Source organism: Gastrolobium bilobum, unplaced genomic scaffold (genome assembly GCF_033153095.1).
Source record: "Gastrolobium bilobum isolate Gb01-03AN ecotype WA unplaced genomic scaffold, APGP_CSIRO_Gbil_v1 utg3796, whole genome shotgun sequence".
Taxonomy (NCBI): Eukaryota; Viridiplantae; Streptophyta; class Magnoliopsida; order Fabales; family Fabaceae; genus Gastrolobium; species Gastrolobium bilobum.
The window spans coordinates 75,433-138,972 of NW_026896017.1; the positions used below are offsets into that span (position 1 = coordinate 75,433).

General features: G+C 33.3%; 6 protein-coding genes across 6 annotated transcripts; 3 read left to right on the plus strand and 3 right to left on the minus strand.

Annotated features, from left to right (window-relative positions):
- Positions 1 to 4,069: 4,069 nt before the first annotated feature.
- Positions 4,070 to 8,193, plus strand: LOC133297312 (polyadenylate-binding protein 7). The gene is made up of 10 exons (XM_061496423.1): positions 4,070 to 4,265; positions 4,586 to 4,704; positions 4,807 to 5,000; positions 5,127 to 5,386; positions 5,474 to 5,580; positions 5,661 to 5,850; positions 6,641 to 6,930; positions 7,220 to 7,357; positions 7,706 to 7,906; positions 7,996 to 8,193. The coding sequence occupies exons 1-10, from the start codon at positions 4,070 to 4,072 to the stop codon at positions 8,191 to 8,193; spliced, it is 1,893 nt and encodes a 630-aa protein (XP_061352407.1).
- A 6,095-nt stretch (positions 8,194 to 14,288) lies between these two features.
- LOC133297310 (splicing factor Cactin-like) lies at positions 14,289 to 20,467 on the plus strand. Its single transcript, XM_061496422.1, has 13 exons — positions 14,289 to 14,557; positions 14,650 to 14,741; positions 14,929 to 15,028; positions 16,734 to 16,805; positions 17,382 to 17,444; positions 17,530 to 17,670; positions 17,817 to 17,912; positions 18,178 to 18,462; positions 18,555 to 18,693; positions 18,801 to 18,946; positions 19,032 to 19,208; positions 19,580 to 19,846; positions 19,926 to 20,467. The coding sequence occupies exons 1-13, from the start codon at positions 14,306 to 14,308 to the stop codon at positions 20,043 to 20,045; spliced, it is 1,950 nt and encodes a 649-aa protein (XP_061352406.1). The 5' UTR covers positions 14,289 to 14,305; the 3' UTR covers positions 20,046 to 20,467.
- A 4,806-nt stretch (positions 20,468 to 25,273) lies between these two features.
- LOC133297327 (wall-associated receptor kinase-like 20) lies at positions 25,274 to 27,172 on the minus strand. The gene has a single exon (XM_061496441.1). The coding sequence runs from the start codon at positions 27,170 to 27,172 to the stop codon at positions 25,274 to 25,276; it is 1,899 nt and encodes a 632-aa protein (XP_061352425.1).
- A 5,850-nt stretch (positions 27,173 to 33,022) lies between these two features.
- On the minus strand, positions 33,023 to 35,086 carry LOC133297324 (protein CHUP1, chloroplastic-like). Its single transcript, XM_061496438.1, has 2 exons — positions 33,942 to 35,086; positions 33,023 to 33,535 (listed from the first exon to the last, which is right to left on the minus strand). The coding sequence occupies exons 1-2, from the start codon at positions 34,779 to 34,781 to the stop codon at positions 33,080 to 33,082; spliced, it is 1,296 nt and encodes a 431-aa protein (XP_061352422.1). The 5' UTR covers positions 34,782 to 35,086; the 3' UTR covers positions 33,023 to 33,079.
- Positions 35,087 to 37,221: 2,135 nt separating this feature from the next.
- On the minus strand, positions 37,222 to 47,606 carry LOC133297316 (E3 ubiquitin-protein ligase UPL7). The gene is made up of 14 exons (XM_061496428.1): positions 47,470 to 47,606; positions 47,093 to 47,215; positions 45,936 to 46,176; positions 45,080 to 45,669; positions 43,204 to 44,184; positions 42,780 to 43,114; positions 41,739 to 42,017; positions 41,384 to 41,636; positions 40,411 to 40,581; positions 40,218 to 40,310; positions 39,788 to 39,895; positions 39,180 to 39,296; positions 37,882 to 37,971; positions 37,222 to 37,519 (listed from the first exon to the last, which is right to left on the minus strand). Exons 1-14 carry the CDS (start codon positions 47,491 to 47,493, stop codon positions 37,436 to 37,438), a joined length of 3,489 nt encoding a protein of 1,162 aa, XP_061352412.1. The 5' UTR covers positions 47,494 to 47,606; the 3' UTR covers positions 37,222 to 37,435.
- A 790-nt stretch (positions 47,607 to 48,396) lies between these two features.
- On the plus strand, positions 48,397 to 51,418 carry LOC133297321 (pentatricopeptide repeat-containing protein At5g03800). Its single transcript, XM_061496433.1, has one exon. It carries the CDS (start codon positions 48,415 to 48,417, stop codon positions 51,034 to 51,036), a length of 2,622 nt encoding a protein of 873 aa, XP_061352417.1. The 5' UTR covers positions 48,397 to 48,414; the 3' UTR covers positions 51,037 to 51,418.
- The last annotated feature ends 12,122 nt before the right edge of the window (positions 51,419 to 63,540 follow it).

A 63,540-nucleotide genomic window follows, 5' to 3' on the forward strand; every position in this document is an offset into this window, starting at 1 on the left:
AGCAAGTGGGAGTTATTGGTTTCATTGCGCTCTTGGAGTAATACGATGAAACAATAAAATAATTTTCTGAATTTCATAAATAAGGTTTTATTTATTTATTTTGCGCACTATTTACAAACATAAAGGTCCGGATCAAATTGTGGAGTATATGATCATATGGATACGTTCATGGAGGACATGATCATAGGTTCTCACAATTGATGAATGGAGTCACAGCCGTTAAATAAAGTTGGGCACTTTATTCAGGCTGCAATATTTTATGAAATGATTTTGTCCGAATCATTGTAAAATATTGATGTGAATTAACATTCGCATTGAAAGGATCAAGGAGAGATTTGATTAAGGTTGTTCTTTCTGTCATAAGGAATCAAATTTCCAGTTAACTATAGTTATGTGATTGCTCTTAATCCTGAGTTTATTATAAATAGGTAATCAAATAGTTTTCATTCTTTGATTTACCAACGGGTGAGGTCCGATATTTTGACGGCCAATAACTCGGTGTTTTGGGAGTGAGATTATTTGATTATCAGTATTTATGAGATAAACAACAAGGAATTTATAGGAAATGTCCCCTTGATATATTTCGGTACTTGGATATTAAACACACTGGCCAGTGCATGTAATCCATTAGAGAAATTATCAAAGTCAAGGGAATAAATAATTGATTGGGTTACAGAAAACTAATCAATGAATTATAGACATTCTATAAAGGGGCAATGCATATTAATGTTATAAAGGTCATTAATCTTGGAGTTCACGTTCGGGCTTTTAGTGGAGTAGCGCCGAATTAGATAATCTTGTAAAGATTATCAGGAGCCTTGATCAATGACAAATGGTAGGTCCCCAGGCTAGCTCGAGACAAGGGATGGGGTATATTATCAGATGATGATAGCTTATGGGCTACATGGTCTTGGGTTTACGAACTCAAGTTTGTATCTTAAAGAGCAAGTGGGAGATTGTTGGATATATGCTCTTTTGGTCACTAAAGTCCTATTGGGCTTCAGTGAAACTTGAGCCCATGAGGCTTAGGGTTGAGTTATGTCTAAGACCTAAGCGTATATATTCATAGTTTTCTCCTCTTGTGCCTCCAAGGTGAACAGATCATCAGAAACAAACCAAAGAGGCAGACGTTCATCATCTGAACGAGTGCCCACACACTTCCCCTTCCTCCTCGAGAGATAGTTTGGAAGATCTGCCACAGTCCAGCTTCAAGGAGGTTGTTCGTGCTGCGGCGCTGAGGTGAGCTGTTCGTGAAGAGGAATCCTACAAGGGAAGATTCTACACGAGACCTGCGCACCGAGAGGTAATTGTGAAACAAGGATGATTCGGTAAGCATACCAATGTACTAGGTCCTAAACCGCTTCCGCATAAATCTAAGATTTCCTACAAAATCATCATGTCCTTTTGCTTAATACTGCTAAATATTACTTAATTTTTCCAATTTTGCCCGGTTATCATATCTCTTAGAAGGTGTTCGGTAGAAGAGAAAAAAAAAATTTATTCGAAAAATAATTATTATCAGAATGTAGGGAAAATATATTTTTACTAAAATGTTATTAAAAGGGGTTTGGTATGACAAAATTTTCCCGGGAATCTATGGTTAAATTCACTGAGTGTGTGTTTGGTTGATTGTTAAATATTAATGAGAATGTAAGGTTATTTTACAAAAATAACCCCACATTTACCAAACGTATGAAACCATGGTAAGATCTTTTGCTTCAGCCTTCTGCAGATTACTTTGACTTCCACCAACTACAGAGGATACTGTACAGAAAAAAATTGGAAACAACTTAGAACAACTTCCATTCTCCAAATCCTCCAAACAAGCTTCATGCATGCTGCCGATATTGCAACATCAGCCTATGGTAAGCAGGGTAAAGCTCCAAGCTTGGACGCCAAGAGTAGATCTTCTTCCAAACACATGCGACCAACTAGAGGGACGAACCAAAAGCTATGGTTAGTGTCGTACAATTAACAAAGATAATTTGGTCTACATCTTCGTGCGTCTTCTTCCACTTGCTTGGGCAGCAAATTTTTTCATATAATCTATGAAATTTTTCAGATGGGGGCCGTACTGATTTTTTCGAACAAGACCAATTTCTTGGAAACTTTTTGAGTCTAGAAAGTTGATCATTTTAAGCTACCAAATGTAGCATTCGTATTAGTCCGACCATCATTTCCCGAGAACTAAAATATATTCTTGCTACCAAACACGTCGTTAAGGATTTGCCACGTCCAAGGCATAAAAGGGACATTTATCTGAACTAGCTTATTCAAATGGACATTTTTGGCTATCTATTTAATAATAATTATTGTCAATTTCGGCGGTCTACCTGAACTAACTTATTAAAATTGGACATTTTCTTCTTAGTTAACAGCTAATATTAATTCTACGCAGCACCTCAATCATTTATTTCTATACACGTTTATTGAGTTATATTCCAAAGCAAGATATAATTCACAAATGGACAAATATAACCTGCTCAATTTGTTGCAAATGGACATAAAAATAAACTTTTAATGTTCGTTTAATAGTATTAAGCAAAAGGAAACAGTATTTTTTCTTTTACAAATCATAGATATGTAATAAAAAAAATTACAAGAAGATAGGTGATTGTGAAGTAAAATCACAAGAGTATTAGTGAACTTTTTTCTAAAAAGAAACATGAATAAAATATATTAAACAGATAATGGTGCAGCTAAAGAGATTTTGTTAGTGTATAAAAAAAAAGAGATTTTGTTAATTGCGACCAAGAAAATTGTATTTGTTAATTGTTATGCAACATGCATTCTAAATTTTGTTTTTGCTGAAAATTTGTGTGGCGGGATAGTATTTTATTTGGCAAACGATGCATCCGCTGATAAAGAAAAAAGGAGTGAATGGGAATGGGGGAGGTGTCCGTGTGAGTCGCCTCAGCTTCAAAGCTGGGTGTAATGTAACTTGCGTCACTATGACTCTGTTTGAGTGTGTGAGAGAGAGAAATTAAATGCATTACTTTTGCGTTTCCACTACGAAGTGCACGTTTGAACCATTCCTCCTCCTCATTCCTCATTACTCAACGCTCGTGTGCCCGTTTCTTTCTCGCACATTAATTAATTAATGTGCTTCTTATACCCCCACGCGCTATTCTCACACCATTCTGAATCCAGGACAGACAATAATAATAATAATAAGAATTTGATATTTGTCATTTTTTAGTAGAAATTTATTTTTATTATTTTAAATAACATAAGTTATATCATTTTAAATAACATAAGATATATAATTTTAATAATAATAATAATAATAAAATACCAAATTACCAACATTGGTGCCAGCCACCTACAAAGCACGGACTCGGTAAATTTTTTGAATAATGCGTGTCGGACATGTGTCCGACACGGACACGCTTCGATACGAAAAATTATTTAAATCAATTTTTTTTGCTATGAATTTTGATATGAAAAATTAACAAGTACTAAAAATTATTTTTTTTATATTTATGTTATAAAATTTGAATATTTGATTGGTTATATGACTTATTATGAACTGTTATACGTATTAAATATAAATTATATTATATATATTAAAAATATTATTTAATATCAAAATGTGTCCTAACATATTAAAATATACCATTTTTTAAAATTAACATGTCGACGTGTTGTGTCGTATCCCGCGTGAGTGTGCATACATTGTAACCAAGCCACAGCCATTTGACAAATTGTTGATGAGGCGCGAATTTCAGTTATATCATAACAAATTACCAATATTTGCAGAACTAATGAGTGGGAGAGACGCTATCACATGGCGCGTGGGGATGATCCATGGTTTATAGTACTGAACGGCCATGCATGCCGAATACGCTCACTAATATTTCTCTCTCTCTCTCTTTCTCTGTGGTTGGCTCATTTCATATCATTTGATATCACACACTTTCTTCGTTCTCTGTCTCTTTCTCACTGACCTCACCCAAATTTTCCTTCTCTTTCATTTTTTTCTCTCAATCAAGAAACAAGAATCCCCGGCGGTCACACCTTTTCTTTCTTTCTCTACTCCAACTAGAAGCACCTGTGATCACATTGTTCAATGGCGGTTTCTACGACGGTCGCCGCCGCTTCGGCGTCTCTTTACGTCGGCGACCTCCACCCCGACGTCACCGAAGGCCAGCTGAAGGACGCGTTCTCCGATTGCATTGGCCGTGATTCCGTTCGCCTTTGCAAGGACACGGCAACCGGCAGGTCCCTCTGTTATGGCTATGTCAACTTCGTTTCTCATCAAGACGGTGAATCTTTACCTTTCTTGCTTTTCTTTTCTTATCGTTCTTTCTGTTTCTTTAGGTTTGTTCTTTCTGTTTCTTTAGGTTTTAATTGTTTCATATCTTACAATGTAAAATGATGAAGCTTAGTATGCTCGATCTTAATTGTTGTTTTGTTCGATTTCCAAGAAGATAAGTTGTAATAAATCTAATGATATGATGAAAATTGAAGAAAGAGAGAGGGAGAGAAATGTATTGATCGAGATCTGAGTATGTTTACTTTGATAATGTTGTCTGGTTCCACTTACCATAATTTTGTTTTGTTCTCTCTGGTTTTGATCGAGTAGCGATTCGTGCAATCGAGTTGAAGAATAATTCTATGCTGAATGGAAAAGCGATGAGGGTCATGTGGTCGCGTCGTGATCCTGATGCAAGGAAAAGTAACATAGGGAACGTGTTTGTCAAGGTATCTACGGCTTTGATTTGGAATAGTTAAACCATTTTTTAGTTCATTATTATTATTATTATTTCTGAAGGTTCTTATGGAGAGTTTCTGGTGTCGTGGCAGAACTTAGCTGAATCAATACACAATGCGGCACTACAAGATTTATTTAAAAAATATGGGAATATTGTGTCCAGCAAAGTTGTCATCTCTGAGGATGGGAAGAGCAAAGGATATGGCTTTGTTCAATTTGAATCAGAGGAATCTGCAAATACTGCCATCGAGAAGCTGAATGGCTCTACTATTGGTGATAAGCAGATGTATGCTGCTTCTTAGTAAATTTGCTAAAAAATTTCATCGTCCATATATGTTTATGCTGTATTCAATTTCTGTACACCTATTATTTACCGAGATTGATTTTAATCTGATTATAATTCTTGTCACAGATATGTTGGCAAGTTTGTCAAAAAGTGTGACCGCATATTGCCTGGCCCTGATGCCAGATATACAAACTTGTACGTGAAGAATTTGGACCCAGATATTACAGAAGCACTTCTGCAGGAAAAGTTTTCCCCTTTTGGCAAAATTGTTAGCTTGGCTATTGCAAAGGACAACAACGGGATGTCAAAGGGTTTTGGCTTCGTGAACTATGACAACCCAGATGATGCTAAAAGGGCGATGGAAGCAACAAGTGGATCACAATTTGGTAGTTTATCTATCCTTTTACTGTGTAGGTTTGAAATTTCTTGATGTTCATCCTGTATATTATCTGGTTTTGATTTGTCATAAACAGGTTCAAAGATTCTGTATGTAGCCAGGGCACAAAAGAAGGCTGAGCGTGAGCAGATCTTGCACCATCAATTTGAGGAGAAACGTAAGGAACAAATCTTGAAATATAAGGTAATTTCTTTACCATTCTGCTGCATTTAACTTGCCATTTTCTTTTTGTTTGTCATAGAATGTCATCATTTAACTTTCAGGGATCAAACGTTTATGTGAAGAACATTGATGACAATGTTAGTGATGAAGAAATGCGAGATCATTTTAGTGCATGTGGCACAATTACTTCTGCAAAAATTATGCGAGATGACAAAGGGATAAGCAAAGGGTTTGGTTTTGTCTGCTTCTCCACTCCTGAGGAGGCCAATAAAGCTGTGAACACTTTTCATGGTATGTGACTTAAGTTTTTGATACTTGATAGGACTTTGATGTGTTCGTACATACTTCAGTGTTTAGGTTGGCTTCCTAGCAGTAATATGAAATAGGAATACAAATGCTTGCTAGAAGTTCCAATAAAGAATGTAACATTTGCATGGTTTACTTATTGGATTACAATTTGAGAGATTAGATATATTTTACATGATATTTTCCCATTTTTCATCATGTATCTTATCCATCAAACTCTCTTTATGTGTTATGCACATGTCTTTATTTTTATATCATGGTGTTAAAAAGGTCTAAGGTCAATATTGACGAAAATAAAACTTTGGTAATTTTTTCCTCTTCTTATTCTTCATCTTATTCCATGGGGTTTGATCATCACAAACAAAAGACTAGTAGAGGGGCTGCTCTAAGTGTCCTTTATCATTGCAAGGGTTCCTTTCCATAGTTTAATGAGTTTTTATTTTATTATTCTTTCAAAGAAATTTAAGAGAATGTTACTAGTAGCCATTGGGTTTATGATAATGACACAATCGATTCTGCATGTTCATGCAAATAAAGGATATCCATACATATGAAACAATATTTTGTCATATATATAGCTTTTTGTATATTGGTTTCTGTCTAATGTTCTACTTCTAATCTTTACAATTTGCATATTGCCTCTTTAAAGCTTTTCTTAGTGAAGATTTTATAAAAATTTATGTAAATGACATTTACATTTAGCAACATTTTGTCTGCAATGCCTTCATTGTTTTTGAATTTTTGATTATGTTTAAGTTGATGTCATATGCCACAGGATTCATGTTTCATCGCAAACCACTATATGTTGCTCTTGCTCAGAGGAAAGAGGATAGGCAAGCACAGTTGCAGCTCCAGTACGCACAGCAAATAGCAGGACTATCTGGACCTTCAACTACCATTATCCCTGGTGGATATCCTCCTTACTACTATGCAGCTACTGGTGTTGTTTCACATGGGCCTCCTCGTGCTGGGCTGATGTATCAACCTCTGGCAATGAGGACGGGATGGAGGGCTAATGGCTTTGCACCTCCTGCTAGACCATTTCAACAATCACCAGCTCCTGTTGTGAGTAACAACTTTGTTTAGGAACCGAAGAAATGCCTGTGTTTCATTAACTTTTTCCATATTTTTTTATAAGGACTTTTGGGAAAATTATAAAAAGGGAACGACCTGAAAAGTTTTTACCATGAAGGAACTAAATAGCCACATTTTATTTGGGAAAACTAGTCCTGTTTTCAATTGTAATTCTAATGAACGAAAGGTTGCTGCTCTTTATAACCGAAAGGTGATGGGTTCATTTCTGGGAGCCTTGATTTTCCCTTTTTTATTTATAGATAATGTCTTTCATTCACAGGTTTCTAACAATACAAGGCAGCATAGGCAAAACCGGGGCAGGATGAATGGGCATACAATTTCTCAGGGAAATAATCATTCTGGTACCCAGCAGAATTCTCAGTCAGTGATCTCGTCAAGAGAGTCAAATACTCAGCAGGTTTGCTTTGTTTTTTTTTTTTTTAGCTTCCCTCATTTAGAGAACATGATTCCTAGTATGTCACATTTCTATTCGGAGTAATAAATGCTTATGCAGTGCACATTCGCTGCACTACTATCCGGTCTTATGGTGGTGCCAGTGCCACTTGTTTCATTGGACAACACTTTTGAAATGCTCTTAAAATATTCAGAAACAGAACTTGAAATCAGGACTAGTAAAATTTTTTTTTTGCTGTAGTCTTCAATATAAAACAATATAAGATGGTTGGATTTTATTTCGAAGTGTTTTTAATCCCTTTCTGTATATGTATTTCCTAGCTCTGATTACTTAAGTTGCTATCCTTTGCAGCGAACAGGACAGGCTAAGTACGTACCTAGTGGACGCCTACGTGAGATGGAAAAAGGATCTGGATTCTCATCTGCTGGTTCTAACTCTGGTGGTGGATCCCAGGGATTAGAAATGCTGCATAGCATGCTTGCTTCTGCTACTCCTCAGCTTCAGAAAGATATACTCGGCGAGCATATTTACTTGATTGTAGAGAAACTCAAGGTTTAACAATGCACTATTCTCTTTTGTTTTTAGTATTCAAGGTTATGTTTTTGAATTCTTAAGTATAATTACTATGTTATCTTGAGCAGCCTAGCCTATCAAGAAAGATTACAGGGATGCTTTTGGAGATGGACAATGACGAATTGCTGGTTCTCCTGGAATCACCCGAGTCTCTTTCTGCTAAGGTGGAAGAAGCTGTGCAAGTGCTCAAGAACTCAAAGACAAAAGTTTCTGGCCAGGATGTACTTCATTCAAATTACCTTTCAGCTGGTGTAGCAGTGAGCTGAAGACTTTAAACATGAAGATGGTTCTTGATTGAAGCCTCCAAGAACGCAGAAATTTGATACATGAGTTTTGATCCATGATTACCTTGCAGTATATTTCATTGTGAAAAAGAACTTTTTACTTTCCTTAGGTGATAAGATTTGGTAGCGATGGTAAGATTCGAGACAAATTAGTTCTGCATTTTGATTACGTTGATTAACTTCTGTGAATTTGGTTCAGTATTTTTCATTTCACATTCATATGATCCAGTAATATCTTTGATTAATGCCCTCTTTGTTTCTTAGTTCTTTTTTTTTTTTTAGAATTAGAGAATAAGTTTGAAGTCAGCCTCCGTGAAATTAGGAATTTAACCCAGGCTTCAATGGAATTTTAACATGCATGGGTACTTTCTGTTATATAAAACACATGTACACAATTCTGAAACGAATAATATAAAACCACATCAGATTACATTGGTACAGTTTTTATAATTTAATCACAGTGGTAGTATCATTTATTTTTTGCACTCAGCATTCTCAGCTACCAACTACCTCTAATGTGAAATGCGTGCCCTTGGCTATGTGAAGAAAACGTTATTCTTCTTAATTCGAAACTTTTATCAAAATCATAATTTAGCAAAAAAGTTTAAGCGATGTAGATTGGGTTATTAGTTTTATCATTTAATTTAGGATTTTTAATTTTGTAATTAGGGTTTTATTGATTTGGGATCCCAACCTTTGTTAGTTGCTTAGATTTCTTAGATTGGCTACCTCAAATTGAGGATTGCTTTTTTTCTTTTCCCTTCCGATCCATATATATGAGCCTGTAGATAGTCGAATTGTGATGAAACGGAAAATACAGGATAAATATTTCCCTAGCTAACATAGAAACTATTTCAAGCATCAATGGTTGTTGAATCTTAACTAGTTATTATATTGCAAATTCCGTATCTGATTATATGGTGAATTTTGAGAAAACGATGTTGAAGTGAGATATTCAAGAAGAGTCTTGTGTTATTGTTAATATCTACCATCGGTAGATATTCTTATTTTCCACGTTTCATTCAGAATATTACAAAATTTTGATAGGAAACACATTTATCTAGACTTTGATATTTGTGTGTAAAATGGAAGGAAAATCACTACCATTTTGAACGTGATATTGTGAGTTAGACTGCTAAATGAATAAAAGGCAATGAAAAATCTGACCATAATACCCTTATCTATATATAAATGCTTGAGACTTATGCTCAAACTACCCTTATCCATATTTTTGCATATGTCTTTTCTGAAGCATTTTCTAGGTGATGGAATGCAGTTTTCAGTACTAATTTTTGCATTTGCAGTTGTTGTCTAGTGCTTTTTTTCTAAGAGAGTACCTTATGAAGAATACTTTTGCATTTGCAGTGTGTGGAGTTGGATAAAGATATAGATAAAGATTCAAATATAATAAAAAGGTTATTTTGGTATTTTCAATCTATTTTCCCATCAATATTTTATTTTTAACCAAATTTAGACTCAGTAAACTTAATCCAATTTTTCTGGTAATATTTCGGCCTACCAAACAACTTTTATTTAACTTTCCTACCAAACTCATTTTCACACTACATTCCTAGTAATTATATTTTCTTAGTAAAAAAAAAATTCTCCTGTACCAAAGACCCCCGATAGTGCCCCTCTTACAAACTTTTTTTTTGCCACATTGCGAACAATACACTTTTTTTAAATTGTCATGCGGCGAAACTCATTACGACTGTCAGTAAGTTTGGTTTGACACATGGCATGTTTTCTGAGGTCAACAAACTCATTGTCAGATATATTGATGGTCAAATCAGTTAGCCTGCATTCTGCAATATTGAAGTAAGACACATGACATGTTTAGGCAAACTCACTAGGGCTTGCATCAAATTTAGTTTGACACCTGGTACAAAATTTTGATACAGTAAAAATTAGGAAGATTATAACTTTTGACTCGAGTGTCTGATCATATATTTTTTTTTATTCCACTTAACTTTTGGAGATCAATGCACTGCAAGAAATATTTTTAGTGTTGGAAAGTGAAAATAAGAGTAAAAAATAAATAACATCATTCACATAAATAAAATGTGTCAAACAATTCACAAGTATTTTTTGGGAATTTTTTTTTGTCCAAGTCCCGTTCGGGAAACGTGTTCTCTCGAAAAGTTATATAGAATCAGAAAAAATCACCTCATTCAGGCATCCAATACCAAAGTTATGGTTTTCCAAAGTTTTTTATGATAAAATTATTAAAATTTTATGCCACGTTTCAAATTAGATCGGCTGCAAGTCCTAGTGAGTTTGCCTAAAAGTGTCATGTCTCCTGTTTTAGTGTAGTAAACTAATTGATTTGATCACCTAACTTGTTACACTTAACAACGAATTTGGTGGCCTAAAAAAAATGCCATGTGACCAAACCAAACTCGCGATCAATTGTAGCAAATTTAGCTGCATGAGAGGATTTTTTTTTAAAAATGTGCATTTAGTTCACTGTTCCGGAATCATGCAACTTCTATGCCCCTTTCACCTTTACGTGCCCTTTCATGAAGTTAGTGAGGTAAATCATTTTTCTAAAGTACCTTAATAGGCTATTCCCCACCTTATGTTCTCCCCAGGCTAGAGTTATTCCCCAACCCCCTTTTAGCACTTTCCCTAATTTTATGTCTGCTCTAAGTTTATCAATCCTAGTAACTAGTAAGACACATGTCGTTTGCTCCTAGTCAGATTGCCTTGTCTGACATAGAGTGCTTTCGTTGTCAAAGTAGAGGACATAGACAGAATCAGTGCCCACAAAGGAACCTTACCATAACTAAAGACCTGTTGGCATCTTTTGGCGGAGTTTAGAGGGAAATGAAAGAAGAATCAAATTATCATTATATTTATTCCTTTTTCTATTTCTTTTTCCAAGTGCAGGATAATCTTAAGGAGTTGCGGATTTTTTTCAACCAATTGGGGCCATCCCTTCACCACCCCCATGGGGATGGTCTATAGGGTTCATAATTACTCCTTTTACTATATGACGCTTACCTAGCCAACATTTAGATCCGGCTCTATCCAAACTTTTCTGGTTTACCTCAACATTCCCCACTTGTCCGACTGTTGCTGAGCAGTTTTTGGATATCAAACGGAAGAAAAAGAGAAGAAAAAGGGAATGAAAAAAGAAAAAAGAAATAAAGAGTATTCTCTTTCCTTATTTGGAAATTAAAACCCCCAAAGTAAGGTAACTTTAATTTTAAGAATAAGAAGGATTTTGAAATATTTTGTGAAAATTCTGAAATTATTCCTCTCATTTTTTTAACTCACAAATAAGTGAAGAGATTAATACAACTATTTCTTTTCCTTCCTAAAACTAACTCTCAAATAAGCCCTTAAAATCTGATGATGTTGAGGATGAGATGGTAGAGCCTTTAGAGTATTTATCGAATAAGGATAATGAGAGTCAAGGCACCTTAAAGAGTTTAATTACATTGAGGATGAAGTGGTAGAGCCTCTAGAATATTTATCTAAAATAAGGATTAGAGCCTGAGGTACACCCCTCAATCTTTTTTTCTTTTTTTTTTTGTAAATTCCCCTCAATCTTTTTAGGTAATTTGGGTAGATAAAACATGTCTACATGTTCAGGAGAAATATCAGGTTTCCCTTAAAATTGGTAATTATAGGGAGCATGTTTATTGTGACGTTTTGTCCATGAATGTTTCCCATGTTATGTTTGGACGCCCTTGGTTGTATAATCACAATGCTTATAATCATGAGAGAAAGAATACTTGATACATTATCAAGGCAAAAACATTATTTTACGTCTTGCCCCTTTTAGAAATCGGATTAAACCACCCTACACAAGTGAAACATCCGCAACAAGAAAATTTAAGGCGGATATAATGTTAGTTATTATTTCAACGATTAAATTGGATTTCTCTAACCTCTTATTATAGCCCAAAATCAAATATATTATAGGTGTAGGTACAACGAAACCAATGGTGCATTATACATAAGCTAACATATGTACTGAATAGGGAGAAAAAAATTTAATATTATAAATATATATTATCAGTAGTACATTATACATAATATTCGGTCCGCGACAGTCGTACCAAAAATGCTCTCCTATTATATGAATTATATAACCCAATTCGGACAATTGATTGAGGGTATTATGTTTAATGAGCTTAATTAATAAGGATATTTCATATGATAAATAGTATGATGAGGCTAGTAAACAAGTTTTGTGAGAGTTCATTTGAGCTTTGTCCATAGTTTAACCCCTTGCTAACTTGTTGATCCCCATTTCCCGTTTTTATGATTTGCATGCTGATGTTAAGAATGAGCTTGCTTTGGGTAGTGATAAATTATAAACTTACCATTAATGTGCATTGTAGAGCTCAGAGTTTTAATATGGATGATTATGTTATGGTAAGTATTTGTCATCACCTTCAACCTATGCACTTATTTGAACAGTTGCATGCAAGAGCTCTTGGGCTATTCATAATTTTTATCGGGTATATAAATGTACCATGGATGTAAATATTTGAGACGTTTTGTTTTTATATGATGGAGGTTTCTTCCGTCAAATAATATCTTGTATGTGAGAGGCAGAAATATTCCGCTCGAAGAAAGTAATTTAAATTTATTAAAAGAGGATCTTATTGAAAGAAATATTCTTAAATTGTTCTATATTATTGAATTTTATATTTAAAATTCTTAACAATAAAACTGTACTCAACATTAGTAAAAAATAACCACAATGGATCGCATGACACGGGAATAAGCACAGGTCGTAGTTTTAAATTTAATTATGTTAGTTAGTTAAGATTATATTATAAAGAATACTTTACAAATATTTTTGTTTTGGCGAATTTTATCTTTCGAAGTGTAATATGTGAAAACGAACTACTAAAAAATTTTGATTCCAAAATTGCACCAGTGATAAACAAAAATTCTGAATTCAAGATTGAACATATTACTACAAAAATATCAACTACGATTTAAATTAATATAATTTTTTAAAGAAAAGTGTTTGTCATTATAAATGACATAAAGTTATGTCATTTTAAAGAGAGAGATACATAATTTTTTATTTAAATTTTAAATTAAAAAAAATCACTCACTTTCTCTCTTTTATGATTTCTATTTTTCTGTGTCTATCTCTCTCTTAAAATGATATAATTTATGTCATTTAAAATGACAAACACCCAACCTAATTTTTTATCATATAAAATCTGTAAATACATGTTTTAAATTTTAATGTTAACAAAACGATTTAAGAAGTTATGAATTCATAGCTTTCTTTGTTTTCGTTTTTCGCAGGCTTTGATAAATGTAATGTAAAGCGTCAAGAAAGCAGAATGAAGGAAGAAACTAGAAAGTGGGGAGTGTCTAACATCGATGAGTTAAAGGACACGATAAATATTTTCACACGTTAATTTTAAAAGTTATTAGATTTTGATATGTTAAGATATATTTTGATATTAAATAATATTTTTTTAATTTATAAAATATATTATTATATTTAATATTTAATAATTTAATAAAAAATAAAGTTAAACTTATAATATTCATTAATTTTGTAAAGAAATATAAATTATCACGAATATTTAGATTAAAATTAACAAAATAGTAATCGTAATCTAACGAATCTAATAATTGAAACTTGAAACTAAAATTGTAACATAGTGCAACTTTTGAATTCTTTTTTTAAGTATCTGCAACGTATGCTAGAGTATAAAAAAGTGTCACGAGTGTTAGAAAATGTCAAATATGATACATTAGATTTTTTGAAATATAGATATATTATCATTATGTGTAATTACAAAAATATAGAATTAATAGCACTAACATAACCCCTGTAGATTTGAGATCTAAATAATTATGTAGTTGTGAAATATTATAATTATAAGATTTAATTTTCTTAAAAAATAATATTTAAATAGTTAAAAAAATATCTTAAAATAATTTAAAATATAATAAAACAGCGCCTCCTGCTTCCTAACCGTTCATTTACCAACGGCACAGATTCATTCATTTCCGTCAATCTTCTCAGAAATTGTTTTTATTTTTATTTTGTTGATTTTATTCCCAAATTGCTTTCCAATTTCAGCTCGTCATTCGCATAATAGAGAGAATGGGGAGCGAAAGTAGAAAAGGGCGAAGACGAAGAAGATCAGATGAGTCAGCATCGGAGTCACCTTCACAGTCCGATGAGTCAGACTCCGACAAACGCCGGAGAAGTAGTCAAAGCAGTAGTCGCCGGCGACGGCGGGATTCAGATAGTTCCGGTGATGACGGCGGTAGGGTTGGGAGGAAGAAAAGTTCCTCCAGGGCCATCACAGAAGAGGAAATAGCACAGTACATGGCCAAAAAGGCACAGAGAAAGGTTTCAATTCGTTTCTCTATTACTTAACTATAATTTCGTGATTTGATTTCATGTGTTGAATGATGTTCCGTCCTTCTTTATTTTATGTTCAGGCAATGAAGGTCGCTAAAAAGTTAAAGACTAATACGGTGTCAGGTTATTCCAACGATTCAAATCCATTTGGTGACTCTAATCTCAATGAGACGTAAGTTCCTCCATTCTTCTTCCTATTTCTTTTTCTTTCTCATTGTTATTCTTATTTGATGATTCTGTTAAAGTAATTTTAGATACTTTATCCTTTACCATTATAATACATAAATGTTGCAGATCAGTACTGGTCGTCCATGTGCACATATATGTAAATTATGAACCCACAATAATGTTATTTGTAGGTTTGTTTGGCGTAAGAAGATTGAGCGTGATGTTTCTCAAGGTGTACCTATTGATACCTTTTCAGTTAAAGCTGAGAAAAAAAGACAAAAAGAAAGGATGGTAGGCTATTCCTTCCAAGAAAATTATTTTTCTGTATATATTTCGTAGTATCTGGTTGTAGTGTTGCATTAAGTTTAAGAGATTCTAACTGCGATGATTATGTTGTTTTTTATTCCTTTAAACTGAGCATAATAGATGTTATGTCGTATAAGCATGGCAATAATAACACTAGGCCTCCCTACTAATGGTACTACTGGACAATATTCGTTGCTTCAACCTCAGCAACATGCCGTGTACAACTTTTGACAATTGAGAAGCTTTATATTGATAATAGCATAATGATATATTTAGTTCCTAGACCATATGTGCAAATGTTTTGATGATCTTCTTCACTTTTTTTCTCGGTGATTTGGGGATAAGAATACAAGTTAGAAAAGTAACTAGTTGGGGAAGATCGAACCTACACTATCTGGTGGTTTTTCCCGAGGATGGAATAGGTGCGGTAGTCCTCAGTGGGGTTGAACTTACACTATCTGGTGTTGAAGTGTTGCACTAATTTTAAGATATTAAAATTTTCCCTTCGTATGTCTAATAGTAGAAATGTGATATGAACCTTGGAAGAACCTCACCCCAATAGCTAGCTCATGAGGTAGGAGAGCCTAAAGTCCATATAAACCCCACATTAGTCACCCATATAACCAATGTGGGACTCAAGTCCCATACCTTGCAATTGGATCATAATAGAATGTTAGCCTCATCATATAACCTTCTATTATTTGGAATATGATTTGCATCTGTGATGTTCCCTGTAAATATCACTGGGAAGGGTTCGATGGATACATCTTTGCTTTAATTTTACATTAGAACATGGCAATAGTCATTGAATGGGAGATAATTTTACTAGAATTTTGTGTTTAATACTATATGATTCTATGCTTCCTTTTGAAAGAAATTCAATGATATTGCCTAGGGATATATCAAAATGCTATAAGCACTTGCAAGGATAGGATTTATAGAGTTGATCTGATTTTGACTGCTAACCAATGTTTTTCAATATTTAGATCTTGATGTTGTGTTCTACTCAAGGTAAAATCCATTTCAATATGTGGCCAGCAGCCAGTCTAAACATTTCCTTTGAATAACTGAGGGATCTTAGGTCTTCTCAAATGTATATAATTTTCATTTGCTTCCTCCATTTCTTACCACCCAGGCTTACTATCGTACTTGCCTCTGCTTAGTCCTGTGTACATAATGTACAGTCTTCTTAGATATTATTATTATTATTTTTTTTGGTACACAACTTAGATATTATTTTCATTGCTCCTTTAGTCTTAGCACTTTCTGAAAATGCTGATTTCAGTTATTAAGAATTGCATTTTCTTCCATAAATTAAAAAAATATATCTGTCGTCATCCTTTTTAAAAATGCTTGTAGATTGTATTGGATGAAATCCAACATACATTATTCATTTAAGTTATTGTGATGTCTTTGTTTTTACCTAGAGAGCTTATTCCTGGTGTTAATTTATCCATTGTGGATGGTTGAGAATCTTGTTTGGTTGAGTTGTGTTAAACTGTAATTGGGAGTGGATTAGATTAGTTCAGCAATTCATAGTGCTTATTTAGGAAAACTTGTGATTGAGGTAAGACTTTGAATGCTCGTTCTTTGTTTTACAAATTTGGTTGGTCCTGTAATTTGTTAATGATGCCCGAACAACTAAACTTTCTTACTGCTTACCATTACAATATTTTCAATTATAATACAGGCGGAAATTGAAAAAGTGAAAAAGAGAAGAGAGGAAAGGGCACTTGAGAAAGCACAACATGAGGAAGAAATGGTAAGCCCTTTCTTATAATTTGTCATTAGTTAATATTTACTGTGAGAATTGTAGTTATGCTATGCTCTGTTGACTCTTAGTAGTTTTGGCTTCTTCTTGTTGTACTCCGTTCTATACTTGACATATAGTATTAGTATAAATAGGATTATTAGATCAGTATCCTGTTTCCCAATTATTTAGTCTTTTATATATATTCTCTCTTGTCTGCTTTCCTTTGAATTCCTAAATTTCAACAGTTATCATTTTAATTCTGTTGGAAGAAATTTTTTTATCTTGCCACTGTAATGTTTTGTGGTTCTATTCTATTACATACCAATTATGCCCCTTGTCTTTTGTTTTTTGGGGTGGGGTTTTTTTTTTGTTGTTTTTTTTTTTTTTGGGGGGGGGGGGGGGGACAAGGTTACATATCAGGCCTTTCCTTTAAGAAAGGTCCTAAAATTTAACTTCACTCAGGATTTTGTGGCCCAAATGTGGTGGAGATACTTAAAAGTCAAGCCATGGCTTGACATGAGTGTTATATTTTTTGTGGCATAAACTATGTTATCTTTTTGGGATGTAACACATTCTTTCTCCCAGGCGTTGTTAGCCAGAGAACGTGCTCGAGCTGAGTTCCAGGACTGGGAAAAAAAAGAAGAGGAGGTACTGTGCCTTGCGTTCCTTTTTGTTTGTTGTTATTTAATATATAACATCGTTAGTTTGGTGACTTAGACAATTTAATGTGCAGTTTCATTTTGATCAAAGCAAAGTTAGGTCAGAGATTAGATTGCGTGAAGGGCGTGCCAGGCCAATCGATGTCCTGACCAAGCACCTCGATGGCTCCGATGATTTGGATATAGAAATAAATGAACCATACATGGTCTTCAAGGTTAATGCTTAGCTTCTTCTTTTTTTCCGTTTCGTTTTCTCCCATTCCTTTAATTGTTGTAATGTCACATAGTATGTTTAAAGATATCCAGCTTTAAATGTTAATTTTATTGGAGAAGTTAGATAATGATTTGATATATGGTGCAGGGTTTGACTGTGAAAGAAATGAACGATCTTCGCGATGACATCAAAATGCATCTGGACCTTGACAGGGCAACACCAACCCACGTAGAATATTGGGAGGTATCACCCTATTTCCAGTTTTTGTTTTTTGCTTTATAGTCTTGCACGGCATACTTAATTAATAGTTTTTACCTTATCTATTTAATGGCACAACACATTCAAGATAATTTCAACTTGAAATTTGAGGTGAACACTGAACAGGAGTCCAAGTGAACTAGTTGACTTCCGTAATCTTTTCCTTTTCCTATTTTAGTTAACCCATATGGCCATTATGGTTGGCATCTTGTTCAAAGTTAAAGACTTATTATTCAATGTCTTCATGCAGGCACTCCTGGTGGTGTGTGATTGGGAGCTAGGTGAAGCTCGAAAAAAGGATGCACTTGATCGAGCTAGGGTGCGTGGAGAAGAACCTCCTGCTGAGCTGCTTGCAGAAGAAAGGGGTTTGCATTCCAGTGTTGAGCCGGATGTGAAGAGGCTGTTGCAGGGGAAGACACATGCAGAATTGGAGGCTTTACGGATTCACATTGAGTCAGAGATGCGTACTGGCACAGCAAAGGTGGTTGAGTACTGGGAGGCCATTTTAAAACATCTCCACATATATAAGGCCAAGGTATTCTCCATCACATTATTTTCCTATGTTTCTGCTACATGTCTTTAAACAATGGATTGTTTCAGTGCATTATTAAATTGCTGCAAATACAGGCTTGTTTAAAGGAAATTCATGCTAAAATGTTACGAAAGCATTTACAACGCCTTGAGCAACCATTGGAGGATGAAGATAAATTGGAGAATGCTCATGTTATGATACCTGAGGAGGAAGATACTGAGGATGATGATAAAGGTATAAGCCTTTTGTTGTTGTTTAGTTGTTCATGAAACAATTTTTATTGGCTCCATCCATCTCAAATTTCATGTTGAAATTTTCTTGATATTTCTGTTTCTTGGTAGTCCGATCTGCAGATGAATCATTTTCACCAGAGCCCATTAGAGAGGATGAAGAAGCTGAAAATGAGGCTGGATCATTTTCGCCAGAACTGTTGCATGGTGATGACAATGAGGAAGCTATTGACCCTGAAGAGGACAGGGCTATACTGGTAATCTTTCTTAGCATGACTTTTAATGGTGACCTCATACTTAAGTTATGAGTATTATAACTTGCCCATGCTGGTACCTTTCTAGGAGCGGAAACGTATGTCTGTATTAGAAGAGCAGCAAAGACGAATTCAGGAAGCAATGGCTTCAAAGCCAGCTCCATCAGAAGATAATTTTGAGATGAAAGCCATAAAAGCTATGGGAGCTATGGAAGATGGAGATGCAGTGTTTGGATCCGGTGCTGAAGTGAACCTAGATTCACAGGTATCTTGTCTTGGCCATATACATTATTTTTCACCCTTTGTGAAATGGCATCTGCATGTCACTCCATGATTCTTAGAATTTTGAAATTTTCATGGTCAGAAAAATATGTAGTTAATTAGGAATACAATGTTCTAGATTTTTGGAAGTAATATTATAAGTGATGGATGGTTATTATGGAAGAGACTCTTGTGCCAGCTGTATAAATATTCTTATCATATGCTTTGGTCACTTCTCTCCATAGAAAAAGTTGGCATTAGAGGGAGTAAGTAGACTTTCTTGGAATATTTTGGTATTTTAAGGATAAATAAAAGTTTGTTATCCATCTTCTCATTGTTTAAAGTTACTGACGTAACTGATAAATGTTTGAGCAGGTGTATTGGTGGCATGACAAATACAGGCCTAGGAAGCCGAAGTATTTCAACCGTGTTCATACTGGATATGAGTGGAACAAATATAATCAGACTCACTATGATCATGACAACCCACCTCCAAAGATTGTCCAAGGGTACAAATTTAATATTTTCTATCCTGATCTTGTGGACAAGATAAAAGCCCCAACTTACACCATTGAGAAGGATGGCAGCAGTGGGGAGACTTGCATTATAAGGTTCCATGCAGGGCCACCATATGAAGACATTGTAAGTCTATGTTCTTGGGGTTCTGAAGGATTTTTAATTTTCAAGTAATTTACTTATTTCCTTGTGTGTTCCATGGCAGGCTTTTCGCATTGTAAACAAAGAATGGGAGTACTCTCATAAGAAAGGTTTTAAGTGCACGTTTGAACGTGGAATTCTACATGTGTACTTCAATTTCAAACGCCACCGCTACCGCAGATAATTTCATCAGGCAATGGTTCGTTTTCTGTTGTGTTTCTCGTACTAGTTTGACGAAGGCTACGTGGCTGCCATATTTAAGAGTAGAGTTTATGCCACGGTGCTGGCACTAGAGATAGACGGTCAGGAAATTGACAGCTCGGAATGATACTATGGAGAAATTCTAAGGTACTTTGAGAGTAATACTCCCAACGGTGGAGATTTGATCTAAACCTTCTTATACTATTTTAAATTTAATCTAATGACATGTATGGTTATGTTGTTTTCGTGTAACGTTTTTAATGGATTGAGTGTAGTACTCTTACAAAACATAAGCATCTCGAAACCAAGGGTCTCTCCAGAGGGTGAGAGATATTAATTACATACCTTCACCTTTTTTGATTCCACATACTAATATCTATTATCTGTGAATCCTATCTGGATTATCTTGGCTTTCTTTTAGATTATTGGAGAGTATAACATTATCGAACTGTTTCTTTAGCAGAAGTTGATTAGTGTGCTTCTGATATGATGTATGAAATCTCAAAAGTTGAAAGAATTAGTGGTAGCAGACACATAATTAGCGATAACAGCAATTCCATTTTGTCATTAGAATTCTTTGAATCCCGTATGGATTACCTTGCCTTACTTTTAGATTATTGGAGGGTATCACATTGTCTAACTGTTTCTTTAGCTCGAATTGATTAGTGTACTTTTGATGATGTATGAAATCTCAAAAGTTGAAAGAATTAGTGGTAGCCCACATATAATTAGCTATAACTGCAATTCCATTGTGTCGTTACCCGACAAGCTTAGGTAAAAGGAATATGAACAAACCAATGAATAAATCGCCTTACCAACCGTGAAAATCAGTAACCTTAAATCGAACGGAAAAAATGGTTCAAGATAATAAAAAATAGTTTTCACATTCATCGAAAAAACTTGTCTTTGCTTTTGTTTTTTTTCAAAAAAAAAAACTGGACTTTTCTCCTATAATATAGAAAAGTAAGCCCATGAAAGAATTATGTGTTCTATAGTTTGATTGGTGGAAATTATAACTATTGATTGATGAAAATCTTAAATTTAAAAGTGTAATACCGGTATCGATTTTGTCCTTATATATATATATATATATATATATATATTAGATGATGATTTGATTGGTCTATGTGAAAGGTTATCATGTGAGACAAAACTTTTTTTTTTAGGGTCATAATGCTATTATTTCATTGGCAATGTTATTTTTGTTCACTTTTAATTCAAAAAAGAGATTAACACAAAAAAGAAATGAAACTTGAGCTTGGTTTTGATTTAAATTCTATTATTGATGCAAATCAAATTAGGTTATTATGAAGTTATAGTTACAGACTTACAATTCATTTCCAAATATTCACATCTTTGATCACATTATTGTTATATAATAATATTGAAATTATTAATTAATCTTAAGTTATGGTTTGTGTAGTTATGTTAAATAAAATTATTGTAATCACTTTTTTGCCTTTATCTTATTGCCTGATGCTTGTTTTAAACTTACAAGTATTTAGATATTAGATATTAGAAGGATAAATTATTCTGCCTACTCTTATTTTGTTCACCTTTGCCTACTCCTTTCAATATTGTTCGATTACAATCTCATTCAACGGTCAATATTTGTGATATAAAATAAACTTATTTTTTCCCTTTTTTTCTCCTCACTTCCTCCCACACCTTTTCTCTCTCCTCCCCTTTCTCTCTTCCTCTGCGATCAAGACTGAAAATAACGAGAAAATTGAACGAAAAACACATTCAACCATCAACTAAAAATAATCCATATATGTACCAAAAAAAAATAAAAAAAAATCCATATAATTCTATTTCATCCAGATCTAATAGTCCAACACAAGTCTCCTCTCTTCCTTGGAACCATTGTAAAAAATGTAATATATCGTTCGATTAAAAAATGCAAGATTAATCGTTCGATTATTTTCTGTATTTTCTCTTCAAATATAGAAAATAATAAGTTTGAGGTTTCTTATTAAAAACACATACTCATTATCAATATATCGCTATTGATTTCAATAGCATGCTCGATTCTTATTAGCATGAAGGGACCATGAAATTCCTGAGAAGTTCTTCAAACATATTGTATCTATCGTCTCTCATCGGTTTTAACATGAGCATTATCAAGGTCCTCAATTTCCTTCCTGCTCTTTACCATACTCCATTTCTTGCTATTGAAATCTAGTTTGTCCAAGTCATCTGCAATTCCCACATAATCATACAGAATTTTCTCTACTTCATCTCCCTGATTGTATGTGTTTGAAGATATTTTGTTTAGGGATAGGCAAAATAAGTGAGGTTTTTTAATTGATGGTAGTATGTGTTTTTTTTTCTCGATTTTCTCGTCCTTGATCGCAGAGGAAGAGAGAGAAAGGGTGTGGGAGGAAGTGAGAAGAAAGTAAAGGAAAAAAAAAGATTTATTTTATATCACAAATATTGACCGTTGGATAAAATTGTAATCGAACAATATTGAAAGGGGTAGGCAAAATAAGAGTAGGCAGAATAATCGATCTCATATTAGAAATAAAAAATTAACATTAATATGATTATTAATTTTTTCCAATATTTTAATTTTTTAGGCTGGTTGATGTGTCAACCGCCTCAAAATGGGATGAATTGATATTTTAACCCACTTACGAATAACGGTCAATTCACTATGTCCTATTTATACGTGACAAGTAAGACGGATTAACCTGTTTTAATCGATGTGCTATTTATATTTTAAGTGAGTCATCTCAGCTATCAAATGCATCGTTGGGCTAATAAAACAATATGTTTTCCATATGCATTTAGCATGCATGATTCTTTGTCTGCACGTGTTTTTCTATTTACTAGACATCAGTTTATGGTCATGCTTAAGTAATAATCCAATCTAGCTTTTTCGTTCTTTTTGAACTAATTTAGGGGAGAAGGTAGAAGAAATTTTCTTATTATGGTATAAAGATACCCTAATGTTTTAGTTTACAGTTTTGTAGCATGCATGTGGGGGACATACAAAGGCCTTCTTAGAAGATTATCTACGAAACTTTTGTTTTCCTTTCCTTGATAAAAGGTTACTCTCTACCCAAAAAAAAAAAGGTTACTCAAGTAGTTCATGAGACCATCAAATTAGATAGGCTGAAGCCTGAAGGGGAATCGAAATTATACACATAAAAAATGTACAGTCTCCCCGAGTTTTTATTGAGTGTTAAGCCGACCCAATCGTTGCATTTGCATAAAGCCATAAACACTTGGCTGCTGCGAATTCAGTGCTGCCATTACAAATACTAGCTAAGCTTTTTGTGATGCCATAATTACCTATCCCCACAGTCTGGAAGCAGTGGAAAAGTTTGAGAGAATTATGGAAAGCATTATAGGGACTAATGAAATTGCTTTTGACTTATCCCACTCTTTTAAAATGACCCTTTCCTTTAATTTTTTCTATCATTTTGTAATGACAAAAGTCACAACTCACAAGTCATTAGTATATATAATTTACTTGGATGAAATGCTAAATTAAGATAACTATCACATGAAAAACTATTATTTCAATGACATAATTATGCCAATTTATGACATTTATATATTTTGTCATATTATAAAGGGTTAGAATTATCTTATATCCGTGTAAATTATACTTTTAATCTTGGTTGTTGATCTTGTTGGGACGGGGTCCTTTAAATCATTCATGCAGAAACAATTTTAAGCAATGTCACCTGGCACACTAGGTTTATCGCCCGGCACACACAATCAAAGTCTAAAGTCTTCAAGTGATACTGGTTTGCAATCGAGTCTTGGCGATCGACAACACTAGAACACAGTCGGCAATTCAAGTATATCGGTCGGCCAACACAAACGATCAATATTAGTTGGCCGGTCAAGAAATACATAAAAAAATGAAGTGCAAAAGATCAAAATGGAGAAAAAAATACAACAAATTTTAACATGAAAAATCTCTTCTAAGGCAGAGAAATAAAAATTACGGGACACTAGTTTTGAAAATATTCCACTATGAAATAGTAGGATTACAAAGAGATCAAACTTCCCTAGTCACACTAGAAGTATACTCAAACTTCATCAGCAATGGTGGTTACAAGATTCTTCTCTAAAGAGGTCTCTCGCTCAAACTTCTTTTCAGATGATTCTCTCAAAATGTCCCAGCTCTCTATGCTCAGACTATCAAAAACTTGTCTATTGCAAATATTTAATGTGTTTATAAAGGTGAAGAGAAACCTTACACGTTCTTCTAGAATCTTTCTCCAATAATGGTTAGTTAGATAACATTTATTGAGATGGTTGAGCAGACATCGAGCCATACACCCATAAATAAATTGCATGCTTAGCCTCAAGCATTAATAGAAGAACACACTCCAACAGATCTTACTCTTATTTATTGATTCTAATTTTTTAGCTACGTGAAAATTGAATATAAATCGTTCCATGACAAAAAAGTAGGATCAGACTTCTTATACTGATTGTAAGATAATATAAGAATAACATACTCGTATAATAAACTCATCTTCAATTTGTTAAAGACATATTGGAAAAATGAGATTTTTTATATACATCTAGTTTAGTGTATAATTGGTGTATTAACTAGTAAATTATTGATATATATATATATATATATATATATACATATATATATATATAATTGACCCGTTTTTAGAGTCATATATGGTCTTCGCGTTAATTGTATTTATATTTATGTTAAATTTGTGTCGTCTCAAACATGAATCGCCGCTGCTAGCCATATTAGTTACAAATCGAATATAATCCTTCGAGGATTAGACTAATCATAGCCTTTTAGTGATGCTATCCTCCTAGTATAACAAAATTGAATTTCCATTTCAAAGTTTCAAGTGAAAAAAATGCTTTCCTAAGTTGTAAAAGGAAGAATACTTTCGACGAGTGAGAAATCCCCATTCTCAAAAGATTACAATAACTGCATATACTTTTGAATGGTTCACACTTTCAACAAAATGAAGGCATCAGATTCTAACATTTCCTTATTCTTGACCACCCAATCAAATCTAGTTTTTGGAATCACTTTAGCTCCTTTCTCATTGGGCTACTCACTATATACCAAAGACCTCATTGCCACTACCTTGTTTCCATATCAATACAGCCTTTAAGTTTTACAGCATATAATTAAATAATTAAAAATACTATGCTAATTATTATGCAATTAATGCACTTATTATCAAACAGAAACCTTACATGTATAATATTTCACTCTTGATCCATAATCCTAATTATGCATAGGAGGCGTAGAACAATATCCCTCATACTAGGCCTTTCACCTTTCTTTTCCCTCAGACAATCAAGTGCAAGCTCCGAGAAGAGTTTTATGCTTGTGATCATTTTATCACCAAAGGGATCCATGGAAAGAAGACTTTGATCTACAACTTCCATGATTGTACCATTGATGGCATGTTGACTCACATGAATTGCTAGGTTGACATCATCTTGTTCACGAGAGAAGTCTATTGCTTTCTGTGAAGTCAAAAGCTCAAGCAACACAACCCCATAACTATAAACATCACTTTTATCTGTTAACTGGTAGTTGCGGTAATATTCAGGATCCAAGTACCCCAGTGTTCCCTGAGCACATGTTGACACATGACTAAGTCCCGGGTTAGCCAATCTAGAGAGCCCAAAATCTGAGACTTTGGTGTTGAATTCATCATCCAATAGTATATTTGTTGACTTGACATCTCTATGGTAGATTGGAGTGTGTGCAGCAGAATGCAAGTAAGCCAATGCTTCAGCTGTTTGAAAAGCAACCTTAAGCCTTGTTTTCCAATCTAGAAAGTTGATTTTGGAAAACCTGCCATGAAGATGGTCATAGAGGGTCCCATTTGAGATATACTCATAGATCATTAATGGCTGTTCAGATTCCATACAGCATCCCAAGAGTTTTACTAAGTTCTTGTGATTGACTTCAGAAAGTATTGCAACCTCATTAAGCACTTGTTGGGTGCTTTTCAGGTTACCCACTCTAGCTTTCTTGACAGCCACAAGTGTTCCATCTTGTAGTTCACCTTTGTAAACTTCCCCAAAGCCACCACTCCCTAAGAACCTGTCTTGAGAAAAACCATTTGTTGCTTTATTCACCTCTTTCAGTTGAAACATCCTATAAGGTTTCTCCCCAGCTCTTGATTTCAGCATGCTTTCTTTTTCCTTGGTCTGCTTCTCCCTATAGCTAGAGAGTTTGCATGATCTTGTGATGATGGCTAGAACTAGAGCTAGAGAGAAAAAAGTAACAACCCCTATTGAAGCCACCAAGCTGGTTTTCCATTTGGATTTTCTCTTATACCTCAGGCAGGTTGCTACAAAAGGGTCCCAATGGTGTCCCCCATTACAAAGACAGCGAAAGAGGCCATTTCTACCAGCAGGGGAACACTTGGAGTCTCCAGAGCAATCCCTTTGTGTCCTGCAAACTGGTTCAGGTGGTGGAGCCCATTGAATTTCAAGGCCTTCATCCCACTGATTAGGAGGCTTCTCTTCATCCAAATGAAGGATGCTTCTGAGGGCTTTGCAACCAGAGTTGTGAAGCCTAATCCTGTAACCTGAAGGTACCCCACCAGCAACAAAGGTGCAACAAGGGTGAAGACCACTTGCACATTCAAGTGCTAGTGTTTTGTCAACATGACCTGAACTCTCCAAGTAACGATGGCAAATACTAGAAGAAGTGCAGTTAAGAGGAGAAACCAAGAGGCGAGGGGAACAGTTAAAGAGGAATACTGTGTTGGATGAAGTTATGTTGAAAGGTAGTGACTGATTTAACCAAATACCATGGCTTGCCGGCATGTCTTGTGTAACACATGAACCAGGTAACCAAGGTGATGGTTGTATCACCATGCGCTGAATTGAAGACATGATTCTGAGTATTAGATAGGAACTGCCATTGAGGGTGTCAAAGTAAAGCCTTTGAGAGTGGGAATCACAACGAAGCTTATAGTATGGATCACCACAACTTGGTTCTGTGCTCAAAGGATATGGAACTTGCATAGAGCCACAGTTTGGACAAGTCTTTTGTGAAGAAGTATAATGACCAAGGAAGGAAAGGAAAAGAAGAAAGGCATATCTAAGATGGAAGCTCGGTCTCATGTTTGATTCAGCAATCATTTTGCATGGACAAAATTAGAAGAAGCTGAAAAATCTCATGGAATGGAACTGATAGGAACGAAGATGAATAAATAAAAAAAGGCTACACCTAGCTACTGCAATGGAATAAAGTATGTATGTGAGTTAATGTGGCTGCAAGAATCCACAACATGGAATATCATAAAAATATAGTGAATTATTGGACCAGTTGATACCGTATGTATGTGGTCATAGAAACGGCTTTTGTACCTATATATACTCTCTTTATAAGGTGCAAAGACAGAAAAAAAAAAGGCTTTGGCACATACTCAAGTTTACATAGTTTTTCTTCCTTTCATTTAGTCATGAAGATATATATATATATATATATATATATATATATATATATAGGGATAGTATCCGTTTACAAATTTTTTTTGCAAATTACACTAAGTACGACCGGTCGTACACTGCATGATTAAAGTATAACCGCCGTACTTAGTGTAATTTGTGAACAAAAAAGTTTGTAAATATAACATGTCCCATATATATATATATATATATATATATATATATATATATATATATATATATATATGGTTTATCCTATCTCAAGTTGCTTGAGGTAACTTTATCTCCGGCTACTAAATCATAACCGTACAAAGATGAATCAATGGTGATAAAGGAAGAGAGAGAAAAATGGAATCATAACTATTCAAAGGTGAATCAATTAATATAAAAAAATAAATAAACAAAACTACGTAGTTTTTAGGTGGATGGAAATAAATATATCTCAATCTGCTTGAGAAATATTTTTCTCACACACACACACATATATATTTATATATGAGAGGGTTATATTTACAAATTTTTTATTTACAAACTATACTATGTACTCCCGGAAGCAGTGTTGTTAAACCCGACTTAGGCATCGACCCGGTCAGGGTACTGGGTCACTGGTCGGACCGGTGGGTGACTAGTCGGACCGGTTGACCTGGATATGTATAGATATAAAAAAATATATATAAATATGAACATATAAATTCAATTATATTCTCCATATCTAAAATGAATTAAACAAGGTTCACTATATAAGTTAAAAAACATGAAGCATAAATAAATAAAAGTGCATGCTATTACTATGTCAATTTAAATTGCAACTCAGAATTCCCATAAACATACATTTCAATGACATTGAACTCATATTTTTTAAATTTAATTACATTAAAATGACATGTAACATTCTCTAATTTATTATTCCACAAATTGCTTCAGTATTGGAAACTAAGAGGTCATTGTAGAAGAGTATACTAACAAATAAAATTACAAAAAGTTTTTAAAATGAGTTATATATTTTTTTTTATAAGATGAAACAATTTTGGATTTGGTTTTTTTTTTTTTAAATGTATGACCCGATCGGGTCACCGGGTTTGACCGGGTCGATGCATGACCGGTCCGATGCTAAACTCGAACCAGTCTGATGACCGATTCACCGGGTTCCGGGTCGACCCGGCCGGGTCGGGCCAGGTTTTACAACAGTGCCCAGAAGTTCATTAGGTTACATTATATACTTCCTGTAGTATATAGTATAATTTGTAAACAAATTCTTCCATATATATATATGTATATATATATATATATATATATATATATATATAATCATAGTGGAGAAATTACTGATTAAAATATACTAGAAGCCTAGACAATTATGATTCTTGCACTATCAGTAATGTGACGAGCCAATATTTCTCCTTGTATTTCTGACAAATGGATTATGCACAAGCACATTACACGGTTAATATCTGTTAGTGAAGTTCAAGGTTCAAAGAACTATTAGAATGTTTAAAAAACATGTAAGAAGAATCTTTCCATTCATTAATGTCACTAGATCGATTTCTTTTCCTTACTCCATCAGAAAGTGTAGATACTGAATAAACTCGTCCTCTTCTCTCTAGTGTAATGGGTCCCAAATCTAATTGCTCAATATTCTCTACAAGCATTTCTTTCCCCACACGGTTTCTCTTTAAACAGATGCAGAATTTTACAAAAATGAACAAAGAGAAAAAGATGAGAGTTACTTTCACATAATAAAAAATCTGGAAAAAGAAACTCTGTGCACAGATTCGGATTAAAAACGACATCTGTAAATATTCAAGTTTGTTATTGATGGAGAACAGATTTCTGCAACAACAACAACAACAAATGGTTTTGCAAATGGGATATACTATAGTATTTTTTATTTTTATTTTTTTAATAATGCTTGGGTATGCACTCCATTCAAATATTAAACTTATTAAGGTTGTGCCCACCATGTTAATAATGGACCAATTTCTAAACTATAACTTTATACAAGTTAATCATCAATTGGAGTGTTCAAGAGATAATGTGGTGGTCAATGCATACATTTAAGAATTTCTTTTTTTGTGGGTACAAGTAGCTTGGAGAAATTCTTGGTTAGGCTCTACCTATCACTCTTTGACACTTCATTTAATAGTTGACTTGTATAAAAGCATTGTTTAGATATTTGTACATTCTTAGTAAGAATCCCACAACATTAACACATGTTTAATATTAAATGAAGTGTTTGTGGTAAGGATTTATTAACTCCACATGTTAAATATCCACCACTTGCTTGTGGTTAAACATAACATGGTGGAATTCTTGGGACTCTGCCCCTTTTGTGTATTAAAAAAAAAAACATGGTGTAAGGAATTCCAAATATTTATTGTCAAAACCAACCACCAATAAATGTTAACACATTAAACTACAAATACCAAAAAATTTAAAAAAATAAAAAATACTAACATTGTAGCAATTTCATTGCAAGTGCTCAGTAAAATTAAAAGGCAGAAAAAGATCTTTCTAACCAGCAAGACTTCCCGTTTTCAACTGGGATAGCATCATATAATGCAACATTATAAAATGGGAAATATTACTCTCATATTACATGGGAGTAGTTCTCTCATGCTATAGAGAGAATCTAAATGAGATCCACCAATAAAAGAAAAAAGAAAAAAGAGGGAGTGCGATTTTCGAAGTGAGAGAACATGAGATAACTATCTCATGTAAAATGAAAGTAATATTTCTCTTATAAAATATATAAAATGTTTATGAAACAAAAAAATTACTTTTTCTTTTAAAAAGTCTAGTACTCAATTATTTAACTAAATAATTAATGGGTTTTATAATTCTCATGTTGAAGGAAAATTGAAATCTCATGTTGTATAGATAAAAAACATGTGGGAACCATGTATTATAAAAAATTATATGTAGAACACATGTCAGTACGGAAATCGAAGGGTGTGTAGGAAAATTATAATTCTCATGTTAAATGAGAATTATAAAACCCATAATTGAACCAAGTTTTATTCTATTTTGAATGTTTTTAACTGGTTTACAATTGCCTGATTGTAAATTTGACTAATCTAAATATCCAAATAATAACACTGAAATTTAAACTTATAATTTTATGCAAGTAACTCAAATCCATCACCATTCAATGCTCATTATAGATTGCACTATCAATAAAGTCCTCACATTAATCAGTTGAATTCAAATTCACACTCTTATCAAATACAAACAACATGATCCTCAACATATTTCACTCACCCTCCATAGTGAAGACAGTGATCATTAGCCCATACATTTTGACAAGCCGCTCATCCATATCCTAATTTTTAAACCAATATCAAGATTCCTATTAACCAAGGTAAAAGTAATAATAATGGCAAGCACTCACCATTAACCTTACCTATTATTACCAAGATAATATTTTTTACTATGTTCTCATATTTGCAATCGCTTAATGATCATCATTGCGAATATCTTCTGCGCATCTTTGACTAATATTTGGGCATCTCTCCAAAATGTGAATATGAAACAAGTAGTAGCATAATATTTTTTTTCTTAAAAAAAAAAACGAGTACACTAGCAATATATTGGCGAGTAATGCTATCGTAGAACACTTGCTTTTATAATTTCCCACAATTCCACAGGTGATTCTGCGTGACTTTAATCTGAGAACAGAAATGGTTAAAGATTAATTTCAATAAAATTGATTTTTTTGTAGATAATGATAACCAATATCCCAGGGACAAAATTAAAAAAAAGAAAAGAAACAACTTATTTGTGGCTTCTTCGTTTTTGGGCACACAAATAAAAAAATTAGAACTGAATGATTACCATACATGCCTTATAACTCAGTTATATTTTGATTATATGCTCTGTGACAACCATCTTTATATCCTTTCTAGCAGTATATAAAAGAGTTTGAAGCCCTGGGAACCAACTAAAGAGACGCAAGAGAGGAAACAGAGAAAAAGAGAAAACTGTCTTCTTCTTTTTTTAATAATATATTTTTGTTAATAATTATAAAAGTGTTATCTTTTTTTTTAGCTTATTTTTTATATGAAAAAATTGTAAAGAAAATAGTGAATTTTTTTTATTTTCTTTACTATCTTATTTGTAAATTCTTAAAAATAAAAAATAATTATAAAAATATTATTTTAAAATAATATTTTTATAATTATTTGTAAAAACATGAATTAAAAAGAAATAATTTGTAATAGTATTTCTTAGAAATAAGTTTATTTTTAGGATTTTGATTTTCTTATGCAATAAAAGATAGGTATCTCATATTATAAACATATTTTATATGAGGGCATGCATCTATTAAAAAAAAAAAATATTGCACAAAAATTAAAGAATCACTAGTAAAAACAAACAACTTTCCTATAACATGAAAATTGTTTTCCCCTTATTTTTAATATTTGAGCTACACAACCTTACGTATGTCAAGTGTTGGTTTAAGTGAATGGGTAACAAGTTTCTATTTTTCCTATATTGACCTAAGTTGTTAAGTTTCTTTCACATCAAAATTGACAAGCCAAGTAGCCAACTCGACTCTCTGGGTAATATTAATTATGGGCTTTATTAATCTCCATCAATAGGAGGTAAGATATCTTCTATCACTCTCACAATCATATAGTGAAACCCACATAATTATAAAATAAAAAAGTAAAAAAACAAAAGCACATGAATCGATGTCTCAGCTGGAAAATGAACATATCTTCTGTGGCTGAAGATTAGTTTTTCCCATTAATTATTAACCTTCAACAATCTTTTCCCCAGTCCCGCATCATAAACTAATGGGCTTATATGAATAGGCTTTGCTCATTCACTGTGGATTCTTTTTTTTGGTAATAAAAAACTCTAGATTAAAAGGTGGTTAGGGATAGTGTGGACTGTGGATGGAAGGTTAGACTAGGTGTACCAACCCGTTTGCAAATATTGTAAATCCTGTGTAATAGCTTTTAGTGGTGAATGCATTATATAACAATACTGTGTTCTTGTGAAGGAAGAGAGAGCGACTTAGCAAGACACTATGGGATCTATTTGATTATGTTATGATTTTTTTGTTTTTAAAATTATTTTGTAGAATAGTTTTGAAAAAATGTGTTTTTTTATTTTATTTTGAAAGTTAAAATCAAAACAACTCATACATATTCTCTAAATTTAATTTTAAAAATAAAAAAACAATTATAGTTTTTAAAGAGATAGGATATTATTACTATCAAATAATTTTACTATCAATACTATTACCATATTTTAACCGATGATTTCTGTCAATCAACGGCTATTATTTTCACAAATCAAACTCATTAATTAATTATTAATTTGCAATAAATGATAACCGTTGATTGACGAAAATCAACGGTTAAAATATAGTAATAACATTATTTGGTTGTAACGATATCCTATTCCATTTTTTGAAACTTTTTTTTATAAAGCAGGCCTTATCAGATGGATTTTTTTATTTTATTTTTCTGAAAACGAAAAAATTATTTTTAAAAGTAGTATTCAAGCCGATAATTTTGAAACAAATGTGTTGTCACAAGGTCACTGCTCTTATGCCAACATCAGAGTTTCTTTCTTGGCAAGTATCAATAACTACATAGCACTAGAGCAAGACCTCCTTCTAGGAACTTCTTGTTGCTCTTCCCCTTTGGAAACAGAATGCCTAATTCTAGCTTTTTCACTGCCTTCAACCCATCTCTTTAGCCTTTCAAGCAACTTTCTCCTTTTTGAACAACCACTGTTGCTAGGATGAGCACTTTGATGCTCATCAAAGGAAGGAACACCATGATTCTCCAAAAGGGAATTATGTAATTCATGATCTGAGTCATAATGTATAACTTCATCGCTTTCTCCAATTTCCAGTTCTATATGGTCTCTATCCTGATTCTGTTGTTGTTCAAGGTGCCTTGTTAGCTCGTGCCTTAAGCAAGCATTGGTCCACCGCAAGTAAATGAGTTCTTTTGCTTCATCTGTCCGTTCCTTCTTCATCTGCTCCAATTCATCCTGAAGCTGTTTGTAATCTTCACTACTTACATCTCCAGCTTCAATCTGCAAATGGGAAACCTTGTAATCTTATAGTAATTAGGCTGCTGCTAATAACTACCCCTCCAAAGAAATAAAGGATTAGAAGTCCAACCTTTTTAATCATATGGTTGCCTATTTGTAAACTTTACACCCAACAATAAAATTAAACTCATAAGTAAATAAATAAACACACTACTACTATTCTCATTCGTTTAGATGATGTAAAAATCTCTTTAATTTTCAACGAGTGAATGATTTATTCATGCTATTCAGAAACATATACCAATACACCTAAAGAAGAAGAGGGGTGAATAAAGGATTTAATCCCCAAGCTGCAGTCATAAAGGATAATCCTTGCATGCAGCCATGCACCTTCCTAGTATCATTTCTAGCTAACAATTCAGTGAGTTTATATGTGTTTGTTGCTTACCTTAGACGCATATGATTTTTCTGCTGTGTCAAGCTTATTGAGAAGTTCTTTCTTCTCATCCTGCAATTGATCCAAAACCCTTTGCAGCACTCTTTTTTCATCCTCTAATTTATCGATAACATTAATTTTTGTTTCCAAGACATCATGGTTTCTCAAGATTTCTGCTTCTTCCGCTTTGATCTTGAAAGCCTGCTCCTTTGCCAAGTGGGTTTGTGCCTTTGATTTCCTCAGTAGCTTCTGAAGCTTCCTCTGAAGCATTCTATTCTCAGATTTCAAATACTCAATCTGTTCGATAACTCTCAAATATTGAACCACAAAATTCTCCAACCTCTTTTTCTCTGTCTCCATGGATGAAATCTCCCTATCCAAGAAGTCAACACGAGCAGTCTCCAGTGACAAAATGTTTTTGATCTCACCAAGAAGAGATTCTTGCTCTTTCAAATCACAATATTGATCAAACTGCAAACGTAAGGCCAATTCTCTCATTTGCATACCTTCAATCCGGCTTCTTAAGCCAGCAATCTCATGTTCTAAACATGGGTTGTCATGGATTACTGAGTTCCCATCAAGAACACTGGCATCCATGGGTGTAGTGTGTCCTTCATCTTCCATAGAAGCTAGGCTATGACTATGACAACTTTCTTCAAGTTGAGGCCCCAAGTGGGAATTGGTTTCAGGTGAATTTGCTTCATTTGGTGATAAAGAAGAGGCTTTAGAAAAGCTTTTCTTTGCCAGGATCCATGCATAGATGAAACCAGCCAAAGAGACAGCCAAAGGAACACCAGCTTTGAGGATTACTGGCTTTATGACCTCAGACTTTGATGATGCTGTGCTTTCCATCCTGAAGAAAAGTAAAGTTTCAGGGATTTGGTTTTTATTTTTTTTCTGTTAAAACCCAATTGAGAACACGACCAAAAATCTTAACTTGATCCTTGCTATATGCTATATAAGCATAGGTTTGAAAGAAGGTTTGCATAGTTTGCCTTTGGGTCATTGGCATTGCTTTTCCATTTTGTTTAGGGGAACAAGAACAATGATATAGCTTTTTGACTACACCAAGTACCGTCAACTCGCCCTACTCGTGCTCTTTGGAATCTAATTCTTTTGTGAGTTAATCAAGTTTCGGGGTTCTTTTCTTCCGTGGGATATCATACGTGTGATGTTACATTTTCTACATGGTCAAGGCTCTATCATAGCGGTATCCATTGGAAATTACCAATGTCGAGAAGTGCACTACTCAATGTTTATTGAATGGTGCGATTGTTTTAGATTTCTCCAATAAATATATATTCTAATTGTCAAATCCCGTGTACTTATGATAGAACACTTTTTTTTATTAAATTGTTAGTTTCGATTGAATAGAGTTTTTAAACTAAGTTTGTTATGGATTTAACGATGATGATCTGTAAGTGTAAAGAAGTTTACACTTGCATGTAATGATGCCTTGTTACATTGTTTATTTTTTACGTCCCGTCTAGTTATTAACATAATCAAACTCCTTTAATGAAGTGTATAACACAAAATTAGATGATAAAAGAATTTTATAGGGCATACTAATCCTTCATAAGAGATAATTGATGTATTTTTAAGGTAAATTTTTTACATTCTCATAAATTAATATATGTGTTCTAGCCTGCCCACTTTATAGGCCCAATGAGTTGGGTCCAGTCTTAAAGCTCACACCTAAAACCTTCTAGAGAACACCCATGATAAGACATAAAAGTTCATCACTTATGAATTTCCCTTCTTCCCCTACATTGCTGCCCTTGTATACTGACAATGGATTGAACATGCCTAGCCTTTCCTGACAGCTCAGCACTTTCTCTATCTCACGCTTGAGACGGACTTCACCACTCTAAATACCCCCCCCCCCCCCCCCCCCCATTCTCCCCTGGAAAGGACATCTTCTTCTCCATTCAACTAAAAAGTTGTTACTCTACATAAATGTGAATTCACCTTAGTCATTCACACACACTCTCCCTTTGATACACAGCATCATGGGAAGCTTCAGTAGTGCCTTAATCTTTATCATTGCTACTATGAATACCTCTAGATCGATATACTTTACTTTCCATGGAATACAGCTATGAACGACCAATGGTTCAATATGCACTGCCAAATTTCTCAAAAACGAATTTAAAGATTTATTGTAATTCGTAACATCATAATCGTTGATTAAAAGTAAAAATTCTTTTCATTTTATTTTTATGATGTGCAATGAATCTCAAAACTTTTTTAAAACGAGTCGTATATATATTATCAAACCATATTCTATATTCCTAAAAACGAGTGAAGAAAATTTCCATTAAAGTAATTAATATACAAGTATCCATATAAATTTGACATTCCGTAACACGTGCAAGAATTGTATTCAAATAGTTTTCTTGTTTAATAGAAGGTAAAATTATGCAATCTTAAAAGTCAAAGCCATTGAATTCCAATGTCAACTGGTTAGCTATGTTTGGTAATATAAAAGGGTTTAATATAGCAAACTGTATAACAACGAAAGAGGTTGTGAAAATTAAGTTCGTGTACATTTGTTGGGCTTATTAAAATCACTCGAAGAAAGAACAACTATAGACCGAAAATTCAAAAAACAAAAACTCTTTACCATATTATCTTAAAAAAGATATATCTAACCTTTCACCTTCTTATGTATTTTGTTACGGGATAGGATATTGTGACACCCAAGTTATGTTACACCCATGTGACACCCAGTCAATCTCACCGTTAGATCGCTTATGTTGATCCAACGGTTATATTTATTTTCATCTTTGTATGGTCATGATTTCCCAAATTTAAAGTGAAAGCATTAAATATGGGAAATCATAACCATACAAACGTAGAAATAAATATAAAATATTAAATTTGGGAAATCATAACCATACAAACGTAGAAATAAATATAAAATATTAAATTTGGGAAATCATGACCATACAAAGATGGAAATAAATATAACCGTTGGATCAACATAAGCGATCTAACGGTGAGATTGACTGGGTGTCACATGGGTGTAACATAACTTGGGTGTCACAATATCTTATCCCTTTTGTTACATTGAATATTAGTTCCATCCGCAACAACGTTTTAAGTTTAACTAATCACACCATTAAGCAAGGAAAGCCTAAAATCTAGACATAGAGAAGCTATTTACAATTTAACAATAATAGATGGTAATGCAGGAAAGTAATTGACACTTACAAGTTCCTAAATTTCAATAAAATATCATTAAGAGATTAAAGAGATTTTTTTGTGTTTATACTCTACAATACTACCTCCTCGCTTCAATGGTTTTTTTTTTTTTGATTGGATGAAATTAAGACATAAGAACTTTATTCACATAATTAAGAATAAAATGGGCGCAACCAAAAATTACCAAATACAGGAGAGGTGAACAGAACAGAGGCATGCCCTAATCTTCCTGTGCATTATTTATCAAAGCAGATATATCATTACATTTTACAACCAAAAAAATACTGACCACCGGAAGCAGATCAAGAAAGTTCAAATCCGGCATTTGAACTGATAGCATAAAGAAGCTTTGTTCTCAAAGTGCCTGGACGTTTGTATGTTGGAAGCTGTAAGCATTGAGAGGAGGAAAATAAAAGTGTAAATAATTGAAAAGTATGACAAGAGATTGCCTAAAAAAGCCAACACTTTTGTCTCAATAACTTAAGCCACCAAACAGATGTGTTTAGTAAGTGAATATATGATATTTTGGGGTTATGAGATAATGTAAACTTCAAGATCCCCATGTTCAATATGTCATAACTCCTAATCAACATCAGGATCTTGACTATCAAATATCTAATAGACAAATTCTAAACACCTAGTTCGTAGAAAATTTAAAAATACTTGGGAATGAAAGTCTATCATGCTAAAAGTCTCCCAAGTATATGGTTAAGGAAAGGATGTGTTCCCCTATTACTATATTTAGTACCTTAAGAGTATTGTAGCAGGTTGAAGCTGATGGAAGTCGCTCTACATCTTGTCCTCCAATTGTAGCCCAAAGAGGGACATCACACGCAACCTATGTAAGCAGACAGACCTGAGTGATGCTAATCAATGAAATCAAGATATTTAATTATGGGAAAAATGTTTCACCAGTTAATGCAGATAAGTTATCTGCATTTATTCCCAAAACGACGTCGTTTTGGTATTAAAATCTTAAAAAATTATAAATATAAAGACTATTATAACCCTGAAATAAATTAAAATTACAAAAACACTATGATTTCTGTCCCAAAACGACGTCGTATTAGCTTGCTGCAGATAACTTATCTGCAGATAACTTATCTGCAGTAACTGCAGAAAAAACGAACCTATTAATTATTCATTAGAATAATTTATTATTTATAGGGATTCTTCTAACTGCATTATTGGATCATGATATTTTGAGGAAAGAAAAAAAGGGGAGCTGGAGGAAAGTAGAATCCTAGGAAACAAAAAGCTGGCTACAAGAGACCATACATGTAATATTTTATTCCCTTTATTGGATCGCCGCATTCATAAAAAGAATGCCAAGATAACCATTGAAAAAGAATACCCCACCCAACAAGCAAAAGCAGTACTTGAGGAGGCCCTATTTGGTGTGGGTGATGTTGAACATCAAAGCCAGTGGACTGGCATATTCGCAAAAGAACCCCTTCTCTGAAGGGTAAGAAAAACAACTTTTGACTAAGGTGCCAGCTGATTGCTCCATATAAAAACAGAATTCATCATTTCATCTTATTAGGTTTTAGAACCAAGGAGTTCCTTACTTATATTTCCTATTACATAATTAGTAGAGTCTCAGAAAAAACAAATATGGACTTTTTAAATTTTCTCTCTGGCACCATAAAGTGAAAAAAAATTGTAGTGCTTTGGGCTAGAGTGGAGACATCTTGAAAGCTGTATTTAGTTGCAAGCATAGAATTTGAAAACAAGGTTCCAAAAAATGTACAATTTTTTCAATTCACAGCAAGCAATTAAAGCACTAAGCATCTAATAAAAAACTGCTTAGTGCATAAAGGCCCATCTAGGGCAACAAATTATTCCAGATAACTGATTAGAAGAGTTCAGGATGCTCTGCTTCTTAGCTCTATTGTTGTGCCTAATGTACTCTGCTAGAGTAAAATAAAAAATTAAAAAAAAATTACAAACCATGCCTAATTTCATTAAACAAAGCAAATGAGATGACATAGATGCTAGTATGAATGATTGTGAATGCTCACCAATCGTAGAAGATCAGGAACATACCTTGTGGATGGTAAAAGGTGGCTGCAAGTATTTGAACCCAAGTAATGGAGCACGAGAACAACTGGTGACAAATTTAAGAAGCATACAACGCTCTTTTGGTTCAAAACCTTTGATCACCTGTACAAAGTTGGCAGAAAGCATAAAATGAATATCGATGTCTTAAAATTGGCATCTGCACAAATAGCATGCATAAACTATCCCCTGGAAGGAAAACTTAATGCACTAAGATCCTTTATTTCTCTTACACACTGCCATCAGTTGAATGGAATTATAACCAACTTTAAGTCCAGCATATGGAAATATATTGAGATTAATAAAATAAAGGAAACAATTTTTCACATCAAGTCATTGATTCTTCCTAACGAGAAAAATCAACAGTTAAGAAGATATCTGCAAACTTTGCCAGATATGAGTTATATGATTATGAACGCAATGTACAAAACTAAGAGGTTTCATAAATATGAATGGAAGTACAATATTAGATCAGCTTAAATAATTTATGTTATGCATGGATTCATGTATTACCACTGAAAATGAATTACTTTATTTTTTACTGAAGACAAATATTCATAAAAGTCATATATATATATATATTAGGGTGCCAATACCTCCCAAAAAATCTTGATTGTCCGGCTTCCCTCATTGTAACCACCAGTGTATCGTGTGTTATTTTTCAAATCATCAACATCAATATCATAATTGCCACCTGAAAGCAACTGCATTCTTGTATATCTCAGAAATCTTGCTGTCAAAATAATCTCATCAAAAACAAATTTTTCAGAGCATGAGTTCTGACGAGTTTGCTGAAGTAGGTGAGTGAACAGTTGCATATTGATTCAGATACTATAACAAGGAATTTTTGGTTATTATGACAATCTTTTTCACAAATAAAAAACTACTTCAACAATGATAACTGCAGACAATTTTAGTAAATGCAGAATTCTGTCACAGAAATGCTCTACTGCTCCTCGGGCTAGAGAGAAAAGAAAACAGAACTCACAAACAAAACCTTTTCAACACGCTTAGGAAAGAAGATACCTGATTAAATTCACTAGCATTGAATAACTTCAACCAGGATGGAGATATAAGATCAGTTAACCCTCTATAAAATGCATTTGAAAAGGGAAATATCTGCAATTGCAACATTGTTTAATATATACCCATGATACAACAGTTAATGCAGTACACAAGTCAATAATTTCCATTAGACTACAGTAAATGATGATAAAACCTGTTGGTTGAGTTTGTAGTCTGCCATTGCATGTATGTACTGCATCTTGTTCTCATTTGTCACAGAAATATCTTTGCCACCAGACTTAAGCTCAACCACATGCCTTTTGCCAAATGATTCTTCAGTAACAGTGAAATCAAGAGAGAGCTCCTTGACTTCACCATCATAATTCTGCATGAAAGAATATGTGAACCTTCAGTAGAATGGTAAATTGCAAGAAAAGGATATGCGCAAACGTGCAAGTTAAATTAAAAATGAGACAATGACCAGTAGTCATGGGAAGAACAATCCCAAACCTAAAATAAAACCGAACATACATGTTAACGGATTTTTAAGGTTGTCATGAATAATAGCTTTATTTTAGAGTTATAAATCATCCAACTACTATACCTACCCATCAAGACATTAGTTCTTTCAGCAAAATTCATACATGTCAGAAAATATAAAATCATTAATGTGACTTTCATCTAATAGCTTAAGGTTTTGGGTTGAATTGGTTGCTTTACATGGCATCAAATACTCTGTAACCAAGTAAGTACAAGTTTAATCCGCACCACCCCTATTCTATTAATAAATAATTAAATATTATGGAATTTCTTAGCACAAGTAGATGAGCATGTGCATTGTCCACCCTTCAAGTCTAATAGGCTCGTGTGAAGGGGTGTGTTGTAAAATACAAAATTATTAACATGGCATTCACCTAGTAATTTAAGCTTCTGGTTTGACTTGATTGCTTTACAATATACAATATTATTTATGCTTTAGTAGGATTGCAGATGGACCAGGCTCATCTCATCTACAGAGGGAGGGACACTGTAGGTTGACAGCTAGCATCAAACCAAGCCAAAATTCAAAAAACATGGATCCTAACATAAAACAATTGGAGGCATTGTGAATGATCCTCTGATTAATTTAGACAAAGGATTTATAAGAAAGAGAAGCAAAACAGCATGGATATGTCTCTTGGGCTTACCTTGACATACATAAGATTCCTGTATAGCTCTGGATCAAGTGTTGATAATTCATCAAGAAAGCTATATCGTCCCAATAGCTTTTGTACAAAAACATGCGAGAAGGAGTAATCAAGTAATATTCCTTCATAAAGGGCTTTACCAACAACTCTTCCAAGGAACTCAATCATCTGAAAACCATTCTCCAAATATCTTGCAGACGCAGTTGGTATTAGAAGCCTGTCTGAAGTTGAGGTTTGGGAAAAAAGTCCATATCTAAGGCAAAAGGAAGAAGTGTCAGCTTAGAAAGTCGCTCCTGAAAGAGGAAATAACCATGAAACAAAAACCAGAAAATACAAAATAACATGTTAAACTTACTCAGGGGCAAAGGCTGCCTTTGATATGTCAGTTAAAAACTCTTTAGACAATCCACCATAGTCCAGGCCAGCTTCCAGAAGGCCACATTCACTGACAAATGATACATGGATAGATGACTTCCACTTTGACCCAAGGGAATTCAATTGCCGAAATCCATCTTCAACAATATGACCCCGGCGTACTACTATCTCAATTGCTCGTGAACCAGGTTCAGAAATTTCACCAGCCATTTTTCGGGAGGCCTTATCCATCTTAATGAATTCGCGAAACATCTCAACTCTATTTCAGTTATAAACAAGTGATTAGGTACTTCCTAATCCTATCATAGATTACATCATGCATTACACCCAAAATAAATGAAGATGATTTTGATGACATGTCACAATCAAATATCCCATCTAAACTTAATACTCTCCCCAAAAAATAAGATTGAATTCAATTACATTGATCAAAACTCTCATTGACAATCTTTCTCCCTTTACAAAGTATCCTAATGCTTAACATATAGTGTATAATTGATAAATAAATGAATCAACCACTCATGTAATCAAATATCCTATATTTCATGAGATAAATGAGTAATATTCCTAAAAGATTCTCCATGCACATATCAAGTTTAACATAGTTTGAAAGATGACAGCATGAAAGGGCATATTAACAGTAATCTTCTAAGTTGATCTTTGTTTATCAATTCTCAATTAACCCGCAAATAGCAGAAGGAACAAAAAAAAAATTATGTGGCGAAGTTACCCTGAAATTTTTTTCTCAATTAAGTGAATTAACACCACCAGACAGCCTAACTAAGATTACTTCTTTTTCTAACTCTTGAACTTTCCACCGACATAAGAACACCTAATAAATCAATTCATGCCAGTTGCAATCCCTGGTCATTAGCTCTTTTTTCCCAAGTGTTATCCTTCTAAAGTGTCAATTGAATGTGACAGTGGAAATATCAAAAGGATATAAAGTACAGAATAGCATAAAACAGAATTTATGACATCAAGCAAGAGTCCTCTTAATGGTCACGAAGTTAGTAGTTACCTCTCTTCAAAAGGGAAAACATGAGGAGTCATAGTGATAACAGATCCAACACTCAGAGAAGCTGATGAATCATCAGATCTCAGGTTGGCTGATAAAACTTCATGAGTTCTGGCAGCAACTGCAATTGGTGGCCGGCTTTTTCTTGCAGGAGAAAGCCACAAATCAGGAGGACAAAATGGGTGTCTGCAATCCCTTTCATACATTAAATGTAAGCATCTGACAGCACAATCCATAAGGGGCCTATTATGATGACCACTAACATGGGACAAGCCATTATAAACTAGGGTATTGAGCATTGACGTAATTCTTCGTTGCTGCTCTAATTTGAATGGAGCCTATCAACGTTATAAAATGCTTCAGAAAAATTAGTTTCTGAAAATGTGAATTATAAAATGACAGGGACAAGGAGAAACCAAGCAGTTACCTGTTTCTCATAGAACTCTATGTCATCAAGAACTAAAAGCAGGTGAGAATAGGTCGCACAGAAAAGATGAAGCATAGCAAACATATCCTTCGGAATGCCTTGTGGGCCTTGCCTCATAGGTTCTATGTCCCATACATCTGATGAATCCTCATTCACTCGACTAGGCTCAGAGTGACTGCCAATGGGATCTGTGCAATCTGTTGCAGTTTGCGACTTACCTTTAAACTTATGAAGTACACTAACCCACTTATTAGCCCCATCTTTACTTACCTGTTTTTGCATCTTCTCAAAAGCTTTATGTTTGCGTATTTCACTTGTGTGATCATCAGAAACATGTTTGTCTCCAGAAAAAATGGAATCCTCCAGTACACCCCACAAGCTGACAAGAAATCCAGGAGTGAAGGATAGCATGTTGAGAACTGGTAATGAGCCACGGATTGGACTCAAGGCTGAAAATATTCTGATTAAGCTGGAATAAAAAAGTGCAACATCACACAAATCTAGCTTCCCCAAACATTCCAGACTATTTGAGAGCGAAGCCTCAGCCTTGTTAGTGGCATCTCTATTTATTGATGCCAAAAGATTTGTGAGATGCCACTGCTGACAAACAGGCCTAAACTGATCCATGTATGACATTATTAAGGACTCATAGTTTGCTTCACCCTCATGCAGAACCGTATCAACTGGCTGTGTTGAAGTTTCAACATCAGTTCGAAAAGGTTTCTTATTCTTTCTGACCCGTCCTATATTATCAAGACAGGGCAGTAGGCTTTCTGCTAGAGTGATAACAACATGGACATATAATGCATAGTCTAAGCCTTGATTGAAGGATCCAGAGTCTACAGAACCATTCTCATTCCCTGTTGCTAGGCATATAATGTTAGTAAGAGCCCAACCAACTGGTGGAATTGCCATGAAAGAGACAAGATTATCTGATTTGACCAACTCTGACATCTCCATTATAACATTCTCTTTCGAAATCTGTCATCGCCTGTCAGAGTTTGATCAGTTCTGATATGTTTGAATCATAATATATGAAGTTATATGATCTTATTAAATTGCGGCAAATGCTTAATGGAAGGTATGTTCAAGATTGAAGTTCAAAACTCTAACAATTCAACTATGACTCATTAATTTTTTTTTATTTTTTTGGTAAGTCAATATTTTTAATTTCATCTGTCAAAGGAAAGCAGCATCTTAATAAATCAGAGAGGTTACCCTTCACTGTCAATAATATGAAATAGCATAATTAAGGGGAAAGCAATAATTTATTTGAAAACTAAGGATGAAAATTCACCTTTGAACCATTATTTCATATTTTTCACAGAGAAAATAAAATATTATAAAGAAAAGAAGTAAAGAACCATTATATATTAAAACATCATTAAAAAAAATTCAGTTTAGAAGCATTGTATCTATATTCGCATATATAAATAGTGAGAAAAAATAATTAGATAGGAGATAAAAAAATAGCAGAACAACTATTTGCATTGTCATAATTCCAATATTAACTGACAGATACTAAAAATACAAAACTTAGCGATTAAGCAAGAAAGATCCATCTTTAATGTTGCAAACTTAGAACTACAACATCAAACAAATTACATATGCATAGAGAAGTCAAATGTGCATGCACAATCATCAACTCAGCAAGTCAAAATTATATATATGGGTTACATGAGTCAAAAGATAGCACTAGTTCCATTAAATTATATATATGGGTTACATGATTGATCTGTTAGTGCCTTCAAAAGAAAAAATAAATAAATAATTAATACATAATAAAAAATAACAAAAGAGACCAAGTTGTCACTAAAACAAAAGAGCAGACTACTAATTTTGCAGGTGAAATTTTTCCCACTTAAATTATGCTTACCAATAGAGTCTGGAAGCAAGGGAACAAAATAGACTTGTGCTTCAAAGCAGGTAGAAGAACAGACGGGAGATGTTGCACGAGCCAAGGAATAGTCAGTACATATACAATATACTGCTTAGTAGCATGGTTGACACCCAGCATAAAAGGCCCTTGTACATCAAAGTTTGTCAGATAAAATGGTCGCACAGCTAAAGTTATTGCACTTGCAGTAATAAAAAAAAATTCATCTGCCTGGGTGATAATTTTTGTCTGAGAAGAATTATTGTCCAATGCATTAATATATCTGGCAATAGACACATAACTACCACTTTTATTACTCCCCATGAACTGAATTAAATCTTTCACTGCTAAATCTGCATCTAAGCGGCTGTCATCTGTAATGCATTTCCATCCTTTCAGATCAGTTAACATAATAAGAACATGCATTGCCAGGGATGTAACAATAGTAATATCTTGAGCCCCTGAATTGCATTCACTAAACTCAGAAAGAATGAAAAAGCCAATAGAAGTCAGTCTCCGCGCCTGGTAACTCCATATTCTTCTCTCTTCACTAGTACCAATTGCCAAAAAACAAAAGTTCCGGTTTGAATCTAAAAAAAAGTAAAAAAAAAGATAGATCCATTAATACTGTATTAACTAGGTGCGTTAAAACAAAACCAAAAATAAAAAAAAATTAAAAAGAAGAACAACAAAAAGAAGCAGGTCCTTTCAACTCTCATATGAGAAAAAATAGAGCAACAAAAAGTATCTTGGCATTCATAATTTCATATTGGCATGCCATCACATTAAAATGAGTGACATAATTGGAACATGAACTTAAAATTAAATAAAAGAATATCTAAATGACAGGATATACCAGAAGATTTCAGGCTTTCCAATAGGATTGCAAAGCACATCTTCATAGAGTCTATTTTCTTGCTATGGAACTTCTGATGTCGAGTTGAGAAACGGGTGATAAAGAAAAGAAACGGTCTCAACAAATGGTCTGAAATCCAAATTGCTGTCCTCACACCCGTATAATGATTCACCAATATCTCCCACTCCTGCTGAAGCTGCAGAGCAACCATCTTTGTAACCTTGAGGCGCCTCCATACTCTCTTATAACATTAAGAAAGAGATAATATTATTTCCCCATTTTGATACAGAGATGAGGTGCAAATGAAAACAAAGAAGATACCAACAAATTGCAAATACCAACTTTCTTTCTAATGACAAGTTTACAACAAATTTGGGCCCAAGTATACAAAATTTTGTATTCCTTCATTCTAAGATTATTGATTTCATTGATTAAACAAAATAGAATTAGGCGTTGCTATCTAAAAACATCATAAAATATCCTAACAAAACTATCAGTATATTACATTTCACCTTGTATCTCATGGCTTCTCTAAACATTAAAGAAATCAAGAAATAAAAAAAATAAAAAAAATAAAAAAATCACTCTCCGTTAAACCCGACTAGCGAGTGTGGGGTGGAGGCAATCCTTGTACGTATAGCCTTACCCTTGCATAATTGCAAAGAGGCTGTTTCCTGGATTCGAACCCATGACCTTTCAGTAATGAAATCAAGAAATGAGACCGAAAAACATGCTCCTTAACACAAAAACTGGCATTAAACTACCACTGTTGTGGGGTCTAGGGAAGGTTGCAGATAACACAACCTTACTCCAGTGAGCAGATAGGCTGTTTCCACAACTAGAACTCATGATCACGGGGCCACAATAGGCTGCAACATTTCCCTCGTGACAAGGCTCACCCTGAATGAGCTCACAAATCTAATATCATTAAACACGGTATGCAATAACAATGAATCTATGTTTGAGATAGAACATTTTGTGACAGCCACAAAACGTACAAAAGTTGATGATATCCAATCACAATAAGAATGCTAATTTAATTAAAACAAATAACCGTAGGCATGTAGAAAAGCCAAAAGCAAGTTCAATCTGGAAGTTTTACAATGAAAAATTGAGACAAAGCAGAAGCAAAGATGTTGGGAGAATAGAAGATGAACCTGAATGAAGAGAGCAGCAGCAGCAGCTCGTTTTGCATAATTGCGAAGCTCTCTTTGCTGAGACACCTTCTGAAGAAGTGCATCTCTCGTTATCTCCTTCGCACTCGCTCCTCTCAACGATACCTAACCCAACAACCTTTCAATCATCACAACCAAAACAATAATCACAGTAATAATCAAAGATCACACCCGTCAATCGATTCGAAATGGTTGATCTGCGGCGTTTAATTCAACGAGTGATGACAAGTCAAAATCACTCACCGTTGAAACCCAGGACAGTTACGGGTTAAATCATCGTATGAGACAAAAAAAACTAAGGAACAAGATTGATAGTTGGTAGAATCATTTTTCATAGGTACGAGGAACAGATAGAGTACCTGGTGTTTACGAGGTCCGTCCATGGAACTCACGAATAGAGGTGAACCTCAATGCTCGATTCCATTTGTTTTATTTCTCGTCAACGCGATATCATTAATTTCATGGATTAATAATGTTCTTGAGCTTTTACCCTTTTTCTCACGCTCTTTATTACAAACAACTCTCTTTTTTTAAGTTAAATTTTTATCCATGGGACAAAATCAAGGAGAAGTATGTTTTAAGTTTTTCCTTCGAAAAAGTGGACCAGTAATTTGTCAATTTTATTAAAAACAATTTATTATTGGCCTATGTGAATAGTGATGGTTATTTTTTTAACTGGCTTATGAAGTTACAAATTTACCGTTGAAAAAAGGGAAAAACTTTTCTTTATATTCTGTGTTATTTTAGATTTTAATGGTTAATTTTCTTCGATCAACCATTAAGTTTTATTGAATCAAATTTATTAATTCACAATAAAATTTAATAAATTATATTTGTTAATTGACGAAAATAAACGGCTAAAATTTAAAAGTTAAAAGAATAAATATTTTTTCCAAAAAAAAAATATTACTATGATTTTAGTTCAAAATAGTATTTTTTATTTAAAATTTAAATAAAAAATCACTAATTTTCTCTTCATGATTTTTGTGGGGCCAATTATATTGATTACCATTTTAATTTTACTATTTTTAGTACTTGATTGATGAACGTTAGATCATTTGAAATTTAACCATTAAAAATAAGAAAAATTAATTATTACTAATTTTAAATTCATCCAACGATAACTAATCAATTAATAAAATAATAAAATTAAAATAGAACTAAGATAATCTTCCCGGATTTTTATATTTATATCTTATTCTCACTAACGCCAAACCCATTTACAATTGTTCGATTTAGATTTTTAACGTAATTAGTTTTAAAAATCATTTCATGGGTACGAGTAACGGAGAGATTATGGATAGATGGCGGCGTTCCTTCAAATCAATTCTTTCTCCTCCTTCCTTCCCCGCTACTCGAAACCGCCGTCGCCGCCGCCCCTTTCTTTTCTACACTTTCCATTCAAAAAATCGAAATTCCACCGTCGTCTTCGCTCCTCGCTAACCCATTCCGTTTCAACACCACAGTCCCCTCTGCCCAACTCAACTCTCGATGACCTCTTCTTCTTCCTCCACGTGTCGGGTCGCTACGGCGACGCTGAGCTGGCGAGGGCGGTTCACGCCACCGTCCTCAAGCTCGAAGAAGACACCCATCTTGCCACCGCTCTCATCTCCGCCTATATCAAGCTCGGCCTTTTATCCGACGCTTACCGCGTTTTCCTTGCCCTCTCTTCCCCCAACGTCGTCTCTTACTCTGCTTTAATTTCTGGGTTTTCCAAGTCCCATCGAGAACAAGAAGCACTGGACCTCTTCTTTCGGATGACAAGTTCAGCAGTTGACCCCAATGAATATACCTTTGTCGCTGTTTTAACTGCTTGCATTCGACTTCTGCATCTTCCATTGGGTCTTCAGATACATGCCGCTGTGATCAAAACCGGGCATTTGGACTCTGTTTTTGTTGCCAACGCGCTTATGTGTTTGTATGCAAAGTGTGGTTCTTACCGAGTTGTGCTTAAACTGTTTGATGAAATGCGCCAGAGAGATATTGCGTCCTGGAACACTGTTATGTCGGGTGCGGTGAAGGAGTTCATGTATGGGACTGCGTTTGGGTTGTTCCGTGACATGCAGGCAACTGATGCATTTAGAGTGGATTATTTTACTCTGTCAACCCTTTTGGCAGCGTGTGCTGCCAGTGCTTCGGTAATGGAAGGCCAGCAAGTTCATGCGCATGCTATTAAGGTTGGGTTGGACACTGATTTGAATGTTAGCAATGCCCTTATTGGATTTTATACCGGGTGTGGAACTCTTGAGGATGTGCTGTGGTTGTTTGAGAGGATGGCTGTGAGAGATGTTATAACTTGGACTGAGATGATGGTGGCCTACATGGAGTTTGGGTTGGTGAATTTAGCACTGAAGATATTTGATGAGATGCCAGAAAAGAATTCTGTATCTTATAATGCTCTTATGTCTGGGTTTTGTCAAAATGGTGAAAGTTTAAAGGCTTTGGATTTATTTATCAAAATGGTGGAGGAGGGCATGGAGTTAACGGATTTCTCTTTGACTAGCGGTGTTAATGCTTGCAGTTTGCTTGCTGACCTTATGGTCAGCAAGCAGATTCATGGATTTGCCCTCAAGTTTGGTTTTGGATCAAATGCCTGTGTTGAAGCTGCGTTGCTTGACATGTATACAAGGTGCGGGATGATGGAAGATGCTGACAAGATGTTCTGCAGGTGGGAGTTAGAGGAATTCAGCTCTGTAGCTTGGACATCTATGATATGTGGCTATGCTCGAAATGGGCAACTAGACGAGGCAATTTCTCTTTTCCAACGTAGTCAATCAAAAGGGGAAATGATTATGGATGAAGTTGCATCAAGTTCAATGCTCGGTCTTTGTGGAACTATCGGTTATCATGATATGGGTAAGCAAATCCACGGCCATGTTCTTAAATTTGGGTTTCAGTCTAATGTGGAAGTCGGAAATGCTGTTGTTAGCATGTATTTTAAGTGTGGGAATGTGGATGATGCAATTAAGGTGTTTAATGATATGCCCTCTACTGATATAGTTTCGTGGAATACTTTGATTTCTGGCCATCTTATGCACAGACAGGGAGATAGAGCATTGGAAGTATGGTCAAATATGCAGGAGGAGGGCATAAAGCCTGACCAAGTTACCTTCGTTTTGATAATTTCAGCTTACAGGCAAACCAGCTTGAATTTGGTTGATGATTGTCGTATTTTGTTTGACTCAATGAGAACTGAATATCAAATTGAGCCCACATCCGAGCATTATTCCTCCTTCATCAGTGTTTTGGGTCACTGGGGTCTTCTGGAAGAAGCGCAAGAAACCGTCAATGAGATGCCTTTTGAGCCTACTGCTTTTGTTTGGCGTGCTTTGCTTGATAGTTGCAGGCTACATAAGAATATAGTGATTGGAAAATGGGTTGCTAAGCACATTCTTGCCCTGGAACCTAAAGATCCGTCTACCTTTATACTTGTTTCAAATTTGTATTCTGCTTCTGGGAGATGGGACTGCTCTGAAATGGTCAGACAGAATATGAGAGAAAAGGGATTACGCAAACACCCAGCTCAAAGTTGGATTATTTGTCAGAAGATAATACATTCGTTTTATGCTAGAGATAGATCACATCCACAAGAGAAGGACATATATAGGGGATTGGAGATTCTAATCTTGGAGTGCCTAAAAGTTGGATATGAACCTGACACGAGCTTTGTTCTCCATGAAGTAGAGGAGTTTCAAAAGAAAAATTTTCTATTCTATCACAGTTCAAAACTAGCAGCAACTTGTGGAATACTAATGACCAAACCTGGAAAGCCCATTCGGATCGTAAAGAACATCCTTCTTTGTGGGGACTGCCATACATTCTTGAAATATGTATCTATGGTCACTAAGAGGGATATTTTTCTAAGAGATTCTTCGGGATTTCATTGTTTCTCTAATGGCCAGTGCTCGTGTAAAGACTACTGGTGAAACGCTGGTTGATCTAACTGGTCATTCTCGTCCATATCAGTGATGTATGCTGAAAGGTTTTGTAAGTTATAGGATATGTATAAGAGCAATGCTATTTGGAATGAAAGATTTTTTGCGGATGTGACTACAAATTTTGTGGCACCAATCAGGTTAGAGGAAAAAAGTAAAACAGAGAGAGGCAGTCGAAGAAAGATGCTCTTTGCAAATACTTTGGTAACAAATTTACTAGTTAGCTCTTTTTTTATTTTTTAAACATTTAGCATTTTTCCTGTGTACAAAATATAGCTTCGATATTAGCTGCTGCGATGCAAGTGTAAATTTGTTTCCATAGATGCAAGTATAAAGCATAAATTGACCTTAAGATCTTACATCTATAATGAAGGAATTCTGAAATCCAAATTCCACTATACATAATAAAGTGACGATCCTTGCCTCAATGATTTCGTCCCCATGCACTGTAAAGGGACTTGTTTAAGAAATTAAATACAAAAACTTTCAAATACAAATGTGAAAAACTGTATAATTTTGCAGAGATTTGAAATATAATTTTTTGTCTTTTCGTTGCAAGACATGTCATTACACTAGCTAATTAGTCCACAAAAAGAGTAGGGTCTGACCACTCACGATTGAAATTGTTTCAAGTTGACAGCTTGATTTGTTGTTGTAACTGTATCAACTACTTTATTCTGTGAGATGATGTGAACGGATGACAATTCTGATGCCATTGGATTATCTTTTGTCCGGAACAGATGGGGATGAGCGGTGGACCCAACAAATTTTATTTATATCTGCATAATTAATGAATGGGTTCGGGGATTTTTTTTTTTAAGATTCTATAAATAGTTTTGCATATTGTAAAAAAAAAAAATTTAATGACCATAAAGTAAGCTGCTTCTAGAGGTAGTTTTTTTGGTGTTCCACATCCCATGTGATCCTTCCATTTAGAGAGTGCCTTATTTCTCCTCTCATCTCTCTCCTCAATAATTATTTGATTTTGATTGGTCTGGACCACTGAGTTAACGGTGATTCGGGAGCACCAAAATTCCTCTCTTTCTAGAGTTCTAGTTATAGTTTTGCATCTCCTTTAAAATGTTAAATTTTTAACTGGTGATTTGTTTTTGTGATATTTAGCCAAACCGAGATGATAAGTATGCAAGAATTGAGGCAGCTGGAGGAAACGTGATACAATGGAATGACCATTCACTGACTACTTTTTTTTTTTTTCCAAAAGTTAGTATGTGCACTTGCACACACTTGCAACAATATAGGTCCGCTAGTGGATGAGTACATGCTTGTTGCCTTGTTATGGCGATATGTCTTTAATTGATAGATTATGATGACTTTGTTAGCGTATCTCGCATGCGAGATATCTCTTGCTGAGCACTTGGTGAGAATCTAATGTCTATTTTTTTTTTTGGAAATATTCCATTCGGTTCATCGCTTCATGACTAGTCCAATCCAGGACGGGTAAGGGTGTTCGCGGTCTGGATTGGATCAGTTTTGGAAGCAAAACTCATCCGATCCAATCCTTTCGGTTTGATCATGTAATCATCCGTTCGGTTTAGATTTTTTTTCAAATCCGATTCGATCCAATCCAATTTTTTTCGGTTTAGATTGGATAGGTTTTCGGTTTTTTGAATATCCTAAAATTAGTTTCATGATTATTGTGCAAATAACATCTTTTGTATATATTGGCTTTGTAAATTTTTTTTTTTTGAAATACAAAAATATCAGTAAACAATACTATAGTTGATGAGACGTGACTAAGTTTTTTTTTTGTTTAATTCATGAGTTAATGGGTCTTGGATTTAGAAATTTTTGGACTATGGTTGGGGAAAGGACCAAGTAGGTAGAGGAGAATTAATATATTGAATCAGTTTGGATTGGATCGATTTTCATCAACCCATCCGAAAATCGATCCAATCCAATTAAAATTTGCGGTTTTTTTCGGTTTTCGGTTTTTCGGTTTTCAGTTTATTCGTTTATCGATTTTTCAGTTCGGTTTTCGCGGTTTGAATCGGTTTGGATCGATTAATGAACACCCCTAAGGACGGGTCCAGTATTAAGGCTTTAAACCCCTCCCAAAGATGATACTGAAGAGGATCGAACACATACTCTCACTCTCACCTATTCAGCTCTCGTTACCAACTGAGCTACCACTAATTTTAAAGAGGCTTGCAAGCTTAGCTGTGCATTTTCGGAACTGCGTACACATGTCATACACACCATCAATTTTTGAACTTTTTTTCTACTGTTAATCCAAACCCAAACCAAAGTTAAATGGCCACCTACTCTTTTTTTACCAATGTAGAGTTCAACATGATGCTAAAAGTGGGAAAAGATGGCCCTAATTTAGGTTTGGGCTTGATGTTAGAGAAAGAAAGAGCTGGAAGTAGGCAAGTAGCAATCCAATATGAAATGCCGTGTGAAGTTACAAACTCAGGGAGTGCATTGGGCTTATGTAAATTTTATTTTTGAAGTTTTGTAATAATTTAAGGGTAATCCATCGGTATGCAGATACAATTTTTTGTGGGACCTATGTATTATTTTTTCTCTCTCCTTGTATCATTTTCTCTCCCAAAATGTTGTGTCTACAAGACAATTTTGTTTTTCCCTGTAACAGCACCGATGCATTTCCCATAATTTAATACATAAATTTGATTCGGTTCGACCCATGCGAACTGAGTTATATACGTACAGTCTTATAGTGAATTAAATATAATTTTGATAAATAAAAAGCGATAAATTAATTGAAACATTTTTAATTAATATATATATATATAATTATTTCTACTGTCACATTTAACTCAAAAACTACGTCGTTTTGATTAATGAAGAGTGTTTCTGTATTTTAGGTGAATTAATGAAGGATATTTTCGTAATTTTTTATCATATACATTTTAATGAAACACCCTTCATCAATTCACCTAAAATTATAGAAACACTCTTCATTAATCAAAATGACGTAATTTTTGGAGTAGCTGTAGATAATCTTATCTAAAGTAGTTGTAGAAATATTTACCCTATATATATGGGAAAGAATATACTTACCACAAGAAAAGTTTACAACCTTTACAACTAACCTAATCACCATTGATTTCAGTTAATCTAACGGCTATAATTTATCAGAAATTATTGGGTCGCATTTATTAATTAATTTTTATTTTTCAATAAGTTATAACCGTTAGATTGACAGAAATCAACAGTGAAAAAATTGGTGGTAAACTTTTTTGGTGATAAGTATATCCTGCCCCTATATATATGGGTAAAGGATCTCTCAAGCCAATGGAGATGAATTTTCTCTGATGAGTCCAAAACGATGTCGTTTGTGGCTAAAATTAAGGTATTTTTATAATTATAATTTACTGCAGGGTTATATTAATCTTTATTATTATATTTTTTTTGATCTTACAATCCAAAACGACGTTATTTTGAGCTCACTGGAGATAATTTTATCTCTGAATATTGAAAAAATACTTTTTCATATATATATATATATATATATATATATATATATATATATATATATATATATATAGGGTTTTACTTCTCTCATGTTGTATGAGAGAAGCTATCTCATGTTGTGAGATAAATTAAGTAGGACCTACCAATTTTTAAAAAAAGAAAAAAGAAAGAAAAGAGAGGCACGTCTTTTTATGTGAGAGTAAAATCAGATATGAGTCTTATGTAGCATAAGAGTATAATTTCCCATATATATATGGTTAAACTAATCTCATGTTATATGAGAGAGTATGTCTCATGTTGCGAGATAATTTTAATGTGGGTCCCACTAAAAAAGAAAAAAATAATATGGGATCCACTTTGATTTTGTGTCACTCATATAAGATAAGCTATCTCATTGAACACGAGTTTAGTTAATCCCAGATATATAATTTTGACAAATAAATTAATAATGTTATTCGATATTGTTGCGAGTTATCTGGATAAGTTCATTGATTATTTGTTTATTTATCTAATTAGAGTATAAAAGTTATTTTTAAATAATTTAATTAATTTGTATTAAACATTTAAACTAGCTATTATTTTAAATTAATATTTATTTATTTTAAAATAAATTATAAAAAGTGAAACATCATAATTATATTAATTAAAAATGATATATTTACCAAAAAAATAAAAATAAAATGATATTTAAGACTTGTAGGACAACTCAGCCTACTGCAAGCTTGCTTATGTTAAGGCCTAAATCATCTCATTTGTTTTTTTGGTATCAATCGATATATGAAGATTTACTGAGCCCGACTTATGAGTTTGAATTTTTTCACCTTTTTAAAATGTTTTGTTTTCACAAATACATCTCTAATTTTTTTTGAAATTCTAACATAAAATGCATTGCACAAAAATCCATAGTTACATTCTTTTCTTTAAAACGTTAAATTGCAATATTAAAAAATCGAATTCAGGGTCTAACTAAATAATCTCTAGACCAAAGGTTTGGCATCGGTACGTGAGCTTGATTTAGTGTCAAAAAATTTCCTGTCACTATCATATAGTATTCAATATCCATCTCTATTTGGTGACAAATAAAGTACGTGTATTTTTTTTTTATGTTTCAGAGATTTTATAAAATGGACTTTATATAGACCCCAATGATCAATCGCCTCGATGAATTCCACTATATATACATGTCAAAATCCTAGAAACAATTTTTTCTACAGGAAGTGTTTGGTTCAGTTGAAATTTTTTTTACTAGAAAAATATAATGACTAGAGATCTGCAGGAAAAGTGAGTTAGATAGGAAAATTTTAAAAAAGTTGTTTGGTTGGAAAAAAAATTACCAAGAAAATTAAGTGAAATTCCTGAATGTGTATTTGGTTGAATATAAAATATTGATGAGAAAACTTATTGAAATTACGTAATTATCCTTTTAAAAATAACCCTTTACCCTTTACAAAACTTATTGTGCAAACTTTGCTCACCTGTGAGGATAATATTGTCAACGTTTTGTATCACTATATTAACTTATCCGATTTTTATAGAAATATCATGTTCAAAGTAGCATTCACGAAGAGTGCTTTTCTTCCTTTTTAACATGTAATTGTTGATAGCTAAGTAACTGACATTTATGGGTAAAAATAGAGAATCCTTGAACGGAACGTAGACAATTGACAAACTCAGAATCACTTGGCTGAGAATATCCACAGAACTCCTGAAACAAACACTGCCATAGAAATTTATGAAATAAAATTGACTAACAATCAATATCAATAATAGTGTTTATTAGTGCCAAATCATACATGTCAAAATCTTAGCAATAATTTTTTCTATAGAAATTTATGAAATAGAATTGACGAACAACCAATGTGAATAATAGTGTTTATTAGTGGCAAAACATAAATGTCAAAATCCTAGCAACAATTTTTCTATAGAAATTTATGAAATAAAATTGACGAACAACCAATATTTAGAGTTATTGATTTTTTATAACATATTCCATTTTTCTTTGACAAATAAAACAATAGTCGTTGTCATTTTCCCAAAATTTGACGTAAACCAACAATTCTTGTATCAAATTATTTCTTTCTTCAACTTTATTAACGTAATTGACATTTTGTTGGATTATTTGAATCAAACTGTCACATTTTGCTTTTTTATTTTTTTACACTTCTATAAATAGTTCACTTACTTCACTAGTAGTAAAACAAGTAATAAATAAATAAAGGGAAAACTATTTCTCCTTTAATAGGAGAATTAATTTCTCATGTTAGTGAGAGATTGTTTTGCGTGCAATATTTTTTTTATTTTTTGTTTTTTGTTTATGGTGGGACCTATTTAAATTATGTGTGTGTAGGAACTTTTGTAATCTCATGTCAAATGAGAAATGTAAAGCCCATAAATAAAAAGATATTTATATTGCAAGTCATTGGAATTGATCCAGTGATAAAGGATTTGCATAATTTGTATTAAGTTATGTGTTCAATCCCATCATTGCATCTAAAAAAAATAAAAAGATATTTACATTGCCAAAATCGAGTGATCAAGTGTAGTTTTAAATAAAATTTACCCAAAATATAAAATTTGTTGTGAACACATACTTTTACTATACAATTAGTTCGATAAAATATTATATAAATATGACTCAAATTTTAAAATATCAAATCAATTATCGAATTTTATTAATATATGTTCACACCGTTTTTATAGTATTTATTCATATGCATTATATATATGCAAAAATGTAGGGAAGGAAGCAACGTAGATGTATAAAATTTTGTTCCTTTTTTTGGTCTTTCCGTTTAAATCTTCTTTCATGTGTCTGATAATTGTTTCAGATTTTTCTCTTGGAAGTATGTTTTAAAGTTAACATGACAACCAACAATCATTTGTTAATGTAGAAAAAATTAATCAAAGGTTTTGAGTTCAAATTCAGACGATGAACAGGTGGATATGTGGCTGATGTTGTAGAAAAACATGGTAGAGAACAGAGAAAGGAGAAAAACAAGAGAAGTAAATACTATTAATGATATAAAGTAATTATGCATTATCCACGTGCAATGATAAAGTGTAATTTATATGTGAAAAATTAATTTAATCTAAAAGTTTAACCTGTTAGGTGAGACTACCTTAATGATTTTATAATTTTTTAATACTCCTCATGTGAGAGTCCACTGAACTTGAAGGGTGGACAATACACAAACTTATCTACCTATGCTAAGAAACTCCAAAAAAATTTATTGATTATTAATTAAATGGATGAGCGGTGAGGATTGAATATGTGACACGGAGACTCTGATATTATGTGAAAAATCAATTCAACCCAAAAATTTAAAGTGTTGGATGAAATTATCTTAATGATTTTTATACTCTTTTTTTTTTGGATTACATAAAAATTAAACACACACCACTACACTACATACACCTAACACACACCCCACAGCACTAGGCTCATCCTAGTGGATTTTTACACTCTTTTAATATTGTACACTAGTAGAAGAGTAATTAATTAATTATTAACTAATTACTTCCTAACTAGACAACTCAATTAACTAATACTTCAATAACAGCTGACAATCATCAATTCATATTTAATGAGATGTTTATCCGATTTAGAGTTATGTTTCCTGCACTTGTGAACTCGAGAAAACGGAGTAATTATTTCACGGACTCTTCTTACCCATCCACCCCAAGAAAGATTGTGAATCCAACATGTTGATCAGTGTTGACCACATGACCCATTAAAGAAGATCTTAGGCGAACGAGGTCTATTAAACAGTAGCAGACCCTGTTGCTATTATATATAATTTGGCAATCATCCAATTCTTTTCATTTGTTTGTTTCAAATCCATTATATTTAGGGGCATTTATATTTATTATTATTTTAATTTTATTATTTTCATTATTTATTTGATTATCATTAGATCAATTTGAAATTAATAATTATAAGAGAAAAATAATTAACTGCCATTATTTTCAAATTAATTTAACAATATCCAAATAAGTAACAAAAATAATAAGATTAAAATAATAATAAATATAACATTCTCACCCATTTTTACAGGGTCAACTATTGCACAGCACGGCATAGATAAATTTCACAACGACCTACACGCCACGCAGGACATGTATTTTTGGGCCCTTGATGTATGCTAATTTGTTGGGTTGTAGTTATGTTCTTGGTACAAGGAAGTGGAAAATTATTTATTGGTTTATGTTTATTTCAATGGTGGAAATCCCCATTAATATTTGTTGTCTAATATTAATAAATGATCGTTTGTTATAGTTCTCGTCATTTTTGCTGCGGTGCCGTTGCGTTAACGAGTGAAATAATGATAGACACTCTATTTTGGGCCTCTTATGGAGAGGGTTACTCACCGTCACACCGCAAGCGCAAAACGTGGCTTTCTTTAAATACCATAAATAAACAAGTAGCAGTGGAAAATGAGAAAATACAAACGAAGAAAAATCCTTTTTTTCACGCAAACGAATATACATTTAACTTCTAGGCTAATACCGAACTTTTATTACTCAATTGTTTTTGCTAAAAAAATTGTTAAATTTGTAACCAGTTTGGAACTAGAATACAATGTATGAAACAAACAAGTTGCCCCATTTGGTTTTTATCTCAATCTCAAAAGATTATAAAACACACTTGATCGAGCAAAATAATAAGAATTCTTGTCATATTTCAATTATGCACATTCGTGGACTGGTATTGCCGTTTTGGATTGAGTGGGACTTCGGAGTATTAATGAAGTATCCCCTTTTGCTTGGACAGTCTGGTTGGAACCATTATTATAATGTGGGTTAAAGCTAAAGGTGTATGTACCAAAAAAATTGTAAAGATTTAAATTTGGTTTTGGGATCATAAATTGGGTGTAGTTAAAGTAATAAACATTGAGATGAAAAATAAGGTGGAAATCTGCGGTAGAACTTTTATATAACCCGGAAAGTATTGTATGACTTACCGAAATTTTCTTGAATGAAAGGAAAGTAAACATTTTTATAATAGCATGCATGTTCATTTGTATATCATAATAGTTACTTAAGTGGTTGCAATTTTATAAAACTGCATTCCGAATGCGTGAAGAATATCTTATATCGCTGTTTTTATTGGGCAACACCAAAATAAGAAACGGTTTCTGCTGCATATTAATCCCAAAAGTTCATCAATTACCCCTTTTAACACATAAATAAATGATTCTAACACTCATTCAAAACAAGATTCTGAGCTGTCAATTGCTTCGGTTCATATTTCAAGAAAAATAATATTAAATAAATAACATCTAGGGATGACTATTACTTTCTTTTTTAGCAGTTTTAATTATGGGATTTGATTTTCTTATGTTAAATGAGAATTCAATTCTCATGTTGTAGAGATAAAAAATATGTGGGACCCATGTGTTAGAAAAAATTATATGTAGGACTCATATCAGTACGGAGATCGAAAGGTGTGTAGGAAAATTTGAATTCTCATATTAAACAAGAATTATAAAACCCTTTAATTATATGCCTTATTCTGCTATTAATTGGCTACATAAAACCGTGAAGTTATTGCTGAAAATTGTAGCATTAAAAAAATGGAAATTCTTGACATGCCTTGACCTATGACTCCCGCTGCTGAAATTAATGGGTGGCGGCATAGGAGATCAATACCTTTAACCCTCTGAAAGGCCAATTATGAACCCCAAATTACCATTTTGCCCCGATTGAAGTTTCTCTCTATTTTATTTTTTTTGTCTCATTGTTATGTTGGGAAATCCATGTTTTCATGCTTTTTCCGAACGTAATCAGAATCAAGTGAGACGACTTTATTTAGAAAATTAACGGTTACTTTAATATGATTTCTCTTCCATATTTGATTTATTTAGAAATAATTGAAATCGTCTCATGTGATTTTATTACATTAAATAATACATGAAAAGTTTATTGGATAAGACAATTCATACGATTATGTGTGAAATGAAATAATTAAAATGTTATAAAATTGAATAAAGTTATTATATTATATTTTTTTTATGAATCACTCCTTTGATATTATATATAGGATAAGTAAAAGTTTTATTTTATTATTTAAAAAGCAAACAAGATAATAAAAAGGAAAAAATATTTCTACAGTTACTGCAAATAAGTTATCTGTATTTACTTTTAAAACGACGTCGTTTTGAAATTGAAAAATTGAATAATTATAATTATAAAGACTATAATATCCTGAAATAAATTAAAATTATAAAAATACCATGATTTTCACTTCAAAACGACGTTGTATTAGACTTACTGCAGATAACTTATCTGCATTAACTGCAGAACAAGCGAACCCAAAAACTAATGAATAAAATTTAGTTCTATTTGATATGTCTCAATTTAGAGGAAAAAGTAAAAGTATTTCATAAATTAAATAAATTCTATTTCATAACAATCCAGATAATTAATGTTATTTTATTTTATTTTTGGATAGGATATTATTCCTTTTTCTTACGCATATTCTATTTATTTCTCTCCACCACCATTAAATTAAAATTGTTAACTAACGGTGTTGAATAGAAATAGTAGAACATGCATAAAAAAAAATAAGCATAATATCTCATTCATTTATTTTATTATATATTTTATCGATTCAAATATAACCTTAAAGAGTACTTAACTAAAAATACAAAAGTTTGTTCACTCAAAACATTCACTGTAATTAAAAAAATGCAGATTCATTAAAGGATAATACATGAAACTAAAAATGGACGTAGAACACAACTTTGAGGTGAGTCAGCAACAAAAACTATATAAGCTGACTTTTGCTGTAAGGAATATTTTATTTTCAACTATACTATATTTTTAAATTTTCGTTTGATATAATATGATTGATAAAAGTTGATAAATTATTTAATAATCATTCAATTATTTTAAGAATAATAGACTGCATTTTAAGAATAATAGATTGCATTCTTAATAAATTTTTGTTTTTGTTTTTGTTTCGGTAAGCAAAACCCATAAATTTTTGTTTTCAAGTTTTGTTTAAGTTAAATGTTTTAAGAATAATAGTTACTTTTTCTAAAAAAAATCTTAATAAAAAAAAAACAAATAAAATGACACAATATATACCTACAAATTAGTGATTCATAGAAGTAAAAAAATGATTTTTCAAAATATAAAAAAGTCTTATTACATTGATATTTACCTCAAGAAAAAAAATTAACTTTTTAAAAATATATCTTGTAAATTAAAAATAATAATATTTAATATAAACAAATATTTCGCTGTAAGTAATTGTTGACTTTTATGTATACATGTGTTCATGCCATTCTGATACATTTTTTTGAGTGATTTGTGCATTTGCAATAATTCCTAGCTAATAAAGGGTCAATAAAAATAGATTTTGACATACGAATAAATAATAATTTGTAACTCGTGAAGTTCAAGCAAAACAGCTATACGGAATAAAAAAAATTAACTATCATAGCTCATAAAATACACCCTTTCTGTTTTCATTTATACATGTTACATAAACGTTGAAAAATTAGTATAGAAATCGTTTACAGTTTTTTTTTAAAAAAAATTTTATTTAAAAGTAAAAGAAAATTGTATATGTTATGAACTGGATCCATGTCTCAATAATTTATCCAATATAAAACTGAGACTTATCCTAACAATATTTAAACTAGCAGATGATAATTCAATCATCCTATTCCAAGGAATCACACTTCTATTAAGGGTGTGTTTGGTACAGGAGAAATTTTTTGGTGACCGGGAATCATGATTAATGGGAATTCAGTAGAAATTGAGTTTACTTGGAATCTTACGAAAGATGTGTTTGGTTCGCCAAAATATTACCGAGAATATTGGGTAAAAATTACTGATTCCATATTTGGTTTAGAACGAAATATGACTTGGAATATGAGGTTATTTTACAAAAATAACCCCAAACTATTTTTACTTCTGTAATTGATAGATTGGGTCTAGATTTTTATGTGTATTGGGGTATTTTTGTCTCAAAATTTATTGTTGTGCTTTCCTTTCACTTGGTATTCTGATTGGTATTCCGAATTACCATATTATTTTTGGTAATCTGAATAGTGACTTTTCTTTATAAATCAAATTACCGGTAATCCTTGGATATCCGGGAATCGTAATTTATTCCTTCTACCAAACGTGGTAATTACATTTACCAAAGAAGGATTACCGGTAATCCTCTCCAAAAACTTGAACCAAACACCCACTAAGAGTCTACATTTACAGATAACTCCTCTTATAAATAAAAGATTAAAGTCTCTCAAATACACACTTCTGAACTCTTTTTGTTTTTTTTTGGAGTTACACAACCCTAATTATCTCTTTGAGACGAGTTGGCTCTCTCCGGTATCCCCACGAGCTTCGACTCTTTGAGCCGGCTATGGGACTAATCCGGAGTGCGGGGGAACAGTGATGGCTAAAGGTTCATCCCCCTCCCCAAGAATGCATTCAGCAGGAATCGAACACATATCCAACCCACTAACTCAGCATCAAATTACCAACTGAGCTGCTCACACTTCTGAACTCTTCATCTATTGATGTTAATACTATGCATACACTCATATCTTAATTATTTGTCTATTATAAACGTGCAGTTATTGATACATTGGTTTTGAACAAATTAAATATCTCTCTCATAAATATTTTCTGAGCGATTGAGAATTGCACCTCGTGTAGTTCAATGGAAGTTTAGAGGATCAAGATACTAAATCTAAACAAGTTCGAAATAGGATTATCCAAATTCCAGTGTCGAAGAACTTGATGAGTCTCAAGATAGCAAATGAGTCTCCAACAAAAGAAAATAAATTAGAAAGTTACTTTATTAATTTGATTATTTAAATTTTTGGATTCTTACCAGAAGTTTGATTCCCAATACAAAGGTGGGAATAAATTTTTGCCTATTCATTCACCAATTTTTATTCCTAAGTAACTTTTATGCCTAATTTTTTTTTTCTTCATTTATATAACAAGTACAGAAAACTTTATATTTCTATCTCATTAATCTACCATGTCATCTTTCAAGAGCACGCAATGCATTCTCCT

Coding starts and splice junctions, on each gene's coding strand:
- LOC133297312 (XM_061496423.1), top strand. CDS start 4,070: ATGGCGGTTTCTACGACGGTCGCCGCCGCTTCGGCGTCTCTTTACGTC. Junction 4,266..4,585: donor CTTCGTTTCTCATCAAGACG/GTGAATCTTTAC, acceptor TTGATCGAGTAG/CGATTCGTGCAATCGAGTTG. Junction 4,705..4,806: donor TAGGGAACGTGTTTGTCAAG/GTATCTACGGCT, acceptor GTGTCGTGGCAG/AACTTAGCTGAATCAATACA.
- LOC133297310 (XM_061496422.1), top strand. CDS start 14,306: ATGGGGAGCGAAAGTAGAAAAGGGCGAAGACGAAGAAGATCAGATGAG. Junction 18,694..18,800: donor TACTGAGGATGATGATAAAG/GTATAAGCCTTT, acceptor GTTTCTTGGTAG/TCCGATCTGCAGATGAATCA. Junction 18,947..19,031: donor AAGAGGACAGGGCTATACTG/GTAATCTTTCTT, acceptor GTACCTTTCTAG/GAGCGGAAACGTATGTCTGT.
- LOC133297327 (XM_061496441.1), bottom strand. CDS start 27,172: ATGATTGCTGAATCAAACATGAGACCGAGCTTCCATCTTAGATATGCC.
- LOC133297324 (XM_061496438.1), bottom strand. CDS start 34,781: ATGGAAAGCACAGCATCATCAAAGTCTGAGGTCATAAAGCCAGTAATC. Junction 33,536..33,941: donor AAAAATCATATGCGTCTAAG/GTAAGCAACAAA, acceptor TCCCATTTGCAG/ATTGAAGCTGGAGATGTAAG.
- LOC133297316 (XM_061496428.1), bottom strand. CDS start 47,493: ATGGACGGACCTCGTAAACACCAG. Junction 46,177..47,092: donor CTGCTGCTCTCTTCATTCAG/GTTCATCTTCTA, acceptor TAATGTTATAAG/AGAGTATGGAGGCGCCTCAA. Junction 37,520..37,881: donor CCTGCTACAATACTCTTAAG/GTACTAAATATA, acceptor CAATGCTTACAG/CTTCCAACATACAAACGTCC.
- LOC133297321 (XM_061496433.1), top strand. CDS start 48,415: ATGGCGGCGTTCCTTCAAATCAATTCTTTCTCCTCCTTCCTTCCCCGC.